The sequence below is a fragment of the Hermetia illucens genome, chromosome 3 (genome assembly GCF_905115235.1).
Source record: "Hermetia illucens chromosome 3, iHerIll2.2.curated.20191125, whole genome shotgun sequence".
NCBI classification, from domain to species: Eukaryota; Metazoa; Arthropoda; class Insecta; order Diptera; family Stratiomyidae; genus Hermetia; species Hermetia illucens.
Genome location: NC_051851.1, coordinates 57,252,123 through 57,308,657, shown reverse-complemented (window position 1 = coordinate 57,308,657; position 56,535 = coordinate 57,252,123). Strand labels below are relative to the sequence as shown.

The window sequence follows — 56,535 nt, the reverse complement described above, 5'->3', positions numbered from 1 at the left end:
GTTATTTGAAATTTAGTCTCTGGTCTACCATTATGAATGGTTTGTGTTCCAAATTTGATCCTAGCGATGATGGTAATGAGTACTAGTTCCTTTTTATGTTCTACCAGAAGTAGATCAGCATTCTCTAACCAGGACTTAATGTTATATCCTGCTTCATTAGCATAAAGGTCGACTTTTCTGAGGACTCTTGCAACAACCGTCACACCAATGTCGTTCGCGAAACCAATGGAGGCCGTACCTGCAGGAAGGTCTAGCGTCAGTAGTCCGTTATACATAATAATCCATACGAGCCTCGGACGAACCCTTGTGGAATTCCACGTCATTTTTTATAATTTCATTCCGTCATCTGATTCGCAGCACAGATAGTCCAGTCATTAAAGCTTTCAACATCCGAATTCTTCCAGTCAAAAGCAATTGACATGACGTTGCTCAAAGTATGGGACAGCGAATCAATGCCCGACGACTGGCAACGGGGCATTATCTGTCCCACACATTAAAAGGAGGATATCACATAGTGCAGCAATTATAGAGGTATTACGTTGCTCAACACCATCTATAATACATTTTCCGCTTCTTGCTTGGCCGGATATTCCTATACGCCCAGAACATCATTGACCCATACCAATGGGGCTTCACTCCAGGTAAATCAGCAACAGATCAGATTTTCTCTGTGCAGCAAGCGATGGAACAACTGTTGGAATATGGACATTAATTGCACTATTTTTTCGTCCACTTTACGTCCGCCTATGACAGCATAGCCACCGTGACAAAAGGATGTCCTATCATGCGTCCTCTTTAACCTGACGCTGGAGAAAGTGATTCACGATGTAAATGCGAGAGACATCATTGTCCTCAACTTCGCCCAACTACTGGCCCACGCTGATGATATTGACATCGAATAGCCCGCCTTCATCCAGATCGAGCAGGCGGCGTGAGATCTCGGAATGCACATTAATGAAGGCAAGACGAGGTACATGGAGGCAACGTCAGCAACAATAACTAAATAATTAATAACATCGAATCCCACCTGTCAAACGGAAACAATAAAGATACAAGACTACAGCTTTGAGACCGTTGACAATTTCGAAAATCACAACCGATACCCGGTTTTTGGCTGCCAACAGAGGCTATTCCACCTTAAAAACTGTTTCGTTTTAACATAGTCCTTATGTATTCCTTGGAAACCTGGGTTCTTAGGAAAAGGAAAACTGCGAACTCTTCGCCGCGTTCGAGAGAAGAATCCTCCGGAGAATTTTTGACCCCTTATATGAGGATGGACAATTCCGTAGCCTGTATAAAGACGAAGTCTATGAGCAATACCACGACCGTCAGGTTGTGGACAAAATCCGGCTCAACAGGTTTCGGTGGTCGGATAACCTAATCCGTATGGATCAGGATGATCCAGCCCACAAAGTCTATAAGGTCAATATCTATGGTAGAAAAGAAGACCCTGCCTGAGATGGAGCGATAGCATAGGTGCGGATACCAGACAGCTTTTAGGGATATCGGAACTTGGCGGTCGACCTTGGCGCAAAACTAGAGTGTCTGGAGTTCCTTATTACCATAAGTCAGGCCAAGACCGGATGCCGGTTACTGCGCCGTTGATGATGATGATCGTACTGGAAAGTTTGGTGGAAATTCTGTTATTCTTATCCAAGTGACAGTAGATCAAAATTTGCCCTTTCGCGTCAAATTACTATTCCCTGAGAGGTAAAATGTCAGCATCGAATCGAATTGAATATCGGTTATATTCAACATGTATACATTACGAGTTGTATGTAAGTGCGATTATAAATATTTTTACATAAAAATCAACAAAAGATTTCATACCTGTAGCGTTCAGCTTCCGATTGTCCGGTTTGTTTTTTTTTTAATTTTTTTAAATAACCATAAACCGTTACTAGATCAGAGGAGTATGGATATGGACGAATTTCTTCGATACTCGAGAGTGCAATAAAGTTATGGTATAGAAAATAGGGCCAAAAAAGGACTTGCCTATAAACAAATTTTGGAAAACTTGTGGTAAACATGTTTCTGTTTACCACTTCGCTCTTACTATTTGACCAGTTTCCAGAAGAATAATAGCCACAATTTAAACCCTGGTGAAATAAATTTGTTGCTGACTATTGTTGCCTTGCTTTCAAGGGCATATTCGCTCCTTTTGGTGTCCATACCATGGGTTGCTGTTTGGTTTTAAAATCGGATTTATAAAACCAAGTTTTGCCACCTATAACAATTTTGTCGCAGATGCTAGACTGGCCGTTTTTAGATGTCGGAAGGAAATTTTCTAACGAAATGAACGCGTGCCTCTTTTTGAGCTTCATTTAAAATGTCTGCAACCTATCAAGAAGATATTTCTGTATATACTAGATGACGCAGCCATAGCGTTAAGCAATCATTGGCACCCATTTCTTCAGTCAATTTGAGAGCTTCGTTTATTTCAGCTTTAGTAGGTCCACTTTCCTATCAACAATGGAAGACCTTGGGTGACCTTCGTGCCGTGCTCTCCTTGCAGAGAAAAGTGCCCTGTCTGGAATCTTCCAGACCAACTTGAAAAAGTTTTCAGAGGAGGTGCATGCTGCATATGCATTTTGGCGCTCATTAAAAATTAGCGTTGGAATCAGCTAACGTCGAAAGCCGTAGAAAATGTCACATGGATTTCCGGTTTTACTGATGCCGGAATTTGTGGAAGACTGGCACTACCAAATGTGCGTTCTTTGGCCTCCATTTCTACAGATCTTTCTGACATTTCACATGAAATATCGCTAAACTATGGAAAACAACCTACAATATATGAAATTACCCTAATTAGAAATGAAAGTGACAATTTACCAAAATTTTGTTAATTCCTCCGTACGTATGGGGCCATTGATTCGGTGTTCCAACCTTCTTCGCTACAGAGATATGTAGATGGTAAATGGAAGACATTACAAATTTGGAATAAAGCCCACTAAGCGAGATGATTACCGGGCAGCACTCTTTGAACTATAGCATAGGTTGCAAGGATAACAGCGGTCCACATGTGCATGTACACCTAGTCCGCCCCTTAAATCAAGGATCTTCAGTGCATTATGTGAATTTGCGAGACGAATCCTGCTGCTGGAATGACTACTACGACTACCTGGATCTTTTGTAGAGTCCATCCCCGCTTCATATCATAGTTAGTAGCTAAATGGTATTTAAGGAGTCATGAAGGGTGTACAGTTTGTAATTTTTGTCGCACGCGAAGCATTCGAAATTGAATGTGGAATGCTTCAATCTCGTAAAAGAGTACACCGTTAGGCAACCATTTATTGGAGGCTTCAATGTTGTGTATTGACCGGTACGAATGGTGGGGGCGTGCCGTGATGGAACTCCGATACCGAGCGAAATTCCGAGTAGTGTGCGCTGTGGTAAGAAAGAATTTGCTATTGCGCTCGTTAGGGAAGTGGAAGATGCCTTAGAACGCAATGATTTCAAAAGTGTATACTGCATCATGAAAGAACTTGCAAATATTTCGATGGTCCTGTGAGGGACGTCAATTGTCTACACCTAATCCACGATGACGAACAACTGAAGAAGTGGAAAGAACACTTCACCACGGTTCTTAACCGTATCACATCCGGAGAGGTTCTTCTTCTTGTGGTCTGTGAACACGGACTTTTCTTCCAAGCAGAAAAGAAATCATTTCGGCCATCAATGTATTCAAACGGAGTAAAGTCGCTGGGTTTGACGGTCTCCCCGTAGAGTTACCTATCGATGCACCTGCAGTTACTGCAGATTTGCTACTTCCCTTCATACGGAAATCTTTGGAATCCAAGAGAGTGGAAGAGGGAAACGATCATTAATACCCCAAAGAAGGAGATATGTTTTGAATGTGGCAATAAAATAATCCCGAAACGCATCAGAGATCATCTAGAAAGTTTGATCAACAGAGAGTCCACTGGTTTCCTGCATTGACCATACCACCACCCTACCGATCATTTTGGGGCAGTGTGCGAAGTTTAGATCTTCGTTGCACCTGTTCTTTATCGATTTCGAGAAAGCTTTCGATAGCGTGAAGATGAAGTGTAGTAGTAGTACAACTAGTGTACTTTACGCAGGAGGGGCATTCCGGTGAAATTAATAGACATTATCAGAGCAACATATGATGCCAAATGTAATATGCTGCACCGAGGTAAAATCTCGAAGGATTATCAGGTCCAAAGCGAAGTTCCGCAGGTTTGCATGCTGTCGCCGATGTTTTTTTTTCCTATTATCGGTGACGTTCTTCATACTGCCTTATTCGGAGGAAGTGGAGGAATTCAATGGACTATGATATCTTCCCTAAAACATCTCGACTATGCTGATGACATCTACTTGCTCTCTCACCGGGTCATGGGCCTTGGCCAAATGGCTCTGGATTTTGGATAGAGAGGCAAATAGAGTTGGACTAAAAATAAACACCAACAAAACCAAGTTTTTCAGTCTGGCGGGTCATCGCACTCTCGCTATCTACATTAATGGGCAGAGCACCAAAGGGGTTGATTAATTTGTATATCTAGGAAGCGTTGTTTCTGCCGAGTATTGGACCAAACTGGATATTACCCGACGCGTTAACAGTGCTAGATATGCTTCTTCTGCCCTGTGTGAAATCTGGAAACAAAGTTATTTCAACACCAAGATCGAGTTGAGACTGTTCTGTGCTAGTGTTCTTTCTCAGTTGCTATATGGGAATAGCACATGGAAAGTCAGCGCCACTATTACTCAGAAATTCCAAGCCGTCGTCAACACCTGTCTGCGTCGTATTATCGGAGTACACTGGCCAGATACTATCTCAAACGAAGAACTTGGTCGACGCACAGGCTTTGTACTCATACGCCCTGTTATCGGAAGGCAAAAGTAGCAGTGCATACATCACGCATTAAGGAGGGGTGACAATTGCATTGCGGGCTACGCAGTGGACCCAACATAGCCGACGAGTAGAGAAGGTTTGCGGACGTTGTGGGAAGTTTTGGGGGGAGTTGAAAGGCATTTAAGGTAACTACGAACGATGGTGCGTATGTGCGCAGTAAATGACAACCACATGGATATATATTGGATGCCAATGCCCGGCAACAACAAATTTTTAATATGACTTCCGTGAATGGGCTTCTCTTTCTCAATTTTCCGGCAGCTCTATTGTGCATGTTGGTGTTTGCGAAAACTAACTTTACCAGTCCATTGACAGACTCTAAATGAGTCATACCGCACTGTATCACACCAAAAGTATATAGAAGGTCGGGAATAGCAAAGGTGTGAACTGCTATGATTTAATTTTTTCCGAAAAGCTCCATTTTAAGGACAAGATGCAGATGCCGCTCAAATTTACCCAACAGTATAGATTTAAAAATAAAATCCAAAAAGAATAAACGTGGTGTTGTTGCTTGCAATATCCGTGTCGTCATCCGAGTACATAGTCTCAATTTAGATCTCCTTTTGGCTGTCTTTTTCTATACAGATATATTTTACCCCGAACAATTGTTTTCAGGCGACATTTCTCCAAAACCAACTGCTTGTCGATATCCCTATTGAACTGGATGGTGATGTCCAGTAAGGAGGGAAGTTGGTTTTCGCCTTTAGCATACAATTTGATGTCATCAGTATACCAACAGCGCCAACAGAGCCTATTTCAGGTTACAAAAACTATTCCGCTCGAAACATCTCACCATAGGGTCAAAGCTCTTAGTGTACAAGACAATGATCTTGCCAGTCCTCATGTATTCCTCGGAGACTTGGGTTCTTAGCAAGAAGAATTGCGAACTCTCGGCCGCGTTCGAGAGAAGAATCCTCCGAAGAATTTTTGGCCCCCTATATGGGGATGGACGAATCCGTAGCTTACATAACAACGAAATCTATGAGCGATACCATGTGGATATAATCCGGCTCAATAGGTTACGGTGGGCGTGTCACTTAATCTATATGGATGAGGATGATCCAGCCCGGGAAGCCTATAAGGGCAATATCTATGGTAGAAAAGAATACCCTGCCTGAGATGGAGCGATGGCGCAGGTCAGGACGCCAGACAGCTTTTAGGGATATCGAATTAGTGGACCTCGCCGCAAAGACAGGGACGTCTGGATTTCCTTATTAAGGCAGGCCTAGACCGGATACCGGTTGTTGCGCCGTTGATGATGATGAGTATACATTAACATAAAGGACTCAATGTACATTTCGAAAATATTTCGTATTTACCTTTGAACCCATATTCGCTTTCATGCAAAAGATGGGATAACGGTGTCAAAACCAATAAACCACAGTATGCTTAGACAGGCACTTTGCAAGATGCCACGTCTGATTGATGTGATCTTTCCTGATGTTTGTGAGAATACCGATAGTTTCGTGCTTCAATTCTTCATTACTGTTCTTAGGAGAAGAACTACATTCGGGTGGATTTTATACAGGCGCAACATTAAGGTGTTTCAAGATGTTTGCGCAGAGAACTAAAATGAAAACCTGGTAAATGCTGGGAAGAAAAGTAATTGATCGACATTTTGAAAGGTAAAACGCAGCCTGTTCATTGAGGATGAAATAAGTTATGTACTGCAACGCCTGGTTTAGCTGCAAAACCTTCCCTAGAAGTCCTCTGCCTAATCCAGATCGAGGTTGCTTTTCCAACCTGAGTTGATGAGATTTTTATAAAACTCTTTCTGGTTTTGGAATAGCACAGTGTTGTCCGTGCTTTTTACGAAAGTTCTGTGAATATCTGTGGTTGGCATTGGCATATACCACCCTGATCGCCATATCATTGAGGAGGTGGGAACTTCCAGTGACGTCCCCTATCCAGAACGGTAAAGTCCTCGTACGTTATTCGCTCCAAAATGTTGATTGTGCAAAGAATAAACGTGGCGGCCGCAACGGGAATCAGGCTACAAAAACCTCTATCCCAAATCGACCACTTGGGTGATTCGCTTAACGGATTGAAAGCCAACTATGAAAAAGTTCAAAAGGCTTTCCATACATGTATCGTTGAATATCATCCATATCTTCACTCGTCTGGCATCCCTTTCTGATATGTAGTGCTAAGAAGGTATTACATAATGTAACTGGTATCGCGCGAGTATGAATAAAGCCCGCAAGCACGCGTCCAAGAAAACCATTTCTCAATGAAAATGTTAAGTAGTGGCAGGAAGCTTTTATTTTCCTTGGATGATAGAATATAGTATTTAAGTGAGAAGAACGAATATATCGCACATTTTCATTCTAGACATTGTGGAGTTGTGTGCGGGAACCAATTGAGATTATCAGAAATAATCCAGTCCGACAGTCAATTCAATTAGTAATAAATATTATCAGTTGGTTTTTTTTTTAATTTAGTTTAAGTTAGATACAAATCATGAATTCATTCATTTACATTTTACTCGGAGTGACTGTGAGTGCGTCAGTGTCACAAGTCGGTAAGTTCGCATGATAATTTAATGATTATGCAGGCGAAGAAGTAAATGAAAGTTGCTGGATTGTTTAATATCAGAATTCAGACTTACATCATTTGAGATCTGCTTAATTTAAAAACAAAACATAAATTGTGAAATGATTCAAATAGATTCAATGAATTTCCAACGTTCAATTATTATAGAAAATAACTGTCGAACACCAGCCCGCGAAATTGGCAAATGTGTCCCTATAAGAGAGTGCTCTATTCACATGCATTTGTTAAAGGAATCACCAAGACCTTTTCCAGAAAGTAGAAAAAAATATATAATGGACAGCTACTGTGATATTAAAAAGAAAGCGGTAAGTTCTTAGATATTAGTTTCCAGTGAAAAAGTTTATAAAATAAACCACTATGCACTATTAAATTTTTTTTTAAATAGTGCACTATTTGAGTTAAGCTAAGACTACTGTATGCAGTATATTCATCTTTCAGCGCATTCTTCGAAATTTTATGGTGAAGAAAAATCATTCCGTATCTTCGACGGTAATTGCGGGAAAAAAATTTGGCACAAAAGGTCTGGCGTTAGGGCCGTATATGTGATACACTGCATTGGTGTGCAACCACGTGGTTGCAAGGAAATGGCACTGTATAGCTGTTTATGGCTTACCATACAGGGTGGGAAAACACACACAAGAAGACCATGGGGCTATCGACACACCGAAACATTAACCACATGAGTCACAGGCCAGTTAGCGACCTCGTCCCTACCCCAAAGGTACACAATGATATTCCGGGCTCTTTTGCCGCTAGAATTGCTCCTCCTATATATTGTCTTTTTGCTTCTGTAGCCGTAAATCATGTTATAACTTTCGTACCCTTAGTATTTTCGAGGTACCTTTCAGGGAGCTCTTATCTTACTTTTATTCTTCTATGCCTAGAAGGTTTCGTGATTATAATCGCTTGCAGGTTGGTTCTTTGGCTTCTTCCTTTGACTACCTTGTTAATGTTGCTTGTACTTTGTTTGTTGAAATATGTCATTGGAATTACCTCCGCTCATTGTATCATTTATTTGCAAACAAAATAGGATATTAAAATAAAATACATCTGGACTTTAATAGCTTATTTCTAGCTTACTTAAAAACTCACTTTTCTGATTTTCCTGATGAAATATTTCCGTAATGGGCAATCAAATGCTTCGCGTTTAGTCATGGCATGGTTGAAGCAATTCATCCGCTTAGGTGCTCTATAACAAATAATGGTATTATCAGGGCCTTCTAGAGCATGAGCTTCGCTTTGCCTAAAAACTATTTTCTCGCGAAGAATATATATATATGGCTGCCACTAATCCCTTCTTGAAAATTTCTCATATCTAGGGTTGAAAATCACAACCGATAATAGCTATGACGATGAAATCCGTGCACGGTTGATGGCTGCCAACAGAGCCTTTTTCAGCTTATAAAAATTGATTCGTTCGAAACGTCTCACCAAAGAATCAAAGCTCTTACTGTACAAGACTATGATCTTGTTAGTCCTTATGTATTCTTCGGAGACTTGGGTTCTTAACAAAAAAAAAACTGCGAACTCTTGCCGGCATTGGAGAGAAGAACCCTACGAAGAATTTTTGGCCCCCTACATGAGAATGGACGATTCCGTAGCCTACATAACGACGAAATCGATGAGCGATATCACGGCCGTCTGGTTGTGGATAAAATTCGGTTCAACAGACTGTGGTGGGCGGGTCACTTAATCTGTATGGATGAGAATGATCCAGTACGGAAATTCTATAAGGGCAATATCAATGGTAGAAAAAGAAGACGGAGAAGACAATGCCTGAGATGGAGCGATGGCGTATGTCAGGAAGCCAGACAAGGGGAAAGTGGATTCCTTTTGCATGCCAAAAATGCAATCGTGTATATATACACCAGGCTTGTGTGTCGACAAGTTCTGCAGTGTCGCCGTCGACAGAAGCTACACTTCCTAGATATACAAATTGAGAACGTCTTCTATGCTCTGCCATTAAATGCGGATAAGGACCTGTCAGACTGAGAACCTTGGTTTTATTGATGTTTAACTTTAGTTCAACTCTACTTGCCCCTCTTCTGTTTGAGGAAGGATGTCATCTACCATTAAACCCATTCCGTCCACCGAACAAGGCCGTATAAAGAACGTTACCGATAACAAGAAGAAATAATATCGGTGACAGGATGCAATCCTGGTGAGCTCCGCTTTGAACCTCAAAACATTCTTCACGGTATCGTTGAAAAATTTGCGACCCACATACAAGTTCTTGTGATGCTAGGTACACTTCTGAAATCATTGCGCTCTGCGGCATCTTCCGCTTCTCTTACCAACGCAATATCAAATCCCCTTTTGCCACGACGTTGAACTTTACCCAACGGAACGTATCAAATGGTGGTCCCTTTTGATGTAGATGTAAGCGCCTCTCTGGTTACATATAGCAAAGAGACAGTCGTAAATTCACTGCTGATCGTAAAGTGACCTTATAGAAGGCTCTATGTTGGAATATGTGATGTAAAAAGGCGGTTGAAGCTGCATAAAACCGCAGACCTCCCGTCATTATCGTTACGGTTGCCAATACCGTATTTCCCCATTACATATCCGAGGAAGGTGTTGTCAGAGCCCATCTTGGCATTCAAACCACCCATCATAATCACCCTTTTCGAAGCCTCCTCTGAACTGCCGGTAACTGTTCATAAAAAGGATCATTCCCCACTATTTCAGAAATCTGCGCTGGTGCATAGTACTGTACAATTATGCTGCTCCTTAACCTGGACCATAATCTTGCAGTCAGAATCCTATTAGAAATCATCACCCAGGTCAAGAGAGCGCATCTTGCGGTAACCCTTAAAACCGGACATCCCGAGCCCAGTTAAAACAATCTTTTCGTTTCATTCAAACCCTAAGGTCAACCAAAAAGTTCGACGCCAAAAACCACCAATCATAGTCCGTTTTCGGTAGGCAAAGGTCTTCGTGTGGTCAACCCTTATCAGAGGCGTTGCTGAAGTTTCGGTAATAATAAAGTTTCAAAATTTGCAGGTTGATAGCCCGACAAGCAGGGTACAGGGCATATGGATATTTTTAGAACCTAAGTATCTAGATTGCTTCCTGAAAGTACACAACAGCGTTATCCTAATGTCAGGTAGGTCCAGAAATGGGAGGAATTAATTTTCCTCGTTGACATAGAACCGCTTATCTTCGAACAAGCTGATCGCAATTCTCCCAATCGTAATTGAGATGTTGTTTTGGATTATTTTGTATCTCAGCTGATTTCTTATCATTTAAGTTGCGGGGCAAAAGTGGTGAGTTGTGGAAGACTCACAAAGTGTTACGAATCGACAGGTCTGATTGCGGTGTTCCTAATCGAAAAGGTCACTAACCGATTGCAGTGTTTGGGTAGGTAGCCTCTGATTGTTGCTTCAACAATCGCAGTTAAAGCCAAGTCATCTCAAGACGGACTAAACAAAGACTCGCGCTTTTCCAGCGTCACTTCAGACAGTTTACGTGTCCTTAGTAGGAACGAGGTTTTGGGACTTATGTTTACTCGTCAGCCTGTTTAAATCCTAATTTGTGGTTTAATTCTTTATTGAGAAAATTCGCCACCATTTACCAGATAATTGTACTCAGGTGAAAAGAAATAGTCGCGGTCCTCTTTGGACTCCACGAAAATAAAGGTTCTATTACTTCCCGTGTATTGTAAGGCCACCTTCAAGCTCTTATCCTTCACCGATTTCAGTAGCTGCCGTAATTGAAGTTGCATGCTCCTTTTTCTGCTTTGAGGCACTAGCACTGAGCACTTGGGGAGCACTTACACTTTATACTCACTGTTGTTTTCGTTTATTTTCTGCTAACTGACGAATTTGAAGTCAGCGCCGTGACCCCATGCATTTGATAGTTTCTAAAAACAACGAAAATTTAATTATGAAATTTATCAGGCACAGACTGCCTAAAAGTTTGCTGACAAGTTGCGATGTCCTGTGACAGTCTAATAGCAATAAAATCCTCTGCTCCTACAATCTGATACAGGTGGGTGGCAGTTATGGATGGCATCAGTATTTACTCTCACCTGATTGTAAGAAGGGATTCGAGGTATTGTTGGTATTCGAACTCGAAGCACCGTGGGATTGTGATTCGGGTCTATATTGCTCCCTCTATATGGTGACACATTCATCAAAGCTGAGAGGTGGGGGATTTCGATTGGTACGTGGGCAATATAGTTGTCTCATATGGGGAGGCCTACTCTCATTTTTAGACCGCTTTCCGCGCTAACCAGGTCCTCCAAACAATCGTTTCATATGACAAAGCTAGTTGGATAATCCGCATTCCATTGTCATTGGTACTTTTAGATAAGCTACTTGACTATTGAAATCCCCAAGTATAATTTTGATATGATACCCAGGGCTGGCTTCGATGGTTCGTTCTACTGCCTCATAGGAGGTATTCTTTTCCGACTCTACACTCTGCTCTATAGATGCGTGAATGTTAATGATGTATATGTTTCGAAATTTGCTTCGCAAACGGTCGCTTATGTTTTCAAAGCCGACAATGGCAAGTTTCGTTTTTGGCTGGGAAGGAAACCTACACCGAGAAATGGGTTATTGGGAGGAAACTACAATATATGTTCTTCGCTTGTAACGCTATTATATCATATCATATTAGGGAAGGGTATCGGCTAACTCCTTGGATGTACTGGAAGCGCAGTTTCCATGAGAAAATGCACAAACCGTTCGTCGGTTTTCTTTGCAGGTCCATTATAAAATGGATACACTCCGAGAATCTTTTCGTGGCTCCGTAACTTTTGTTTTCCGCATAGGGCTGCCACCCCTATCCAACAGTTGTGTTTCGTAATTCATTATCTTGCCAATGGTGCCGCTTACGGGAAAATTGCATGTACGAAAAGATAAGGTGCAAGGCAGACGCTGATTTCATTTTGATTGGGTCTTTTGTCTACAAATTAAAGACAAGTCCAAAAACTGGAAGTTCGACGCTTCAAATATTAAAGGTTTTGTTTGTTTCATGTGCAAGTATATTTGAGCGCAGTACTATCCCATTTGTACGCAGCCGACTATGTATATGTATGTTTAGCTGAAGAGATAAATTTGAGCTAGTGTAGCTCTGTCGGTAATGCAACAATTCTGATCAAACTTGCTTCATATTGTAGTCTATATTACTGAAAATTTTTGTGACTCTGGGATAAACTTAAGAGAGTTTGTAGCCAATTTCCCAAAACATAATAATATACTATTATTAACTTAATTTGAAAAGATAGGAGAGTAGTAGAGTATAGAAGCAGATCCATGACTTCTTTTTCGGTTGGGCGGTTTCTGAGAATGGGGCCGTTACAGAAAGTATCACTTTCTAACCGCCACACTACTCGCTTTTCCAACAAATTTCAAAATTAAAACTCGTTTCAGAAAGTACTAATCGAGACCTTTCACTTGATATCCAACATGATTATATTCGCTAAAAAAAGTTTACACCCCCTTTTTGCATGAAGATACCCTTTAAACTTAAAGTAGAAAGATGCAATTCATCGCATGTGTGGGCGTCTACAGTTTCTACCAAATTTCTTGCTAATTGGTATAGCCGTTTCTGAGAAAAGTGCGTGTGACAGACAGACAGGTTTAAAAAAACGGCAAATAAGTTTATTTTCAACTTCAGTTTTCTAGTATGTAACCGGCTTATGTAGATTTGTTAAACAAAAACAAACAAATTGTAACTGGAGGATCACAAAGAATAGTGAAAGTTAATACTTTTTTGCATAATAAATTTCAGATCGTTTGAGTATGTTTATTTCCACATATCACTTATACTCATGTGTGAATATATGTACATATGTACATAAAAAAAACAATCATAATGGAGCAATTGTCATAAATTATAGCTTGAGATAGTTCAAAGCGGATATAAGCAATAATTTTCATTTGCTCATTTATTTAAGATTTCTGGCTTTAGGAAATGCATATTTACAGTCTTGGCCCAAAAATTAGAAATTTTTGTTTGAGATTAGAATTTATTTTCAAAACTGACTAATATAATTGTTATATTTATTTTAGAATTTAATAAAGACAGTTTTGACTCCTTTGGGTATTGCTTGAATGTTTCTAGAAAAGATTTTCTCCTTATTTCGTTATCTTCTCTCCGTGCGATTTCAGTCACCATCTATTGAATCCATTTCGAAAAAGTTCATATTTTTCTTAGACACATAACCTACATTCTCTCGCAGCTGCTACGTTCATTTTTTTTGGGCATAGCTGTAGATATCTGAGGTTAATTTGATCAAAATCAGTGACTTAATAGAAACAAAGTTTGATAGAAATTCCAAGTGTATTTACCTGTTCTTGGTGCCATCATCAATTTGATATTTACCCTAACTGAATTACTCCAAGCTGCCGAGAATTTTTTCTGGATGAATAAATAAACCAGTCAAGAGACCGGAAGCTCGGCGTTTCAGGTATGGAAGGTTTTGCTGATCTTTCATTTAATAATATTCGGGTACACGATGGTTTCATTTATACATATCTCGTAGTGTATATAGATTGAACGTACCCAATATTCAATTCGATATGGTACTGAAGGGATAATTTTTACCTACTGTAACTTTGTTAATAATAGTAGGATTTAGACCAAACTCCTCAATAGGCTGCTCCAAATTAAAGCCCATATTAATTTATGGGTTTAGGGTGAACTTAAGGGGGGGGGGTTCGCAGTAAATTTTAAAAGGACATTAATATGCTATTATTAACTTTATTTTAGTAAATATCGGTATGGAGGGTATTTTGGAGCCTAGGTGTCATAAAGAGGCATCATGACGATTTTTCAGAATCTGAGGATGGCCTCTTAATTTAAGTGACCCCTTTATGACTCCCTCAGTCCCCCGTTCCGCAATCGACTACAAAACTAAAACTTGATTTGAAAAGTGCTAATCGAGACCTTTCACTTTGTACTCCACGTCACTAAATTCGGTGGACAAAATGTTACGCCCCCTTTTGCGTATTTCAAAGCATTCCCTTAAGTTCCGCATAGAACGATGTAATTCACTGCACGCGTAGGTGTTTGCAGTTCCCACTTTCCCACCAAATTTGTTGTCAATCGATAGAAAAGTTCGTGAGGCAGACAGACAGAGAGAGAGTAAGCCGATTTTTAAAAACTTGCGGAGCGGATCTTGTGACTTAAAATAAAAGATTATTCGTCTTTTCTCAAATGATTTTTATTGTGGCCTCCCGTTTTACAGTTACAAAAGACTTACACATTCTAATTGTTTGCCTCTTATATAGAAAATTAATTATTAATAAATCAGCCAAATGACAAAATTAAGACCAAGCTGAAAAACGATATTTGCAATATGTGATATTGGCCAAGCGGAAAAGTAATTACGCTTATTACTGGTAAGAAATTGAAATTTGAATTAACCTAATAGTTACTTTAATTTACTAAACTGTCATATAGGTAAACAGATCGCAAATTACATTTAGCTGGGAAATAAATTTAAAAGACGAAATCACATTAGAAGGCCTATTTTCGCGTATGTTTTTGGGATATTTTTTAGCGGAAAAAATTAATTGGAATTCAATCGAATCTGGACATCATATTAGTCAAATTCCGAACAACTTATGGGTTTTTTTTTTGAAAAATTCAAACGAAGAATAAACAAGTCGGGAAACCGGAAACTAGACGCTTCAGGTATGAAAGGTTTAGTATGTAGCACGTAATATATGCATATATTATGTGAAAATATCCACTTTCAAGTGATGTTGACATTCATAGCCTTGAGTTTGCAGAGAAGTGACAGCTTTGACCTAGTATATCTTTGTTAGTAATTGTGCGATTTTCACCAAATTTGGCAGGATCATGCTCTATGCTGTAGCCTACATTGATGCAATTTCGCGATTCTAGGGTGAACTTAAAAAGGGTTTTCCTGACAATTACTAAAAATTATAGTAATGTACTATTATTAACTTTATTTGAGCAGGTATCGGTATGGAGGGTATTTCGGAGCCTAGGCACCTTACAGTGGCAGCCCCCTAATTCTTTTTTCAGATTTTTCGGTTGGGTAGTTCCTGAGAATGGGTTCGTAAAAGAAATGATCCCTTTCGACCCCTGGCACTCCCCACCTTTCCAACAAATGTCAAAACTAGGAACAGCTTCGAAAAGTACCCACCGAGACCTTTAATTTGATACCCCACATAACTATATTTGATGAAAAAATAATTGACATCCCCCTTTTGCATGTATTGGGACCCCCCTTAAATTTGACGTAAAAGGATCACTATATGCATGAGCGTTCACAGTTCCCACCTTTCTACCGAATTTGGTGGCAATCGCTACAACCATCTCCGAGAAAAATGCTTGTGACGGACCGACAGACAAACAGGCAGACAGACAGTAAAACGATTTTGATAAGGTTTTGTGTTTATACAAAGTTACAAAGTTACACGACTTTATTCCGCCGCAACAGGAGTTCTCCAACCGCAGTACATGTTGCGACTCTAATTTTTCGCCAAAAAGCTTTCAATTTCACATTTTCTAAGAATGTGAACCTTAATACGGCTGAAGATAATTAAAGTAAAAGCTCTTAAAAAAAATTTAATATTCATCACTTTTTCACAAATTAGGCAGCAACGGGACCCTTAAAAATATGATAATGTCCCACATATTCATACTCTTGGCAATGTGATAAAGAGAATCATAATTTCAAATTTCGTAATTATCAGTTCATTATTTTTTGAGTTAGAATTCCCCGAATTCTACGTCATTTTGCGAAAGACGCGTTTGAAAAAAAATTATTTGAAAAGCTGCCTTTCTGATATGAAGGCATTTTATCACTAGTAATTACAAACAAAACAGCGAAAAACAAAAAACAAATGCAGTCGTAAAAAGGACTGATACCAAGTGTTTATAAATACGCTATTTACATAGCCTTACTAGATTACGTAAAGACATAGTGCGATTACCTCCTGGGTGCTGGAGCCGATAATTGTTCGGTTCTACGCTCATATAATCCAAAGCAAGACGAATTTTACTTTAACATTTTTGCAGTGTATTCTAGGATAACTAAATTAATGGTATAAGTAAGCAAGAAAAAAAAATCGATTCTGAAAACCTCCTAATGTGGTTTCTCCCCTTAATGGGGAAGTGCTTGTCTGAAGAACTTCGATTATCTTAATGTGTTAATTTCCATATCTTGTTTCCTGAAGCTTTCGAATAGATTTCAGGTTGTCAGTCATCTTAGGAAAATCCATAACTACAATATATTTACTGCATTTATCAGCAATAATAGTTAAAGCTTTATTGCCGCTCGTGGGAAAATACAATTGTTGTGGGAAAAAACAAATGTTGCAAGTGCTTATCGCATTATTTCCTCGACGCTAAATTTCACATGGTTAGTTTTATATTAAGGTGGGAAACCACATTAGGAAATTCATTTTCACGGGGGATTTTCTTTTGTGGGAGAAGTTAATTGAAGTTCAATCAAATTTGGACATTATATTTGTTTTTAAGATTTTTTTGCAGATATAGATAGTTATTAAGTTAATTTTTGCATAATAATGAAACATTTCAACAATAATTCTCGAAATTTCAATTACAAAAAATTTAAAATTGAACGAGTGACAACACTTTGAAAAATAATTGTTCTGCGGTGTACACGATATCTCGCAATAGAATCATCTGAAACACAAAAATCAAAATGCATTTATTAAAGTAATAATTTCTCGAGGTAATCCCTGGAGATTTTTTTGTCGATTTTTCAATTCTTCGTAGCACCGATTAGCTAAAAAATGGCTAAATTAAACAAATTTAAAATCAATAAACATTAAAAAAAAACAAAAGAGCTCCCAGGGATAGCTATTAAATTATGTGAAGAAGTACTGTGCAAAATTTCTTTTTCAAAAAACGATTGGTTCGGTAGATGGACTTAAAAAACAACAACAAACCTGGCGTAGAGCAACGTACGTTCAAATACTCATAACTTCGAAATTTTGACACAGTATTCTTGAGATGTTATGCATTAATTTAAAAGAGATAAACATAACATGCGAAAAAAACTTTAAATACCTTACCCCCTCTTAAAGTAAACACACAGATGTCAATTGTATTGAACACTATGGGCACGTATATACTCGTCTGTCTCGAGTAATCCACACTGATATACAGATAACTAAAAAAGGAGAGCTAAAATGTCTCCATGGAACCTGCCGTTCATATATCATAATTTCACTTGATATGATGATGACGTAATACATGTCTTAGAGAGCAATTAATTTACGTGAAATACAAAACTTTGGCCTTCTATAACTTTAGTAGTTGGATTTTATTCAAACTTCCCAAAATTATGCCTTATTTGCTTCAGTTAAGGCGGGTTTATTTAATTACGTAATCTTGTAGCACTATGGTAATAGCTTACGGTATTTATAAATACTTGACATTAGTGCCTTTGTACTTATTGTAACTGTATTTTATGTGTAATTAAGAACGAAAAAGTCTTCATATCCAAAAGGCGACGGAACGCGTTTTTCTCAAAATGAGTGTTTTCACATTTGCAGGAATTCTAACTCAAAAAGTAATGAACCAATTGTTATGAATATGAATATCATTGTTTATCAAATAACGATGAATATAAACTTTTGGAATGGAATCATCTTTTTAAGGGTGCTTCTCTACGTAATTAAACGTAAGTCAGGATACCGGAAGCTGAGTGCTTCGGGTATGAAGGTTTTGTGTTCATCTTAAGATATACGCATGTAGTTTACTCCTCGCATAAAAGCATACATATATGTATGTTCGTAAATTAAACACTACTGGTACTAACGTATACGCATATCTATCCAATTGAATCTATCCTTCTGAAAATGGATATGCGAAAGAAATGGTCACAGTCTGACAGATACTGAATCGATTCTCCTAAGGATTTTTGTTTGCACAAAGTGGTGAAAATTGAAAAAAATTTCAGAAACTTCAAAATTTTTGATTTTGATTAAGTTTATGTGCATTCAGGTTCATATTCTTAGAAAATAAGTTGGTAATGTAAAATTAAAGTCTTTTTGATTTCAGATAAAAATTGAGGTCGGTATTTATTCCGCTTTAGTTACGACCTTTAGTAGGCTGTGTGTCTTGAGATTCAATTATTTAAAATATCATAATAAAGACGAGTCTTTCGTTTTCGCTAGAAATATACCTAGACCCTACCCTTCTTTTACCTCTACCTTGCAAATATCGATATTTCGCTAACCACTTATTTCCTTCATGAGTGTTACAAGCCTTTGCAGGAAAAATTGATTCTCGAAATATCGGTATTTTCAAGGTTTGCAAATATTACTAGCGAAAAGAAAAGGCAAGTTTTAATTATTTCAAATTACCTTTAGCAGACTAATGCCGCGTAACTTTATTATTTTTCTCTTAAATTATTCAAAAAATATTTTAAAACTTGTTCGAAATATGAATAGTATGGTATCCAAACTCGATTATATTCGAAGCAACTGTTCCTACTAAAAAAAGACACATTAAGAGAAGGGAATAAAGGAACCCTACAGCACATTTTGGCTTTTGACCTTTAGGTTGTCCTTCTTTCAACCATATTATCCACTGATCGTTTCCTCCAATTTTGAAACCCGAGCAGTGATGCGCTGTTTTCGTCAACAGTATCTGCCCAGTGCTTTCGGGGGTTTTCTACCTGTCTTTATCCTTTATCCTCCCGTCGAATACTCTTTTAAATATCCGAATGTCGTTCATGCTTTGAACGTGTCCAGCCTATTGCAACTTACGAAGTTTCAGGGTCGTCAAATATGATACAACTCATAGTTGTATCTGATTAGTCATTGATTGTCCTCTCGTTTCGCTCTTACTATACTCCTCAGGATACTACTCTCAAGAACTCGTATTAATCAGTTTTCTGGGAGTATGTGTTTTGTATACTCACAGCTTTGCTTTCGTGTGTATGCAATTTGCCTTTAAATCGGCAGGACCGAATAGAAAGCTCCATTTGTGACCTGAATTTTTCGTTTTATTTCATCAAGTTGAACGTTTAAGTATATAAAGTAGTCAACATTTTCTAAGTTGTCAATCGTCTAGTGAGCGTAATTGTTCTCGTTTGCGTCGTAATTTTCGTCTTGTTTCCATTAATTTCTAGACAAACTATGTTGTATCGAGGTTTATAAAAGTGTCCTTTACGTCAAGGATGCCTATATCGTCCGCATATGCGGCAATTTTGTAACACTTCCAGAGCAACGTGCATTTTATGTGCACAGCCAAATTTCGTGTAACGCGCCAGCCCATCTCCTTGTTTCAATCCGACATTTGTTTAAACGCATCTGTCAGGCTATTATTGGCTCTGACGATTGCGTTGGAGCCGGTCATTCTAGTAAGGTTTACCAGTTTTGCTGGAATTTTCAAATCAAGCATTGCTTTATCCAGTACATTTCGATCAATACTGTCATATGTTTGCGTGAAGTCCATGAACATTTGATGGACATCGATATTTAATTATAGTATTTTTCTAGCACCTGTTTGATTGTAAATAGCTGATCAATGGTCGATCTTCCAGTCGAAAACCTCCTTAGTATTCACCGATCATATCTTATCGGCGTATTGTTTAATTCTTCTCTCTAGCTCTGTCACTATCACATATCAACTTTTTTCTGGACAGGACAGATCACACTTTTTGACCACACTTACAGGATCTGTTCATGGTTCCAGATCAAGAGAACCATATTATGAGTAAGTTTCGCGGCCCATATACCGCCTGATTTAATTAGTTCAGCAGGGATGTCATCTATGTCCGATCATACTTCTTGTGAGTTCTGGTGATTGAGGAGTTCTTGAAAATAGGGCACCCATTTTTATGATTCTAATTTACTTTTGTACGAATATTCCTCTGCTTTCATGGTTTTGTTAAAAAAAAATCTGTCCATCCATCTGTCTGTCTATCACACCCAATTCTTCAGAAACGGATACTCCTATTTAAACGAAATTTGGTGGAAAGGTAAGAGCTGTGAGTCTTTTTGTACGCAATGAGCAACATAGTTCTGCGTTGCGTTTAAAGGAGGCGGGCTCTTATACATAGTAAATGGGGTGTACACTTTTCTTTCCAAAGAGCCATGTGGGGTATCAAAGGAAAGGTATCGATTGGTACTTTTCCAAGTCGTTATTAGTTTTGATAGTAGTTGCAAAGGAGAGAAGCGCCGTAGTTTCAAAAGGTCAATTATTACAAAGATCCAATCTCAGTAACTACCCAACCGAAAAATTGTAACGGTCCGGGCGCATGGCATCTAAGCCCCAAAATATTCGCCGTTTCGATATCTGATCAAATAAAGTTAATAATAGTGTATAATGACATTTTGAAAATTTGTTGGGAACCTCCCTTAAATCCATCCTAGATTCGTAAAATGCAGTAGATTAAAGTAGCATTATACTGGAAACTTTAGTTAATATTCTACTATTATTAACAAAGATATAGTAGGTCTAAGTTGCCTCTTTTCTATCAAATTACTACTCCCCCACAAATTAATAAAATCTTTTGTACTTGAAGCGCCGAGCTTTGGGTTTCCAATTTGTTTGTTTCTACAAAGGGTGGTTTTGGATTGAGATCCACGCCTCAGGATCTTCACTACTTTGTAGACTTGTCTTGTGTTGTTGCTCACCATATTGTCTCAATTTCCTTTAATTCGTAGTAAAAATATTTTCTTTTCTTTTCATCATCATCATCATCATCATCATCAACGGCGCAACAACCGGTATCCGGTCTAGGCCTGCCTTAATAAGGAACTCCAGACATCCCGGTTTTGCGCCGAGGTCCAGCAATTCGATATCCCTAAAAGCTGTCTGGCGTCCTGGCCCACGCCATCGCTCCATCTTAGGCAGGGTCTGCCTCGTCTTCTTTTCCTACCATAGATATTGCCCTTATAGACTTTCCGGGTGGGATCATCTTCATCCATACGGATTAAGTGACCCGCCCACCGTAACCTATTGAGCCGGATTTTATCCACAACCGGACGGTCATGGTATCGCTCATAGATTTCGTCATTGTGTAGGCTACGGAATCGTCCATCCTCATGTAGGGGGCCAAAAATTCTTCGGAGGATTCTTCTCTCGAACGCGGCCAAGAGTTCGCAATTTTTCTTGCTAAGAACCCAAGTTTCCGAGGAATACATGAGGACTGGCAAGATCATAGTCTTGTACAGTAAGAGCTTTGACCCTATGGTGAGACGTTTCGAGCGGAACAGTCTTTGTAAGCTGAAGTAGGCTCTGTTGGCTGACAACAACCGTGCGCGGATTTCATCATCGTAGTTGTTATCGGTTGTGATTTTCGACCCTAGATAGGAGAAATTGTCAACGGTCTCAAAGTTGTATTCCCCTATCCTTATCCTTGTTCGTGCTTGTGTTTGACCAGTGCGGTTTGATGTTGTTGGTTGATTCGTCTTCGGTGCTGACGTTGCCACCGTGTATTTTGTCTTGCCTTCATTGATGTGCAGCCCAAGATCTCGCGCCGCCTGCTCGATCTGGATGAAGGCAGTTTGAACGTCTCGGGTGGTTCTTCCCATGATGTCGATATCGTCAGCATAGGCCAGTAGTTGGGTGGACTTGAAGAGGATCGTACCTCTTGCATTCACCTCAGCATCACGGATCACCTTCTCGAGGGCCAGATTAAAGAGGACGCATGATAGCGCATCCCCTTGTCGTAGACCGTTGTTGATGTCAAATGGTCTTGAGAGTGATCCTGCTGCTTTTATCTGGCCTCGCACATTGGTCAGGGTCAGCCTAGTCAGTCTTATTAGTTTCGTCGGGATACCGAATTCCCTCATGGCCGTGTACAGTTTTACCCTGGCTATGCTATCATAGGCGGCTTTAAAGTCGATGAACAGATGGTGCAACTGTTGTCCATATTCCAACAGTTTTTCCATCGCCTGCCGCAGAGAGAAAATCTGATCTGTTGCTGATTTGCCTGGAGTGAAGCCTCTTTGGTATGGGCCAATGATGTTCTGGGCGTATGGGGCTATCCGGCCTAGCAAGATAGTGGTGAATATCTTATAGATGGTACTCAGCAACGTGATACCTCTATAATTGCTGCACTGTGTGATATCTCCCTTTTTATGTATGAGACAGATTATGCCTCGCTGCCAATCGTCAGGCATTGATTCGCTGTCCCATACCTTGAGCACAAGTTGATGAACCACTTGGTGTAACTGGTCGCCTCCATATTTAACCAATTCGGCTGTAATTCCATCGGCTCCTGGCGACTTATGATTTTTTAGCCGATGAATTGCACGGACTGTTTCTCCTAAACTTGGTGGTGGCAGTATTTGTCCGTCGTCTTCAGTTGGCGGGACCTCCAACTCGCCGATGTTCTGGTTGTTCAGTAGCTCATCAAAGTACTCAACCCATCGCTCTAATATGCCCATTCTGTCGGAAATCAGATTTCCCTCTTTGTCTCGGCAGGATGAGCATCGAGGTGTATAAGGCTTCATCCTGCTGACTTGTTGGTAAAACTTCCGCGCCTGGTGCGGTTGCTCCCTGTACTTTTCTAGTTCACAGACTTGTTGGTTCTCCCAGGCTTCCTTTTTCCGTCTGTGAAGTCGCTTCTCCGCTCGACGGAGTTCGTGATAAGTCTCTGCGCGTGCCCGCGTTCTTTGAGAATGCAACATTACTCGGTATGCGGCATTCTTACGTTCCGTTGCTAGCTTACATTCATCGTCAAACCAGCCGTTCCGACTCCTTTTGCGGCTGGGGCCAAGTATATTTGTGGCCGTATCCATGATAACGTTCTTCAGGTGGTTGTGAAGATCATTAGTTGATGCTTCATCTCCAGGTCCTCTATTGACTGTGGTTATTGCGGCATCCATTTCCCTCTTATAGGTGTCGCGGAGGGTTGTGTTGTGGATGGCTTCAGTGTTCACTCTCACCTGATTGTCAGAGGGGATTCTAGGTGGTATTGTTATTCGAGCTCGGAGCACCATGCCAACGAGATAGTGATCCGAGTCTATATTGGCCCCCCTATATGTTCTGACATTCATCAAGGCTGAGAGGTGGCGGCGTTCGATCAACACGTGGTCAATTTGGTTGAAAGTGGTCCCGTCTGGAGAGGCCCACGTATGTTTGTGGACCGCTTTCCGCGCAAACCAGGTACTTCCAACAACCATTTCGTGTGACCCTGCTAATTGAATAGTCCGCAGTCCGTTATCATTTGTTTTTTCGTGTAAGCTATGGGAGCCAACGTATCGCCTGAATACGGGCTCCTTCCCTACTTGGCTGTTAAAATCCCCAAGTATGATTTTGATATCATATCTGGGACAGGCTTCGAGGGTTCTTTCTACTGCCTCGTAGAAGGTATCCTTCTCCCACTCTGCAGTCTCCTCTGTAGGGGCGTGAACGTTTATGAGGCTTATATTTCTAAACTTGCCTCGCAAGCGCAGAGTGCATAGCCGTTCGCTTATACTTTCAAAGCCGATAACAGCAGGTTTCATTTTTTGGCTGACTAAGAAACCTACTCCGAGCACATGGTTTACTGGATGGCCGCTATAATATATGGTGTAGTGGCTCTTCTCCAGGAAACCGGTCCCTGTCCATCGCATCTCTTGCAACGCTGTTACATCAGCCCTATATTGGGACAGGGTATCGGCTAGCTGCTTATCAGCTTCATCTCTGTACAGGGAGCGCACGTTCCACGAGAAAATGCGCAAATCGTTGTTCCTTTGTCGTTGCCGGGTCCGTCGTTTTAATATCCATCCTATCCGAGGCTCCTGTTGTGGCTTCGTAACGGTTGTTTTCCGTGTAGGGTTGTCAGCCCTACCCAACCCCCAACCTGGAGGACCAGTTGGTACAATTTGTCCCGTTTTTAGGCGCGGGAGACTCGCCTTCATCCTTCTCCGTCTGCAGCTTTTCGTCAAGAAAGAGCTCCCAGCGGTCACCACGTGGAGGTGGAGATAGGGTTTGGTAGTAGAGCTGTTGGTGTTGGTTCAGCAGGCATTTCCCAGGTTTTATGCTCCATCGTGGGTACCAATCCACGTTTCGCCCCGGGACCTATACTACCCTTTGACCTTCTTTTGCCTTAATAATTGCGTTTCATTCTATATTTTGTCTGTATGTTTCATTTTTCTTCTCATACCCTGGCATTCGTCGTCAGAACAATCATTTCTCCAACCACTTCTGCTGTTACTTTGATAGCGTGTTTTAGGTCATACCAGGAGAGAAGAAGGACCTAATCGTTCTTCCAGTTTTGCCTTGTATTCTTTCGCTATTCAATAATTTTTTAGCTTTCCTACCTAAAATTTTCGAAATTCCCCGTGTTTTCGAAATTCGGCACCTGTAGATGTTTTTTACCATATAGTGGTCAGGGTCGCAGTCAATATGATCTCACGTTGAGGATGCTGGATCTCTGCTTGCAGGTCGTGTAATTTGGGGACGCCCATGCCCTTTAGTGAATGCGATCGTCACACGCGTTCGATTTTATGATATATCTAAATTTTTCCTACTTGCAAAGTCAATGAGGCATTGGCCGTTATCATTTGATATATCATGAACTGTGCCCTGCAGTGGTTCATCGATGTGCCTCCCCGTTCTCAACCTTGGCGTTGAAATCATCGATGAGTCACATGAGTCCAATTCGTTTCCTGGACTGCTTAAGCCCTGCCTTTGTACTTGCTGGCCTATTAAAGTAGATTTTTAACAGAATCAGATTTCTTTAGTGATCTTACGTTCCAGTATCCAAGTGCGTATGCATTTCTTTGTTTACGTACGTGGTTCTTTCCGTGGTATAAATCCTGTCCGAGGCTGCTCATCCTGTTTCTGTACATAATGCTTGGTTTTTCGGTGGATGAAAAGTTGTTGCCTATGGCTCCAAGCCCTCAACCGGGAGAACCAGATCAATTTAATTAGACCCAGACGAGGTGTGATTAGGTAGGATACACCGTCCACCTCTACTTTTTTCTCACCTCATTTTTATTGAGGATTGTACTAAATGCGTTGTCTCATACCCTCTTCCTTTACCTGTGCTTGGAACCAGCATGATATTCGCATAACAAGTCGTAGTTGTGATGTTTACTGATGCCCTGTAATTATCTACAATAAGAGAAGTACCACCATCATTGGCAATGCTAATATGATACTACACTTCAAGTGGAAACTTATTAGAAGTTGACTCACCTCTGCCCTGGGAGCAGCGTGACTGAAGTGGCTACAAGGTCGTATTTACTCCCCTATTTTAGCTCAAAAAAACCACATGAGTATGAATTAAAACCAAGAAAAAAACTGTCTAATAAAATTCATACCTAGTTCAACCGAAGCTAAATTGGATTTTTGTGTGAGGAGGAGGTTGCGGAGGTACTAAGTTCATCATCCACTTGATGATGGACAGGACCCGCCGGGAAGCAACCTCGCGTTTTTGATTTAATGTAACGGAACAAATACCATCTTATCACTTGGTCACGCTGCTCCCAGGGCAAAGGTGAGGCTGAACAATGCAAACTCCACTTAAATTTATGTCATGTGATGTATGCGTGGGATTTCATAGTTCCCATATGTACACCAAATTGCGTTCGATTCGGTGCAACTGTTTCGGAGAAAAGTGCGTGTGACAGAAAGGCAGACAGACAGTGAATTGTGTTCGATTTGGTGTAGCCGCTTTGGAGAAAAGTCCGTGTGACAGAAAGACGGACAGACAGTCAGTCAATTTTAATAAGCTTTGGTTTACACAAAACGTAAATTTTTTCGACCGAAATATGTAGTGACTCCTTAGAACAAGAAATATGTAGGTCAAAATTGCTTTGCTGAGGTTTTCTGGCATATATTTCCTACCATTAATTTTGTATGGTGGAAGCTTTCGCTTGGTGGTGATTGAATAAAGAAGTTAAAAATAAAGATAAAGTAGGTGCGTAATATATGTAGGTTGCTTGTATCATTAAAATGTGGATTTACATCAAAAGCCTAACCAATTTTAAATATTTCGCTTTGCAGTATACTGTGTGCTGCGCCGCGAGACACAGACAGACAAACCATGAGATTGAAACACCAATGATAATGGACCCAGACGACTACAGTCGACATCCTTCATTACGTTTATTAGCAGAATCACCTTGCGGAAGAACTGCAGATGATAAGATAGCATTCGGCGACGATGCACCTTTAGCAGAGTTTCCATGGATTGTGCAACTGCAATACAAAACCCCCAAAGGATTGGAAGTTCGATGCGGTGGATCGCTCATAAGCAAACGATATGTCCTTACTGCAGCACATTGTGTTGATAGAAAACAAGGAGCAGTGTAAGTAGATTTTTTGCTATTAATTCCGTTTATAATGAAATCACCAAAGAGGTTGATTATATATATAATGAAGAATGACATAAAAAAGGAGGCAATGAAAAATAGGAGTGGGCAAGTGATCTTCCCGAGTTGATTCTTGTTAACCACGAAGGCAAAGTCGTACATCTTAGCTTCATTACACCAAGATATCACTTGTACCATGATTTTATGATTTATAATAATAATAATCGTTGGCGCAACAATCCATATTGAAGTGTGTTAGAGCATTTCATTCAAGACCATGACAGTACAATACAGGATTACAGTACCCTGAAGGAGGCAATCTGATCAGCATTGCGCTCGCCCGGGATCATTACCCTGATTTAACTAAGGTACTCATTCACAGCTGAGTCGGCTGGTAGTCGACGTCAAATCACGCTCCAAATTCCACTGCCACCAGTGAGATTTGAACGATGACCTTTCGTACGACAGCCTTGTGCTCTAACCACTCAGCAATCTGGACATTGAAGTTATAGTTTCCTATTTTTAAGGTTTTGTTGAAAATCTTAAAGTTTGAAAAGGGTGTGTGCCGGAGGGAGTTGAAAATTTGTTTTTCTATCGAATGTAGGTATGTGAAGTATCCATGGAAACGTATCGATTATTAGTTTGTGAATTACCAGGTGAGGTTGATAGATGAAAATCAGCAATTAGTAGACGACTTCTTTAGAAAAGAAAAGTAATAAAAAGTTGTAATTCCGAGCGCAATGCTGACCACATTGCCTCCTAGTGTACCGTTACGGTCTTGAATGAAGTGCTCTAACACACTTCAAGGCCCTGATCCAACATGGATTGTTGCGCCAACGATTATTATTATTATTAATTCCAGGCAAGTTTCTTTTCGAAGTACATGTCAGTTTTTACACTGGCTGCAATGGGGAAAAGTGCAGGGGTCCGAAAAAGCTCATCATTAATATTCTAGGTGCTCTCTAAAGCTCTGCTTAGTGTCAATTATCACCCCCAGGTACTTAATAGCCAACTAAGAGACGACCATATATCCTCCGACTTCAACCTTCACGGTGCTCTTCTTTCTACGGTTCGTTATTAAGATGGCTTCCGTTTTCTCATTCAGCAAACTCGACCCGAACTTTGCAAGCCACCTGCCTCTGTCGTATAAACCTCCCCTGGGTGCTTTTTGGCAACAACTGCAGCCAAGTCATAGGTAAGGGCGACAATCGTAGCCTCTTCATACACACATATTATACATGATATTCCATAGCAAGGGACCATAGTATCGAGTCCTGTGGTAAACCCGCTATGACAATGTTGGAACCCTCGTCCATTCCGTAAGGTAATTCTCGACCAGAATTTCCAGATATCTAAGGACACCTATGTCGGCCAGTGCGCCTTTAATTCTGCCCCAGTTGGCGGAATTGAATGTGTTTTTGACATCCAATGTCAACATTGCACAACAACTACCAAAATTCAATGCGTGTTTTACTAAACTCACCACCATAATTATTGAATTCACCGTAGAGTGCGCACGTGGAAACCCGTACTGGTGCTACGACAGGCCGTTACCGTTTTCGACAATGGGTAACAACCTGTTATCAAAGTCTTTCACCATCATATTCTCCATAGTATTCAGCAGGCAGATCGAAAGATATGATGCTGGATCTACAGATGGCTTATTGGGTGTGGGAAGCAGCATCAACTTTTGCCTTTTTTCCGTTGGGTAGGAAATAGTGCTTCTTTTACACATGCCTCGAAGTTGTTAGCTCTGTTAGCGATGCCATCCAAACCTGAGGCCCTATTATCACCGATCCTATCACATATTTCCTGTAGTTTCTTCTCGGTGACTGGCGGTGTTACTCACTCTTTCACCTGAATCAAAGTTTGTCTGCCGCTGATTTGGTGGTGAGGAAACAGAGTGGCAACAATTTCTTTAGTCACCTGGGGGTATCTTCCAAGCCTTTTTCATTACCCCCCTATAAGCCCACCCTAGATCGGCCGCAGAGAGCGTGTCCCATGTGCTTGGCCTCTTTGATTCTTGTCCCAAATACCAATGCTGTGACTACAATATAGCTCACTAATTACGGTCATATCGATTTCTTTCTCGCGGATGGCTTGTGAGAATAGACCTTGCGGGCGATTTGTGCTGAGGGCGTTCCTTTATTCCTGGCACCTGCTTCTGCCTGCAATATACCGATGGTTCACACCCTCTTTCCCTTTACACAGTGGCCGGATTGAGTCTGCGTCCAAATCCTTGCTGAAGAGGACCTCTGCTCCGCATCCCTTCAATTGCTTCGACCGGTCATCGGCACTGAAACATGTGGCTGAAGGCAAAGCATTTAATGCACTGTTCCTGCGACAGTTGCTCCCTAAGATGATACATAATTCATTCTATTCTTGCTTTCCCTGCTGCCAATAGTTTGAGTGCTGCCTCCACTGGTAGAATCATGGCGTCTTTATCGCTGATTTTTTAAGTCCCAAAGTCCAATTTTCCAAGGCCTCACGAGCCTCCTCCTTTGTGATGACCTCCTCTATACCCTTACAGACTGTAGAGATTTTCGTCCTGGGATTGTCGGTTCCACTATATAATATAACCGGCAAATGACTTATCGTCTTTTCATCAGCATTTCCACGGGGATCTGGTCTATGCGCTTATGAAGTTCTTCATTTGTTGGCATTGGTTTTGGCTCCGTTATTATTTGGAGCTCTTCTCCACTCTCGGAGTATTACCCTCCTCCTCTGGCATGGCGCTTTCCCGCACGCCGCTGTTCACCCTAAGCCATCGAAGATCTAAATCTACGTTATCCAGCTTTTGCTCTTCACTGGGCAGCGGGTCTACTTCCCCGATTGGTCCAGTTCTATCCGCTTCTATCGCCTCCGAGATTCCTTCGGGGACCTCGGTAACTTTTCCACCACTTTGAATTAATAATTAATGCATGGTAGGATGGCAGGCATATTCATCGCATTGTTGGAAGTCTATTCTGTGATGATTTGATATGGTTTCCAGTATAACATATAATCTTTACGTTAAATTAAAATCTATATTCGTTATGTCGATAGCTAATTGACGATTGTCAAGGGATCCTAAGCTACTATCATTTGTACATGCTATGCAGTTTCTTTTCGAAACCTTTCCTGGATATGTATTTTTGTAAAAACTCCTATTTTTTTCTCTTCATCAGTCCTTTTTAAGGTTTTGTGTAAAACAAAGCCTTATTAAAATCGGTTTACTGTTTGTCTGTCTGTCTGTCCGTAACACGCATTTTTCTCGGAGACGGTTATAGCGATTGACACCAAATTTGGTAGAATGGTGGGAACTGTGAACCCTCCCGCATACGGTGAGTTACATCCTTTTACGTCGAATTTAAGGGAGGTCCCCATACATGCAAAAGGGAGGTGTAATTTTTGAAATATAGTCATAAGGGCTATCAAAATTAAAGGTCTCGGTTAATACTTTTCGAAACCGGTCTTAGTTTCGACATTTGTTAGAAAGATGGGGTGTGCGGGGGCTTGGTGATGATTTATTTAAAGAGGCCATTCTCAGAAACTACCCAACCGAAAAATCTGAAAAAAAATCAGGGGGCGGCCACTATATAGTGCCTGGGTTGAGAAAAAACTTCCATACCGATATCTGTTTAAATAAAGTTAATAATAGTATATTACTATAATTTTTAGTAATTGGTTGTAAAACGCCCCTTAAGTTCATCACCTTCACCACAAAATTGCAGTGATATAGGCTTTACTATAGAGCATGATCTTACCAAGTTTGGTGGAAATCGCACTAATACTAACAAAATTATAATACGTCAAATTTGTTGTTTCTTTGCAAATTCAAGACTGTGAATGTCAATATCACCCGATAGTGGATACTCTCACATAATATATGCATATATTACGTGCCACGTACCAAGAAATACATAAAACCTTTCGTACCTTTCGTACGTACTTTTCTACTGATAACTTATACGCCTGATGCAAAATCATCATCATCATCATCAACGGCGCAACAACCGGTATCCGGTCTAGACCTGCCTTAATAAGGATTCGATATCCTTAAAAGCTGTCCAGCGTCCTGACCTACGCTATCGCTCCATCTCAGGCAGGGTCTGCCTCGTCTTTTTTTCTATCATAGACTCTCCGGACTGGATCATCCTCATTCATATGGATTAAGTGACCTGTCCACCGCAACCTATTGAGTCGGATTTTATCCACAACCTGACGGTCGTGGTATCGCTCATACATGTCGTCGTTATGTGGGCAACGGAATAGTCCATCGCCATGTAGGACGTCAACAATTTTTCGAAGGTTTCTTCTCTCGAAATTTTTTTTGCTGAGAACCCAGGTCTACGAGGAATAAATGAGTACTGGCAAGATCATTGTCTTATACAGTAAGAGCTTTGACCCTATGTTGAGACGTTTCGAGCGAAACAGTTTTTATCAGCTGAATAGGTTCTGTTGGCTGACAACAACCGTGCGCGGATTTCATCATCGTAGCTGTTATCGGTTGTGATTTTCGACCCTAGATAGGAGAAATTATCAATGGTCTCAAAGTTCTCGTTTCTTATCTTTATTCTTCCCGTTTGACCAGTGCGAATTGATTTTGTTGGTTGGTTAGATTTTGGTGCTGACGTTGTCACCATATAGTTCGTTTTCCCTTCATTGATGTGCAGCCCAAAATATCGCGCCGATTGCCACCTGCTCGATCTGGATGAAGGTTTGTTTCGGGTTGTTCTTCCCATGATCTCGATATCGTCAACATAGGCCAGTAGTTGGGTGGACATAAAGAGAACGGTGCCTCACGCATTTACCTTAGCATGTTCACTGTTCACTTGTCTTAGACCGTTGTTTATGTCGAATGGTCTCGAGGGTGATCCTGCTGCTTTTATCTGGCATCGCACATTGGTCAGGGTCAGCCTAGTTAATTTCGCCGGGATACCGAATTCTCTCATGGCGGTGTAAAGTTTTTCCCTGGATATGCTATCATAGGCGGCTTTAAAGTCGATGAAAAGATGTCCATACTCCAACAGGTTTTCCATCGCTTGCCGCAAAGAGAAAATCTGATCTGTTGCTGATTTACCTGGAATGAAGCCCCTTTGGTATGGGCCAATCTTGTTCTGAGCGAATGAGGCTATCCGATCTAGTAAGATAGCGGAGAATATCTTATGGTTGGTACTCAGCAACATGATACCTCTATAATTGCTGCACTGTGTGGTATCTCACTTTTTATGCATGGGACAGATAATGCCTCGTTGCCAATCGTCAGGCATTGATTCGCTGTCCCACACCTTGAGCACAAGTTGATGAACCACTTGGTGTAACTGGTCGTCTCCATATTTAACCAATTCGGCTGTAATTCCATCGGCTCCTGGCGACTTATGATTTTCAAGCCGAGGAATTCCACGTCTATTTCTTCTATGCTTGGTGGTAGCAGTATTTGTTCATCGTCTTCACTTGGCGGGACCTCCAACTCGCCGATGTTCTGGTTGTTCAGTAGTTCATCAAAGTACTCAACCCATCGCTCCAATATGCCCATTCTGTCGGAAATCAGATTTCCCTCTTTGTCTCGGTAGGATGAACATCGAGGTTTGTAAGGCTTAATCCTGCTGACTTGTTTGTAAAACTTGCCCGCCTGGTGTGGTTGCTCCCTGTACTTTCCTAATTCACAGACCTGTTGGTTCTCCCAGGCTTCCCTTTTCCGTCTGTGAGGTCGTTTCTCCACGTTAATGAGGCTTATATTTTTAAATTTGCCTCGCAAGCGCAGAGTGCATAGCCGTTCGCTTATGTTTTCAAAGCCGATAACAGCAGGTTTCATTTTTTGACTGACTAAGAAGCCTACTCCGAGCACATGGTTTACTGGATGGCCACTATAATATATGGGTGTAGGGACTCTTCTCCAGAAAATCGGTCCCTGTCCAACGCATCACCTGTAACGCTGTTAAATCAACCCTATGTTGGGACAGGGTATCGGCTGGCTGCTCAGCAACTTCATCTCTGTACGGGGAGCGCACGTTACATGAGAAAATGCGCAAATCGTTATTCCTTTGTCGTTGCCGGGTCCATCGTTGTATTACCCGTCCAGTCCAAAGCTCCTGTTCTGGCTTGGTAAAAAGCTGTTTTCCGTGTAGGGTTGTCAGCTCTACCCAAGCCCCAGCCTGGAGGACCAGTTGGTAGAATTTGTCCCGTTTTTAGCGGAGGTGCGGATAGGGTTTGGTAATAGAGCTGTTAGTGTTGATTCAGTAGGCGTTTCCCAGGTTCTATGCTCCATCGTGTGTACCAATCCACATTTCGCCCTGGGACCTATACTACCCTTTGACCATTGCTGAAATTATTCATGTAAAATCATGGGTCAAAAATTTAATTGTTCGCAGAGCGTCCCTATACGACGAGCGACAGCCACGTAGTCAACTGTATCCTACATTTTGATATATTAATGGCTCTCTCTTTATTTTCAGGGTCTCTGTGCGACTGGGAGAACACGATACTACCAAAGATATAGATTGTGATGAAATTGAATGCATGCCACCTGTTCAGGATATTCCTGTCGAGAAAATAAGGTTCCATCCAAAATTTAATAGGTCCGACTTTAGTAATGATATTGCAGTGATCCGTCTGCGCCATGAAGCCGATTTAACAAGAGGTAAAAAATATTAAATTCAAGATTTTTTTTTTGTTAACAACAAGAAGACTATGCACAGAAGATTCAACTTCCAGCAGATTCTTTGAAATTTTATGGAGACGAAAAAGTCTTGCATATCTTCGACCGCGACGGATGTTGCGCGGAGAAAATTCTTCACATAACGGTATCAATATCTCTAAAAGCTGTCTAGTGTTCTGACCTACGCAATCGCTCCATCTCAGGCAGGCAGGCAACCTCGTCCCTACCCGAAAGGTGCACAATGAGATTCCGTGCACCTTCGCCGAAGGAATTGCTCCTACTGTGTATAGTCTTTTTGGTTAACAATTACAACTAATGTTTGCATACTATAAATTTGATGTTAAACGTTGTATCATATAATATACATTTTGAATTCGTTGTTATAATACACATCTCTTCTATGGCTTGATCGCAATGCAAGTAAAATACGTTAATGTTAATATTTATTTTTCATTTTTATTTTCAGATAATATTCTCCCAATTTGTCTCCCAATCAAGAAAACCTTGCACAATAGGACTCCACACCAAGTGATAATAGCTGGTTGGGGCTTAACACAAAAGAGTAAGGGACTAATTTCCTATACAATCATTGAAACTGATGTTAAATTTAATTTGCAGAAAAGCCGTCAGCCATCTTGCAGAAGGCAACTGTTCCCATTGTTCCAATTGAAGACTGCCGATTCTTCTATAACAAATATGCGCATATTACATCAGCTCAATTATGTGCTGGTGTCGAAAAAGGAATCGACAGCTGTCAAGGGGATTCAGGCGCGCCAGTGTTTTTTACAGATCCTCGAAAAGGAACCAAATACATTCAATATGGAGTGGTATCATTTGGTAATGGAAAATGTGGCAATATAGATGAATATCCGGGAGTCTACACTCGTGTTTCGCATTACATGAAATGGATACTAGATCAAATGAGACCTTAATTCACATATTGGTTACCTTCACTCTTGCCATATCGTTTTACGCCACATATTAGCATTTTCATTAAATTAAAATATCATCCATAATGAATTAAAAAAAACGTATACTCTCCACACAAATATATTTTAATTAAATATATTTTCAACGTATTTATTTTAATTTATAAAGTCTTCAATATGTTAAATAAAACGTGAAGTGAATATCGGTATTTGCAACACAGCGTGAATTTCGGAATCGCTTTAATTTAGCCCCGTTGGCTCCCGTCCCAGACCACAAATCAATTGTTACATGGATCACTACATTCAGACAAACTTCAAGTGCGACAAAAGGAAGAACTGGAGTCCCTCGGCCCGTTAGATCACCCGAGAACATTGAAGCAGTGAGAGCGTCAATGTTGCGATCGCCACGACGTTCTGCGCGCAAACACGCATCCGCCCTTGGACTATCCGATCGTTCTGTGAGAAGAATTCTTCGTGATGATCTTCATTTTCATCCCTATAAGATGGCGATAGTGCAGGAACTTTCAGAACGTGGCTTCAATTCTCGGATGAACGTGTGTGAGCTTCTTCTTGATGTCGTTCCCGAGGGTGCTATTGTTTTTTTTAGCGATGAAGCCCATTTTCATTTGTGTGGGTCGGTTAACAAACAAAACGTGCGCTACTGGGCTGACACCAACCCTCGAGAATTGCATCAAAAGCCTTTACATTCACCCAAAGTCACAGTGTGGTGTGCAATTTCCTCAGCTGGAATTATTGGTCCCCGGTTTTTTGAGGAAAATGAGGTTATAGTGACAGTGAATTCGGACCGGTATGTAAACATGCTACAGAATTTTTTTTTCCCACGGCTAGAAAATTTGGATTTGGGGGACACTTGGTTCCAAAAAGACGGTGCAACAGCACACACTTCAAGAACATCGATGGCTGTTTTGAGGGAACACTTTCCAGACCGCCATATCTCAATTAGAGGCGATTTGGAGTGGCCGGTACGCTCTCCCGATCTGTCCCCTTGTGATTTTTTTCTATATGGTTTTTTGAAATCCCGTGTTTATGTGAACCGTCCAAGAACCCTACAAGATTTGAAGACCAACATCCAAGAAGAAATTGCCAACATAACACCTGCTATGCTAACAAGAGTCATGACAAACGCCAGAAATCGGTTTACGCAATGTATGGAGAATGGAGGACGTCACCTAACAGATTTGATCTTCAAAATAATATAAATAAAAACTTTAGACATGTACCTAAATTATAAAAAATAAATAAATATTTTCCGATGCATACAATAGTTTTTATTGAGTTTTGAAAAAAGGAAGTTATGCTGCCGCACCCTCTATAAAGATATGTCTAGTAGAGCGTGTGTGCCTCCGTTAAACGAAATATTCTGGAATCATTTACCATTTACCATAGGAATTCCGTTAGTGGATGCGATGCTACCCACTGACACTGGAGCACACAGTACTAAAAATATGATGCCTGATGCAGGTTAGGCGGGACATCCACATAAAGGATGGTAGAATTCCCAAAATCCCGCTGCAGGCCTTCTTCCCTCGTGACAGGATAAACTCTGCAGCTGGAAAAATTTGAAGTATGTAGCGGCATTTAGTCCCTGCTATCTGCCCTTATGAGAAGCTTCTTCTCATTATTTGATCGCCGCATTCCCAAATGCAATTGACACTCCGACTGGCTCCATTTCCGGCATGGAAGAAATTGTACCTTCTTTTGCTAAGGCATCCAAAATTTATTTTCCCTCCCCAAAATAATGTGTAATGACAAATCGAGATTGACGATGACCAAAAGACCATGCTGAGTGGCCGGAGACGACCAAGAGGGGGAGCTAGTCATGTATCCCATTGCATGCAACAATCAAAATAAATGTGAATTGCTCTTAGATGCAATTCAATAGGTAAATAAGATAAAGCAGTAAGTACCGAAGTGCAGACATTGGGTCAGCACATTTAATGTATTTAAATGGCATGTAATGAAATCACGTCCTCTCAGTTACTTTTGCACTGGCTCCGCGTTGTCGCGTGATTTAAAGTTTAATTTATAAAGTAATGTATTCATCCAAGTACACTAATAAAGTTTTATTGTTCAAGTTCATCTCTTCTCGTGTCCGTCGACACGTGCTTGCATGCCTTTGTGCTAGCTAGGCTCGGAAATATGGGGAAAGGGGCGTCCTTTGAGCACTTCGATCCCTTCCGTGTTTTTATACCAAAATTCACTTATCATTTCCGGTCCCTAGATCCGCACCGGATCGTGAAAAATAAACACAAACACGGGGATTCGCGTACACCTATCGAAATATCAACACGCGAGCTAAACCTCAAAATAAAAATAAACAAATTTTACATCCTCCCTTTGCTTGTATGGGGAGCTTCCCTTTAAACTCCACCTAAATTTATATCAGTCGCTATATGCGTGGGATTTCATAGTTCCCATCTATCCATCAAATTGACAGACAGTGAATCGATCTTAATAAAGTTTTGTTTCAGAACTATTATAGATTCTTCATGAATGGAATTTTAATATTTCACTCGAATGTAAATTATTCTCGTTAATTAGGACGACAGCATCTTATTTACATGGCTTTAGAAGCAGTAAATTCGCGCGAAATTGCTAACTTTGAACTACTATAACTTTGGCGTTAACGGGCAGATTCTCATGAAATTTAGCATGCGTATGCGAAATATAGTCCTCTATGGCGCGAAATTTGCAATTTCTAAGATGAATTTAAGGGGGGGGGCGCTTTAAGTCAATTTCTAATCGTTAGTAATATATTCTTAGTAAGTTTATTTGAACACATCTCGGAATGGGACATATTTTAAGACCTAGATTTCATCTCAACGCACCAGCCTGATTTTTTCGAATTTTTATTTGGATAGTTTCCGAAAATGAGTCCTGTCTCACTTTAAATGTGTACATTTTGACTCCTTACTCTCGCAATTGAAAATTCACGTCAAAACTGATATTAGATTCGGACATCAGATACAACTACTAATTGAGACCTTTCATTCGATACCCCACATGACTATATTCGATGGAAAAAAAATGTACATCCCCTTTTGCTGCACATGAATTTATGTCACTCAACGTATGCGTGAGATTTCATATGTCCACCAAATTTCGTTCGAATTGCTTTAGCCGTTTTGGAGAAAAGTGCGTGTGACAGACAGACAGTGAATCGATTTTAATAAGGTTTTGTTTTACACAAAACCTTAAAAAAGACGGCTCGGCCACACGCGTGGAGCCTTAAAACTCCCGTTCCGACTGCCACGATGAAAAACGAGGATCCACAGCAGATCACATCTCGGATTGATTTTCCCTGCCTAAGATGTATTGTGAAGTACGGGCTTTGAGGTTCTCACCCCTCTTGGACCTCCTCAGGCTACGATATTGGTTGACGTCCCTCATTAAAAGGAGTTTTACGGGACTAGAGAGGAGTAGGGGAGAAGGAAGTCCCCGAATTAAAAGATACTAGCTCGAACTCATTAACAAGTCGGGAAAATGGAAGCTGGGCGCTTCAGGTATGAAAGGTTTTGTTTGCTTCTTCTGTGAGTACATTTAAGTGTAGAACTATCCCATTTGCACGTAGCCCGTTATATATATGCATTTAGCATGTCAGACTACCCATTTTAGTGTGATATTGATATTTATATGCAGTAAATTTACAGGGTAAAGTCAACTTTCAGCTGCTGTAACGTTGATAGCACTAGTACGATTTTGATCAAAGTTGGGAATAATATGCTTCATACTACATTCTATACTACTGCCAACTTTTATAACTATGGGGTAAACTTAAGGAGGGTTTTTTCTCAATTTCCCCAAAAATATGGAAATATACTATTATTGACTTAATTAGAGCAGATATCTATATGAAGAGTATTTTGAGGCTTGAATGATTTTTTTTCAGGTTTTTCGGTTGGGTTCGTTAAAGAAATCATCACTTTCAGCAGGTTCGCGTAGGCAACGGATGAAGTGGACTGAGGAAATGAACCTCGTCTGGTACAAAAAGTTCATCAGTATACGCGGTCGGTTGGCACAGCCGAAGAAATTTCCACCTTTCCTCACTATGGGGATTACCTACTTTATCCCTAAAAAGGACACGATGCAAGAACTCGCAGACACAAAATCGATTACTTGCCTACCAACCTTCAACAAATATATAACGTCCATCATTAGTGGAAGAGTCAATGCGCGCTTCGAGGCCAACAACATTTGATCCAAGGAGCAGAAGAGCTGCCGAGCTGGGTAAAGGGGCTGCAAAGAACAACTCATTATCGACTCGGTATTTGTAGGACAAGCAAGTAGAGGCTAAAGAAACCTCTTTAGTTGATAGACCAGTAGCTTCCTCCACACTACAATTTTTATTTATCAGTGTATATATTTCGGAAGAACTCAACCCTTAACCACTTTTCCAAGACGCCGAGGAGTGGGGCACTCCATGAACCCTTACGACAGAACAGTAGAGGAGGAATGCTGGCGTCTAAGGAAGTTGTGGGGGAGCTGAAGAGTAACGGCGAACGATGGCGAATAGATATGATGGACTTGCTATGCGCCATCGAAGGAGAAATAGCAACCATATATGTTCTCACCCCCCGTACCCTTCTCTTTACAATTAGTATTAAGAGAGTTCACCTCCTTTCAGGCGCGTAGCTTCATGCTGATAAGGGAACGCTCGACGGATGTATCATGGGCGCACATCCACCAAAATGTGCTTATATGTGCATAGTTATATGCATGCCGGTTAGGTGGGAATAAAACGTTACCTATGCATAAAAATTACCTTTAGAAATGGTCCCAGAAATATAACCAAACGTAGAGAATTAGACAGAAAAGGCTAAGGTGCAGTGCTTCAGAAATCTGGTACTGGGTAGGTTGTTTTTGGGAGTGGAGAAGCGGGATCCCGGTTGTGGAAATTCTACGTTGGTGAGGAGGGGAATCTTGGCTTGGCGTTATTAAATGTTACAAATGGACTGAAGGGAGTAGCATTCCATTCACGCACCTGTTCAGCAGCTGCTTAATTCTTCGTAAATCGCGACCCATACGGAAAGAAGAGTGAAGGCGTTGGATGAAGCAGCCAAGTGACTATCTGTGTTTTCCGGAAGATTGCAAATGATTTTGATATAAATCAGCTCTTAGCGTTGCACGGTGGTGCAGGACCTTCCCTTGCAAAACCGAGTACCGATGATGATGCAAGCCCTAGCGAATGAATGCAGTGTCCATGAATCATTTCGTCAAGAAAGCCAAACGCACTCAAGCACACCCTAGGTGGTTCAGTTTAGATAATCGCAATTTCGATTTGTTGTTAGAGGTCATGGAAACAGTTGTATCACATGGTGAGCACAAACCACTATGTCGGGTAAAGCTCGTTAATCACCTCTACGCGTCATCGCTATTGATTCCTGGCAATGTGCTTCAGCTGTGTCTCGGTTTTCTGAGATGAGACGAACCCCTCTGGAGTTGTCTACTTTCACTTTCTAATCAACATGTCCGCAGGTATCTGGTCTGAACGCCGACCACGTTCATCATCACATCAACGGCGCAATAATCGGTATCAGGTCTAGGCCTGCCTTAATAAGGAATTGCAGACATCCCGGTTTTGCGCCGAAGTACACCAATTCGATATCCCTAAAAGCTGTCTGGCATCCTGACCTACGTCATCGCTCAATCTCAGGCAGGGTCTGCCTCGTCTTCTTTTCCTACCATAGATATTGTCCTTATATACTTTCCGAGCTGGATCATCCTCATCCATACGGATTAAATGACCCGCCCATCGTAACTTATTGAGCCGGATTTTATCCACAACCTGACGTAATTGGTATCGCTCATAAATTTCGTCGTTATGTAGGCTACGGAGGATTCTTTGCAGGATTATTCTCTCGAACGCGGCCAAGAGTTCGCAATTTTTCTTGCTAAGAACCTAAGTCTCCGAGGAATACATAAGGACTGGCAAGATCATTGTCTTGTACAGTAAGAGCTTTGACCCTGTGGTGAGACGTTTCGAGCGTAACAATTTTTGTAACCTGAAATAGGATCTGTTGCCTGCTAACAACCGATCGCAGATTTCATCGTCGTACCTGTTGTGATTCGGTTGTGATTTTCCACCCTAGATAGGAGAAATTATCAACGGTCTCAAAGTTGTAGTCTCCTATCTTTATTCTTCCCGTTTGACCAGTGCGGTTTGATGTTATTGGTTGGTTTTTAGTGCTGACTTTGCCACCATATATTTTGTCTTGCCTTCATTGATGTGCAGCTCAAGATCTCGCATGCTCGATCTGGATGAAGGCAGTTTGTACGCTCGGGTTATTCTTCCAATGATGTCGATATTGTCAGCATAGGCCAGTAGTTGAGTGGGTTTAAAGAGGATCGTACCCATCGCATTTACCTTAGCATCACGGCTCACTTTTTCCAGGGCCAGGTTGTCTTAGACCGTTGTTGATGTCGAATGATCTTGAAAGTAATCCTGCTGTTATTATTTGGCCTCGCATATTGGTCAGGGCCAGCCTACTCAGTCTTTTAATTTCGTCGGGATACCGAATTCTCTCATGGCCGTGTATAGCTTTACCCTGACTATCATAGGCGTCCTTAAAGTCGATGAAAAGATGGTGCAACTGTTGCACAGTTTTTCCATCGCTTGCCGCACAGAGAAAATCTGATCTGCTGGTGATTTGCCTGGAGTACAGCCTCTTTGATATGGGCCAATGATTTTCTGGGTGTATGGGGCTATCCGATCGAGCAAGATAGCGGAGAATATCTTATAGATGGTACTCAGCAACGTGATACCTCTACAATTGCTGCACTGCGTTATATCTCCTTTTTTATGCATGGGACAAATAATGCCTCGTTGCCAGTCGTCAGGCATTGATTGGCTATCCCACACCTTGAGTACAAGTTGATGAACCACTTGATGTAATTGGTCGCCTCCATATTTAACCAATTCGACTGTAATTCCATCGGCTTCTAGCGATTTATAATTTTGAAGCCGACGAATTGTGTGGACTGTTTCTTCTGTACTTGGTAGTATGTGTCCATCGCCTCCAGTTGCCGGGACCTCCAACTCGCCGATGTTCTGGTTTTGAGCAGTTCATCAAAGTACTCAACCCATCGCTCCAATATGTCCAGGCAGTCCTCTCTATCAAAAGCATGAAGGCGCCAGGACCCATTGGTATTCCTGCAGAGGTACACAAACTGGTATTCCAACACCAATCAGACCTACATTTCGGTGCATTCAACGCTTGTCTGAAAGCGGCTTGCACTGATCCACAAAAAGAAAGGTGACCCCGAGTTGCTGTCCTCATACCGTCCACTATATTTGCTTGAAACTGCTGGGAAAGTGCTCGAAAAGCTCATCAGAAGTAGACCCGCTAGAACGCCACGTATGATAGTCTACTCAAATTTGACATACCAGAAGAGTTGCGCCTGGTCGGGTATGCAGATGATGTCGCGGCGCTTGTTGCTGGACGCACTGTCGAATAGGCACAACGCAGATTCGGCATATTGATGCGATGGTTAAGCGGATGGATGAGTACTCATGGTTTCAAATTTACACTGGAAAAAATCGAAGTAGTCATCCTGACTAAAAAGAGAATTCCGACCCTGCGTCCCATATCGTTCGGCGAGTCGATAATCGAGTTAAAACAAGCGGTAAAGTCCCTTTTTGAGCAAATCAAAGCAACCTTTTTGAGCAAACGAAAGCAATAGCGGACAAGGCTGCAGCTAGAGTTTCGGCATTAAGTAGACTAATGGTAAACATTGGGGGTCTTACGTCTAGCAGGCGACGTCTCCTGATGAGTTCCACGCAGTCTGTCCTGCTCTACGGCGCAGAGGTATGGGCTGGCGCTCTTGGCAAGGAGGTATATCGTAAACGTCTCGCGCAAGTACAGAGACGGGGAATTTTGCGAGTGGCGTTTGCGTACCGCACTGTCTCTGAACTGGCCGTGATGATGATCGTGGGAGTGATCCCCTTTGCCCTTCTTATTAAGGAGCATCAACCCAAATCCAAGCGCAAGGGAGATGAGCCAAAGGAGGTTGTTGCTCGTGAAGAACGGCAACGCACCTTAGACGAGTGGCAGCTCTCTTGACGAAATGAAACTAGAGGCAGATGGACTGCGCAGCTCATCGAGAACTTAGGAGCGTAGCTGAATCGGAAGCATGGTGAGACTGAATATTTCCTTACCCAATTTTTAAGTGGGTATAGAGGTTTTCAGTCTTACCTGCACTAGATTGAAAAGGCGCGATCTCCTGATTGTGTGTTTTGCAATGGAGTTGTGGATGACCCCCACCACCATTTTTTTTCTTGTCAGCAGCTCTATTTAAACATAGGGCATTTCTCTTCAGCAAACATTATCGAAGAGATGCTGAAGAGGGCTGACAGGTGGAGCCGTGTTGCCAATTACGTTCGGGTCCTTCTGTTTGCTAAGAAGATAGCGCTCGACCGGTGGAGGAGCGGAATGACAGGGGGTTCCTTGAACTGATAGTTCCCTCCCTCCCGTTGGTGAAAGAAATTCCCTGGTTTCAAGACTCCGCAAGGCGGGAGAGTTCGGGGACTAGCCTGAAGTAATGTGACCAACGGTTCCAGGCTACCTCTCTGTCTATGGGGAGGTGTTTAGTTGGTAGTCCGACGACGTACCGGACTGGGAGTTCAACACTGTATGCGTAAAGGCATTCATCAACCCTACCCCAAAAAAAAATATGTCCATTCTCTCGAAAATCAGATTTTTCCCAGGATGAGCATCGAGGTGTGTAAGGCTTCATCCTGTTGACTTGTTGGTAAAACTTCCGCGCCTGGCGCTGTTGCCCCCTGTACTTTCCGAGTTCACAGACCTGTTCTCCCAGGCTTCTTCCGTCTGTGAAGTCGCTTCTCCGCTCGACGGAATTCGTGATAAGTCTCCGGGCATGCCCTCGTCCTTTAAGAATGCAACATTACTCGTCATGCAGCATTACAGCGTTGTTAGCTTACATTCATCGTTGAACCAGCCTTTCCGACCCCTTTTGCGGCTGGAGCCAAGTATGTTTCTGGCCGTATTTATGATAACGTTCTTCAGATGATTGTAAAGATCATTTGCTGATGCTTCGTCTCCGGGATCTCTGTTGAGTGCGGTTATTGCGGCATCCATTTTCCTCTTATAGGTGTTGCGGAGGGCTGTGCTGTGAATGGCCTCGGTGTTAACTCTCGCCTGATTGTCAGAGGGGATGCTGGGTGGTGTTGTTATTCGAGCTCGGAGTACTATGCCAATGAGATATGTAGTGATCCGAGTCTATGTTGGCGCCCCTTTATGTTCTGACATCTATCAAGACTGGCAGGTGGTAGCGTTCAATCAGCATGTGGTCAATTTGGTTGGTCTGGAGAGGCCCACGTTTGTTTTTGGATCGCTTTCCGCGCAAACCAAGTGCTTCCAACAATGATTTGGAGTCACACTGCTAATTGAATAATTCGCAGTCCGTTATCATTTGTATTTTCATGCAAGCTATGGGAGCCAACGTATCGCCTGAATACGGGCTCCGTCCCTATTTGGTTGTTAAAATCCCCAAGTATGATTTTGATATCATACTTGGGACAGGCGTGGAGGGTTCGTAGGTCTTGTAAAAGTTAGCCTTCTCCGACTCTGCTGTCTCCTCTGCAGGGCCGTGAACGTTAACGAGACTTATATTTCTAAACTTGCCTTGCAAGCGCAGAGTGCATAGTCTTTCGCTTATGTTTTGATGGAGTTGATACAGCAGGCGTTTCCCAGGTTTTATGTTGCATCGTGGGTACCAATCCACGTTTCGCCCTGGGACCTTTGACCATCAAATTAAAATCCATTTAAGGAATTTTACTTCGGTGATTGAACTTAATTGAGTTAACACAGAATCGAGTTTAGCTGAAAATGTTAAGATATTAAAAAAAAATTCCTTGCGAGAATTTTCACACTGTCAAAATGTTTATTATTCATTCGCCGGAAAACAATGCGTCATTGTACGACTCATATTTTCAAGCAATAATTTGGAAACAACTGAACTAGTCTTTTCGGTTAAAACTGATTGTTTTTGTAAACGTTCTGCAAATGCAAGTGAGGCAAATAAAGTAGATAAAATTCCTTCGTTTACTCTGCGTTTTTCGTTTATAATTATTATATGTATATATTTAGTATGCACATGCGAATATACATCACAACCGACATAGTCTGACGAATCGTCTATAACGGATTTTGTTGGGACTTCCAAATTTTTCTCAAAACTCATATCTCAGAGCATCTCGTTTCGATGGTTTCCCCAAGTTAGCTTGACTATAGATCGAGTTTATCACACCCACATCATTTACATAGAAACCACAAAAGTAAAAGTACAATTTCAGAATATCTGCCGAATTGTAAGAGTATGTATCTTTGATGCTGGAAAATACCTAGATCGAAAGAAGAGCTGATTAGTCATTTTGGATGTCATGAAAGTTATCTTAGCTAAGAATTTTATGATTCGTTCTATAAAGCTTCTAGTTATTTCTTCTTGACTCCCAGATATTTTACTATCTGTTGTTATCAAGGCGCACGCGACGATTACAAGCTTTATGTTAATTAAGATTGTTAGCTGATCTAGAGACCAGTCCATATGCGTAGCTTTATGCTAACTTATCGTAGAGTGACTAAGGAAGGCAATTAGATGACTTCCTATAATTTCAATAGGTAAACAAGATTTTTATTATACAAATTTGAGTTATTGCACTCATGGATTTGATAATATAATTTATGTAATTGTAACTAGATTCATAGAATTATGCAACTCAATTAATGCTCTTCTTGTTAACATTCATTTACAAATAAATGCGGGTAAGATATGAATTTTTCCATGGAAGGGGTTTTACCTTTACTCATATATTTTTTTTGCTAGTGTCTCAACTCATCGTGTCATTCTAGAACCTGAATATTTACAACTAAGAATTGTAATAACTTGAAGGTTACAATGTATGAATATTCGTATATCAAAAGGGGATTTTGAAAAAAAATCCCCCTTAGCAATACATGCCTTCAGAGTGGAACCATTAAGTACAACGACCCTCCTGTCCGAAAGACAAAATTATGTACATATGTATGTGAGTCATTTCTTTCCATGCCGTGATTCAGTAGCTCACTCCGTAAGTTAGATTGGCATCGATTACTTATAGAAAATTAGCTGAAGCACACTCATCATATTCTGTATTATTCACAACAACTGGCAACATCACCATAGGCAGAGTCCCACTGCTAGCTTGTTAGCAATATATGCAGGTCTGCGCCTGCCACTATTAGTCATTGCATGGCTCCAAATATTATAATGAACTTAAATGATTGGGATGGCGAAGACGACCGTCCGCATTGACTTTGGTCATCCAAAACTGGCGAAAGTTAATCATCCAAGTCGGCCAGTATTGAAGGGGGGTACTTCAGTGGTAACTAACTATTGAATTTTATTGCTTTATCACTAGGCCTGGACACGTTAGACTGTGGGATTTTTACCGACTAAAACCAACACCGAAAACTCCCCTGCTCCATGAAACCACCCTAAGGTATTACCTCACAGGGCGGAGTTAGCTCACTTTAGCTATTTCTCCATTCTTCTATGAGTGACGTTCGTAACCGCGCCTCTCTCAGCCCTGCTGCTTTTCGCAATTTGACCCTGGATTGATGCAATCATTAAGTTGATTGGATCCCAATCTTCCTGCGATGTTCACATTCTCCTCCCCACATTTTCCAGTATCAGTGCTTCGCCTAAAGTTTTCTCTAGGTTTCTCCTCTCGTCCCTGAATCTCGCACAGGAGAGAATATGTGCTCTGGGTCCTCGGGGACTCCCATGCAGTCTGGACAATTGGGCGAATTGTCCAATTTGAACCTGTAGAAGTACTGGCGATATCCCCTATGCTCGTCATAAACTGGGTGAGATTACAATTAATCTCCCCATGTTGTCTCTCCAGCCACTCCTTGATGGCAGGGATCAGCCTGGGTGTCCACCGGCCCTTTGCCGAGTGGTTCCAACGCTTCTGTCATCTATTTTCAGATCTCTCCCTTTCGGTTTTCTTCGTCTGCGACAAAGGGCAAACTGACTTCAGATTGTATATACTCGTCATCTCATCTGCCAAGACGTCAATTGGCGTCATTCCGGAGATGACGAATGCAGCCAGATCTGAAACGGTTCTGAAGGCAGAACGCACCCTTAGGGGTGTCCTTCTACAAACCACGCTCAGTTTAGAAACATTACATGATGTACCTTCCGCAAATAGGGATGACATAAAGCAGAACACCAACCTGGCAATAAGTAGTCTACAAGTAAACCTTGGTCCTCCCGGGTTCCGCATTATTCTTGCCAGGGCCATACTCGGCATGTATCCCTTGTCACAAGCATATTGCACGTGTTGTTTAAAACTTAACTTGGTATCTATTATTATTCCTAAGTATTTAATGGTCGGCTTGGAAATGACGATGTGATTGCCGATTCTAATGTTTTGTGATGAGGGTTTCTGTCTTTTCCTCCGCAAGTGTAAGTGCAACGCACTCTAACCAGGACTTAACAGTACTGATTGCTTGCTTAAGGGCTTTGGTATGCCGTGTAGGGCCGGAGCTTTATTATCTCCTATTCTGCTGCAGATCTCCAACAGCTCGTCCGTGGTTACTACAGTAAAAAATTGCCCGAGGAATACAAAGAACTTGAGGACAAGCAAGAGTTCCGCAGTCGTATTTCTTCAAAATTTCCAACCAACTTCAGCTCCTAATCAACCTCTGTCTTCTGTTTCACCTGCGCAAAGCTGCAGGAAGAAGAGAAAGCGAAAAAAGAACGCAAGCGATTGGCTGAAGGAAAATTCAATGAATGACTGGCACGTAAAACCGAAACCAAAGCGATAAAGAAAATAAATATTACAATCAAATTTCATTGTTATTCCAAGTCTGTAAGAATCGCATGTTTTTTTTTTAAAAAACTAAAACTCGCCGGTTGCAAGAGTCGGCGCTGCCTTTTTCTCTTTGACAAATATTGTAGGACCATTTTTCTTCTCAGTCGCTTTCCAACACTCATAGTGTTCGGACGTATTTTTCTACTTTTCCATACTAGTGCAAATTAACGAAAGTAATCAAAAAAACCGTTAGTAAAGTGCAAGTGAACCCATTAGTGAACAAACAACAAAAACTCTACACGCGTCGTTCAATAGTACGCGTAAAACGATCTCAAAACAAAGTGCAAGACAATCAAAATTCACCTGTGCAACCAACATGTGCCACCTCCAGTGAATTTGTGAAATTTCCAATAGACATTAAAATGCTTACTATAACAAGTAATAAAACCTTTACAACTAAACGCAAGAAAAGCAAAAAACAGGTCAACTCATCTTTACCAATGACCAACAATGAGAATGACGACATGGAAACCTCATCCGAGGAAAATATAAGTGACAATGATCAAGAGGCACCGCCACCGAACAAAAAAATACAAACCGGGATGGAAAGATATATTACCATCACTGGTAAAAAAAAAGCAAAAGCCAACCACGAATAACGAGCAAGTTAAGACAAACGAAGACACTACCACAACGAATCCCGGCAGTAGCAACTACTATAGCATCCTAGCGGACAAAAGCAATGACGTCAACGTAACCATAAGAAAAACTACAAAACCACCTCCGATTTACATCAGGCAAGCGACCAGCAACAAATTAACCACCGAAATCGGAAAAATAGTTGGAGCAGATAACTTCTACATAGTTGACCTCAAAAGAGGAGATATAAAAGAAACTAAAGTGCAAGTTGTTAGCGAAGTGAAATATACAGCTCTGGTAAACTGGCTGGACAGTAAAAAAATGCAATACTACACCTACCAGTTGAAGAGTGCCAAGGGGCTTAAAGCTGTCATCAAAGGTATAGACCACCTTGTCGAACCTCAAGAAATCTCTGAAGAACTGAAAGCAAAAGGATTCGAGACCAAATCCGTGCACAACATAATTAATCGATCAAAGAAGCCACAGCCTATGTTTCTTGTGGAGTTAACACCCGAAACCAGTGCGCCGCCCAAAGGGAAACCTCATCCAATATACAATTTGAAATATCTACTCCACCGCAGGATAACTATCGAAGAACCACACAAACGTTCAGGCCCTGTGCAGTGTCAGAACTGCCAAGAATATGGCCACACCAGAACTTACTGTAAATTATCATCAGTCTGTGTAATCTGCGGCAAACTACACGAAGCTAAAGCTTGCCCTAGCAACAAAGCGGACCCCAATAGTAAAAAATGTAGCAATTGCGGAGGCAACCACACCGCAAATTACAGAGGCTGCCCTGTCTACTCAGCCATAAATAAACTAACGGCTCAGAAGAAATACTCCCCGCCAACAACCTACAAACTTCAACATATCCATCAAACGCAAAACAATCAACCAGCTGTAACAAATTTTACTAGCCAACCGTGTACCCAACAAACATTCTGCACCCCTCCCCAGCCGACATATGCGGAAATGCTGCGTTTCCCTCAGCCGACAATTAGACAATCACACATTCCGATATCAACCAGCCCAACCAGCACTCCTGACACCACAACTCAAATACTATTAACACTCGCAAGCAACATCCAACAGCTAACAAATACGATGCATCAAATGCAGGTAACCTTAAACAAACAAACAGAAATACTTAGTCAACTTTTAGGTAAATGAGCAGCATCAATATCGCCCAATGGAACGCAAACGGTATTCTCAAACATCGCAACGAGCTAGAAATCTTTCTCAGAGAAAACAACATTGATGTCATGCTGTTAGTCGAAACGCACCTCTGCAGCAAAAACAGCCGCTTCAAAATCAACGGTTATAATACCCATCTACAAAACAACCCAGAAGACAAGCCATGTGGAGGAACAGCTGTGCTAGTAAGAAATAGGTTAAGATATTCTCCTGTACCTAGTGTTAATTCAAAATTTATTCAAAGCTCGGTAGTTGAAATTACCGATCAAAATCAAAAAATCATTCGATTAGCTGCTGTCTACTGTCCCCCAAAAAGCAAAATAAGTGAAAACCAATTCTCTGAATTTTTCAATACTCTAGGACCCAGATTTTTCGCGGCGGGCGATTTTAACGCCAAGTCGCCACACTGGGCTTCACGCCTAACCACCCCCAGAGGTAAACAGCTCTTAAACGCTGTATACAAAAACAATCTCCATTGCATTTCAGGGGGATTGCCCACCTACTGGCCATCCGACCCCCACAAAATCCCAGACTGTATAGATTTTGGTATCTTTAAAAGCCTAAATCCCAATCGCATTAGGGCCACTACTACGATCGACCTCTCTTCGGATCATTCACCAACCATTTTCGTGCTTAGACTTACGGCCACAAATTTCCAAGAAGAAGACAAACTAAACACTAACAAAACCAACTGGCACAAGTTTCAGAAACTTTTCAACAAAAACTTTTGCTCACAAATCAGACTTAAAACTCAAACGGACATTGACAACGCACTGCAATATCTGACTAGCACTATACTAGAATGCATCGAATTAGCTACTCCCAACCATAAATCCCCGAAAATATCCCATCCCGATACTTCTCAGAATGTCCAAGAATTGCTTAAAGCCAAACGAAAAGCAAAACGCGAATGGCAAAACCTACGCTCCCCAAGAACAAAAGCAATCCTGAATAAAGCAACCAAAACACTTAGACAAGAACTTATCAAAGAAAGAAATGAAAACATTCAAAAATTCGTTCTTGGACTAAGCCATTTAGCAGACACAAATTACGCAGTATGGAAAACAACAAGAAGAATTAAAAAGTCAATACAAGCGGAAACTCCAATCCAAAGTCAGCAAGGCGCCTGGATCATATCTAACCAGCAAAAAGCTGAGGCCTTTGCTAAATATTTTGAAAAAGTATTCAAAACGGAAGGTGGTGATAGCACCCCACCTGATATCCCTAACCACCATACAACTAACCCATTAACACCCCTAAAACTCAATTTTTCAGATTTGCTCAAAAAACTTAAAGTAACTAACCCTAAGAAAACCCCAGGCCATGATTGCATATCAGGGAAAATGCTAAAGGAACTTCCGCTCTCAGGAAAATCTGCAATACTATTTATCTTCAATGCAATTCTTCGTCTTAACTACTATCCTGACACCTGGAAACACGCCAGGATTACAGTCATCCCTAAGCCAGGAAAAGACATGAAAAAAATTGAATCATACCGACCAATAAGTCTGCTCCCAACCCTATCTAAACTATTCGAAAAGCTTCTATTTGACAAAATTCTAAAGGTAATAGAAAAGAAAGATATCATACCCTCTCACCAATTCGGATTTAGACAAAAACATGGAACGATCGAGCAAATCCACAAAATCGTTAACAATATTAAACAAGCCCTAGAAAGAAAAGAATATTGTGTAGGTATATTCCTAGATATTGCACAAGCCTTCGATCAAGTCTGGCATAAAGGCCTCAAGATAAAAATAACTGCCCTCCTCCCTAAAGAATTTCACGCTATACTATTTAGCTACCTAGATAGCAGAAACTTCAAAGTAAAATATAAGGATGCGCTCAGCTCAACCCACTACATAGAAGCAGGTGTACCCCAAGGTAGTGTACTTGGACCACTTCTCTATCTATTTTACACTTCAGATCTCCCTATAAATAACAAAATGCTGACCACCACCTTTGCTGATGACACCGCCATCCTATATAGCCATCCTAATCCATTAACAGCCGTCAGAGAAATCCAAGGACACATCAACACGATAATGAACTGGGCCAAAACCTGGAAAATCAGTGTAAATGTTAACAAAACACAGCAGATAACCTTCACGCTGAGAAAAAGAACATGCAGACCTGTCACCATAAACGGAAATAAAGTCAATCTTTCTAACGTAGTTAAATATCTTGGGCTGTACTTAGATAGACGGCTCACCTGGAAATCTCACATTGAACATAAACGCAACCAAATCAAAATTCAATTCCGCAAGCTATATTGGCTAATGCACAAAAAATCCAAACTCAACACTTTAACAAAAATAATGGTGTATAAATCTATATTAAAACCAATCTGGACCTATGGCTTGCAACTTTGGGGCACAGCCAAAAAGTCGAACATCAACATAATCGAGCGCGTACAAACAAAAATTATTAGGTCAATTTTAGGTGCACCCAGGTACGTTAAGAACGAAATAATTCTTCGCGACACCAATACTTTAAAGGTTGCAAAAGAAGCGAAAAAGTATAGCAAAAAATATATCAAAAGATTAGCCAACCATCCAAACACTACAGCTAAAGACATTCTTCTTTCCAACAATTACGCAAGACTAAAAAGAACTGACCCACTGCAACTAGCCAACTTGCAATAACATCTACCTTACAACATCATACAAATAATAACAAATCCACTACAAATTGCAAATAAAAAACCCGCCACACTCATCAATTTTCTTATAGTACTCTTTTCCGTTTAACCAAACCAGTAATATGGGAAATACTCAAGATAAGCACGTTGATAATACGTTGATAATTCCTTTCCTGAACCCTTCAACCTTAAGAAATTCCCTACGAATTGGTTCCAAATCTAAATCTGAGATTAGAATAAAAAGGCTAATTATATTAGTTATTAAAAAGATTAATTGTATTAGTTATAAGCGCTTAGCTATAAATTTATAATAAGACTTGAACAAAATAACTCTTTTCAAACACTGGCTTGATAGAGTGAGAATATTCTATTTTAGTATTAAGATTCGCCACACTACAGGCTAGAGACCAAAAGGTCTAATTCTTGTTGTAAAAATGTTTCTCTGTAAATAAAAAAAAAAAAATTTTCTTCTCCTCGGCTCTTTCGATTCTTTGGTTCTCGAACTCCGCTCGTAAAACCCCTGTCAGTAAGTGAGATGGCTAAATTTATCCGCTTACTGAAACAGCTAATGCTAGGGGATCGTGCGCCAAGCCAACTGCTGCGTGACATAAAGCAGTTGTGCGGTAACAAATCGAACTGCTACAAACTTTGTGGCTGCACAGGCTTCCGGGAAGCACAGACGCCATGCTGGCGTGTGCGGATTCGGGGTCTTTGGATATGTTGGCCGTCATCGCGGACAGAATTTACGAGGTCCACGTACGACCTATGGTTGGTGTGGTGTCTCACAACAACTCAAACGAGGTGAATCAGCTGGAGCAGATGGTGGCAGCATTAACAGCCACCGTCTCTGAATTGGCAGAGGGACTAGATCAAGGTCTAGATCTCCCTCCCGAAATATACAATCAGTTAGTAGGCCGTCTGGACCTTCGGCAAGTACCGGGTCGTGCTGGTACCATCGCAGGTTCGCTGAAAAAAACTAAAAAATATACCTGCCCATGTAATTCTCACCAAACAAATCAAACATGCTGTCCTAGCACTCTTCCCTTTGTTTTTGAAGACGTTGCCGGCACACCTATTCGCGCACTTATTAAAAATACCAAGGCCCAAGGCCGCCCACCATCAATCGATGCTTAATGCGTTCTCGTCTGGGATAAAAACCAAACACACCCGTCTGATTGTATGGTTCCCAAAAGCTGTCCATGCATTTAAGACCACCAAGCAACAACTGGTGGATTCTACACTTCTGGCATTCCCTCAGCAAGATGCAGCCCTAGCCGAATTCGTCGATGTCTCAGACATTGCCGTAGGTTCTGCTGTTGACCAAAATTTCTTCTCCAAACAGCTCAATCCTCTTCAACGGAACTACAGTACCTACGATCGTGAGTTATTAGCCGCGTACCTCGCAATTAAATACTTCCGAGATTCCCTTGAAAGCAGACAATTCACATTGTTCCGGGACTATAAGCCACTCATTTTTGCTTTTTTTAAACAAAAGCTCGACAAGGCATGCCCTCACCAACTTGGGTACCCGCTTTATCAGCGAGTTTACTTCCGACGTTCAACACATGTTTGGAAAAGATAACGTGCTTTCAATGCTTTATCACGTGTTGCAGAGGTCAAGATCCCCACCACCGTCGAAGCACAGAAGGCAACATGTTGGGAAGCTAAGTTCGTGAATTAAAAAATCACTTTCAGCGAAGAAAAAAAAAAATTAAAATGGAAAAAAAATGCCATCCGCCAGTAATTAGGATTTGTGAAATACTCTTGATTTGATTTGTAGGCTACTAAAACAAAGGATGGGAGGTTACAGAGGAATTGTAGCACTTGTCCCAGCGTTGGAAGGTATCGCGACCTCCGGGAGCTCTAGAGAAAAGGTGGAATGAAGTCGCGAGCGGTAACCCCTGCAAATAACCCATTTAGGATGAGTACTAAGTTAGTGCGATTTCCGACAGCTAAGACCCACGACAGTCGGAAAGTTGATCAATATGCCTCTGTGAAGGATGCAAATAGCGAACCCGAAGCAATAACCAAACTTGACACAACTGGTAAAAACTCATGGAGGACGTGAATGCTCGAGATAACGTGCGCCATGTGCGATGGATTGAAGATATATTAAGAAGGATAAAAACTAGCAGAAACTGTAGTGGTTCAATTAACGCCAAGCACACTCTTATCTAGGAGAAACTACAGCACTCTTTTAGATACAGCAATTCGAACTACATCAGGCAGAAAAGAAACTCCGGAACCCCGTAAGATACTGAGTAGTCTCTCTTACTCTCAAGTAGAATCTCTTCAACGAAGTCCAAAACAAAAAAATGGAAAAAACGCTTCCAGGACAGGCAAAAAGTTGTCCAAAGAAAACTACCAATTCCCAAAGGAAAAGGAGGCAAGAACATTAAAGATTTCACTTGGACTGAAGGTGAACAGAAGTGAAGCCGACCCGATGCGTTTATCATAACAAAAAAAGAAACCTTTCATACGTCGACATTCTGGGCAAGATCAAGACCGACACCTCGTTGACGGCTCTAGGTGAAAGGGTGAACCGTATAGGGCGAACAGAGAAGAACAGCTTAACTGCTTGAATTTAAACCAGGTGAAAAGTCAGAGGACTTGCAGAGGAAAATTGAGTCAACCAACCAAGTAGTCATTGAATATAAGTTCTCAGACAAGATTACTACAAACTAGGAAATTTGCCAAACTCTCTCTCTCTCTCTACCTCTTGAGGAACCACTGCCGACATAAAGTCCGGATCGTTTGGATCTGGCTACGAGAGCCGATTTCACTGAAAAGATGCTTTAGGTGTGTAGAATTTGAACACAAAACTGTACAGGTGTACACGACAGGTCCGAGCTGTACCGTAAATGTGGAGAAAAAGGTCACATTGCTAAGGATTGTGATGAAAGGCCCAGTTGTCTGCGCGCACATCATAGGCAGCATTACATGTCCGGTGTTTAACAAAGAAGTTTAAGTGTAAGAATAGAGCGGGCGTGAAACAACTGTAAAAGGGCGTGTAGTAATACTCTTTCTGATCTGAATCTTGTTCTAGCAAACACTGGATGCGTCAACCCTTTCCGAAGAAGGGAAATAGGGTCGGTTGGTTTCATCTTCTGCATCTTCAAAAATTTCGCCAAATTCAGGATCATTGACGATTTTATATGCTGAGATCTCGTCATTAGCGGTCAAAGCGGATGTAACAGAATTATAAGAGCAGCGCTGAACAGGGAACGTTTTCCTAGAGAAGAGCCACTACATTATACATTATAGTGGTCATGACGTAAAAGATGAAACCTGCTGTCATCGGCTTTGAAACCATAAACGAAAGGTTATTAACGTTCACGTCCATACAGAGAAAACTGGAGGATCGCAGAAGGACATCTTCTACGAGATAATAGGGTGGACCCACGAAGACTGTTTCAGGTACGATATCAAAATTATGCTTGAGGATTTGAATAACCATGTAGTGATGCATGGCCGTATTAGGGCAATATAGTTTACACACACCTACCAATGCAAACGGACTCCGGACTATCCAACTACAACTGTCGCATAAACATACATAGGTCTCCCCGGACAGGACCACTTTCAACCTAATTGACCACGTGAAAATCTAACGCCGCCAACTGTCAGCCTTGAAGTTACCCATAACAGACTCATTTGTAATACCTATAAGGGGAAATGAATCGCAATAACTGGCCATAAGCATACCTGACTCCAGTCGGAACAGCTGATTCGATGATGAATGTAAGCTAGCAACGGGGCGGAAGAACGCTTTATACCGGGAAATGCTGCACCCTCACAACGTGTGTACGCGCATAGACCTATTATGAACTTCGTCGAAAGGAGAAGCGATTTCACAGATAGAAAAAATAAGCCTGGGAGAACCAACGAATCTATGAATTCGAAAGATACGCGGAAGTTATACCAACAATTGAGCAGGGTGAAACCTTATACACCTCGATGCACATCCTCCCGAAACAAAGAGGGAAATGTGGCATATTTGAGCGATGGTTTGAGAACTTTATTGAACTGTTCAACAACCAGAATATCGCCGAGATGGAAGCCCCGCCAAGTAAAGACGGCGGACAAATGCTGGCACCACCAATTATGCAAGAAATAGTCTGTGCCAATCATCAGCTTGAAAACCATAAGCTGCCAGGGGCCGATGGAATTACAGTCGAATTGGTTAAATATGGAGGCGATCAATTACACCAAACAGATCATCAACTGCTGCTCTAAGTGTGGAACTGCGAATGCTTGACGATGGACAACGAGGTAATATCCGCTCCATACTAAAAGGGGGGATATCACGCAGTGCAGCAATTATAGAGGTGTCACGTTGCTGAATATCTTCTATAAGATATTCTCCACTATCTTACTGGTTCGGACAGCCTCCTATCCCCAGAACATTATTGGGCCATGCTAAAGAGGTTGCACTCCAGGCAAATCAGCAATAGATCAGATTTTCTCTCTGCCGCAAGCGATGGAAAAACGGTTGGAATATGAACACCAGTCGCACCATCTATTCATCGGCTTTAAAGCGGCCTATGTTAGCATAGCCAGAGTAAAACTGTACACGGCTATGGGAGAATTCGGTATCCCGACGAAGTTGATAAGACTGACTTGACTGACTAGGCTGACCCTGATCAATGTGCGAAGCCAGATGAAAGCATCAAGATCACTCTCAAGAACATTCGACATCAACAACGGTCTACGACAAGGGGATGCACTATCATGCGTCCTCTTTAACTTGGCCCTCGAGAAAGTGATCCGTGATGCTGAGATAAACGCAAGAGGTACGATCCTCTTCAAGTCCACCCAACTACTGGCCTATGCTGACGATATCGACATCATGGGAAGAACCACCCGAGACGTACAAACTGTCTTCATTCAGATCGAGCAGGCAGCGATCGGCGCGAGATCTTGGACTGCACATCAATGAAGGCAAGACAAAGTATATGGTGGCAATGTCAGTACCGAAAACCAACCAAACAACAACATGAAACCGCTCTGG

At 41.3% G+C, this 56,535-nt stretch overlaps 1 protein-coding gene across 1 annotated transcript; it reads left to right on the top strand.

The window, feature by feature from the left end:
• Positions 1–7,209: 7,209 nt before the first annotated feature.
• Positions 7,210–34,351, top strand: LOC119651615 (melanization protease 1-like). The gene is made up of 6 exons (XM_038055269.1): positions 7,210–7,394; positions 7,574–7,731; positions 26,336–26,640; positions 33,081–33,265; positions 33,750–33,845; positions 33,902–34,351. Exons 1-6 carry the CDS (start codon positions 7,334–7,336, stop codon positions 34,213–34,215), a joined length of 1,119 nt encoding a protein of 372 aa, XP_037911197.1. The 5' UTR covers positions 7,210–7,333; the 3' UTR covers positions 34,216–34,351.
• The last annotated feature ends 22,184 nt before the right edge of the window (positions 34,352–56,535 follow it).

Bases quoted from the DNA above. Each gene is read 5' to 3' on its own strand.
- LOC119651615 (XM_038055269.1), top strand. From the start codon at position 7,334: ATGAATTCATTCATTTACATTTTACTCGGAGTGACTGTGAGTGCGTCA. The intron at 7,395-7,573 runs GTAAGTTCGCAT...CAATTATTATAG, and splicing joins TGCGTCAGTGTCACAAGTCG to AAAATAACTGTCGAACACCA. The intron at 7,732-26,335 runs GTAAGTTCTTAG...TTCGCTTTGCAG, and splicing joins GTGATATTAAAAAGAAAGCG to TATACTGTGTGCTGCGCCGC.